General features: G+C 44.6%; 1 protein-coding gene across 1 annotated transcript; it reads right to left on the reverse strand.

Moving 5' to 3' along the window:
• Nucleotides 1–26,458: 26,458 nt before the first annotated feature.
• On the reverse strand, nucleotides 26,459–53,079 carry LOC107144636 (melanoma inhibitory activity protein 2-like). The gene is given in 4 exon segments (XM_048792011.1): nucleotides 26,459–26,639; nucleotides 26,641–28,476; nucleotides 28,478–28,617; nucleotides 52,956–53,079. Coding segments are annotated over 4 exon segments (2,259 nt in total). The 3' UTR covers nucleotides 26,459–26,480.
• Between the last annotated feature and the right edge of the window lie 12,020 nt (nucleotides 53,080–65,099).

A 65,099-nucleotide genomic window follows, 5' to 3' on the forward strand; every position in this document is an offset into this window, starting at 1 on the left:
TCTCCTTGGAAGGCACAACAGATTGTTTTTGTTAGCATGATTGTTACCAGTCACCACACAATTCTGCTTCTGAGAAGTCATCTCAGGGCTGAGTGTGAGAAGCAGAAGAGTTACTGGTCACTGAATGGCCACAGCTGTTTCTGAGAGCTGAAGTTCTATTGAGGAAGCCCCTGGAGGGTGACCAGGGAGACTCTCCTCTGCTAACCCTACTTCCATTTGCAGTATCCATTTCAACCCTCCATGGGCCTGGCCCTGCCTCCAGATTCTACACTTTGCTGCCAACAGAACGGAAATGGAGAAAGTACTGTGTGTTTAATCAGTACTGACCAAGGAATGGAGTGGGAGGAGGGCAGGGGGCAAAGGGTCTGGGAATGAGGAGAGATTTAGTAAAAGGAGAAGAGTTGAACCTCATAAAGGCGTTTTATGGTGTGGCCAGGATGAGAGTTGTTGGCATCACATGTTTACTGGCCCCTCAGGGTCTGTAGGGGCTGGGAAGTGCATCCACTCCTAGTCTCGCCTTTTGCCAAGTGGCATTCTTGCTGACTGAGCAATTATTTAAAAGTTTACCTCCTGGAACATTTCAGTTCTACACTCACAAATGGGGCAACAAAGAAACTTTGAAAGTAAGGACTTGGCAAATCTTTAAGGAGGCAGTTCTGGTTTGGAGGGATCATCCAGAAGAGCACCTCCCCCAAAATATGTGCTGAAGAGCTGGGTGGTCAGCAATGCCAAGATGGGTGAGGCCAGGCTTCTGATGACTTCCCAGAAGTTGGCCTAAAGGAAGGGTCAGCCCTCTTCTGCTTCTCACACTCATCAGCAGACTGCTTACAGTCAGAGGACAAACACTACCTTGCATTTTCCAGTCCTTTGTAATGGGAACGTGGGTTATCATGAAAGGCTCAAAGTTCTTCCAAGATGTCTGGCCTTTGGAAACAGCCCCACAGAGCACCCAGGCAGGGAAGCCCTGCAAAAGCCATTTCTTATTCACATCCCAACTTGGATCCAGAATATCCCTGTGGGATTTGAAATGGATAAGAAGTAATATCCTCTTTGCATTGTCAGCAGCCAGATGGTGGCCTTGAACTCTGGTTCAGAGCCATGACCTAGGACATGGGCCTGGCAGAGACTTGTGTTGTATGCTGGTGACATCTAACAGCTGGAAGAGACCTGTTAGGTTGTCCTGAACATCTTCCACCTTCACTTCTCAAGGGCATCGTTACTTTCCTTCTTTATTATTTTCCATAGGTAATATGTGCTCATGACACAAATTTCAAAAGCACAAAAAAAGTAAAACCACGAAGTCTTCTTTCTTCTCCTATTTCCCAGCTACCCTGTTTTCCCCAGATTTAGCCAGTAGTTCATCTTTTTCATGCTCTTCTTGTGGTAATTTTTGTACAAATTTGGCTAGTATGTAAATGGGTAATTTTTTTTTTTTTACGACCCCCCTCCTTTCCCTTCACAGATTGAGTAGCAATTAAGTTCCAGGGACACAGATTCTGAGATGGAGATTTACAGGGTAGGACTTATACTGAAGAGTGCCCCTGCAGTCAGCATCTATAAGAGAAGAGAAGGAAATAGGACTGAGCAAAGAGAGGAATTAAACAATACTGCAATCTCAGTAGAAGCCTCAGTTGGTTCCACAAAGAGCTCAGAATCTGAAGTGGTCCTCCAGAGATGCCCCAGTTTGGGGTAAGGTGAGCAAGCCTTATATTAGCCCTTGGATACAGGGTATAATTTTTGAGAAGCTGTTCTCTGGAGTGAACTCAGCTGTCAATCACCAATACTCACAGTACTGAGGGGATCTGGGTCTGCCCTCATAGCATCTACTCAGCAGCATATGATGTACATGATTTTGTACATAGCTTTTTTAAAAAAACATTTTACAGTAGATCTTGAAGATTATTTTTCACCATAGATAAGCTTCCTTATTCCATTTTTAATGGCTACAGTGTTCCATTGTGTGGGCATAGCATAAATTACATATTTCCCAGTGATGGACAAGTAGTTATCTTTTTTTATTTTTGTAGTTACACCCTGTTCTGCAGTATAGAATTATCACTTCATGCATGAACAAATAGTCAAATACAAGTACAAAGGTCAAGGAATATGAGCATTCCTGATTCTGGAAGATATTATCCAGTTCTGTCTGAGGCGCTATCAGTTCACACTCCCAGCAGCAAGGTATGAGACTGTTTTTCCAACCCTTGCCAGGGTTGGAAATTTTTCCAAATCAGGTTGCAAATGGAATCCTGTGGTAGTTTCAGTTTGTACTTCTTTTTTTCATGAGTGAGATTAAGTATCTTGTTGTTATTGTTTAAAGCGATTTGCATCTTAATTTTCTGAAAATATTTTGTCCAATTTTCTTTTGGTCATTGGCCATTCTGTAGTTGAGGGACAGAAATTCTTCATATAATATTATTAGTCAGCTTTTCATTGATGTGATCAAAATACTTGACAAGAACAACTTAGAGGTGGAAAAGCTTGTTTGGGGATCACAGTTTCGGAGAGTCAGTCCATGGTGAACCCACTCCACTTTGGGCCGGAGGTGGGACAGACATCAAAGTAGAAGGGCGAGGTGGAGGAAAGCTGCTTAGCTCATGGCAGCTTGGGAAGAGAGAGAGAGAGAGAGAGAGAGAGAGAGAGAGAGAGAGAGGAGAATCAGTGTCAAGATATAATCCCTGAGTGGCTGATTTCCTCCAACCATACCCCATCTTCCTATAGTTACCACTCAGTAGTCCTCTCAGATTACTAACCCGTCAAATGGATTAATCCACTGTTGAGGTTACAGCCCTCATTATTGTCTAAAGCCTCACCTCTGAGCCTTTCTGCACTGATACTCATGCTTTCAAAACATGAGATTTGGTGGGGGGACATTTCTAAGCCCAAACATAACAACTATGAAAATGAGACTTTTGTCAAATATATCAACATTCACTCTTAAGAAGAAGAGGAAACTGTCCTGTATTTGAGGACCCTTTAAGGAGTAGTTTCTGTGCCATTTCAAATTCCAGCACATGTACTATGTTCTTCCATCCATCACCGAGTCCCCACGCTGGGGTTGAAGCCAGTGGCAGTTTTTCTTCCTTTTGTGATATGTGCCTATTTAAGCAGCACGGAAAGTCCTGCAATTTCCCTGGGAATCTTTGACCTGGATCTGGTCTATTGTAACCTGAACTTCTTTGTGGGCTCCTGATTCTTGGTTCATTGGGGTTGGTGCTCTAGTTGTCCATCAGTTTCCGCAGGGGTGGGGGTGGGTTCTACCCAGCAATGGATAGCCCATATGGATGCTTACGTCCCTTATATAAAATGAATCTATGCACACCCTCCCTTATAACTTCAGTCTAGATTACTTATAATAATGGAAACAATGGAAATGCTATGTAAATATCGTTATAAATATTGTTATACTGTATTATTTAAGGAATAATGATGAGAAAAAAAACTGTACGTATTCATTACAGAAGCACTTTTTTTCTGAATATTTCTAATCCATGTTTGGTTGAATTTTCAGATGTGGAACCTATGGATCCAGAGCACAGACTGAACAGTGGCTCCTTGACCCCCCACATTTCTGTACATTCTGTGACTAGATTATATGAGGATAGAGTGAGTTGAACTTGGTTGGAGCTTCAGGTGGAGTGTCCTGGGTTATAGGAATGACAGTTTGAACTTGGGTTCAAATGTTCCCATTGCCATTTAACCACCATGTCCCTTTGGACACGCTAGTGAATCTCTCTCTGAGATGTAACCCCTGCTTTGTTTAACAGGGAAAATAACAGGCATCTGCATGGGTTGCTGAGAGAATTGGATGAGCTAGTGTTCAAACTACTCAACATGACTCCAGAGGCCCCTCACTGGAGGGTCCCTCTCTGTCCCTCAGCTCACTGGTCCCTGTCTTGATGCTTGCACTCCAGCCACACCAAACCTCTTTCAGTTTGTTGGATGCCCGTGCTTGGACTAAGGCCCACCATCTTGTAAGTCTCAGAGTGGTCTCCTGCTCAGAGATGCCCCCTAGGACACTCCTGCTCCCTGGAAGCCTTAGTTGCCCCTTCCATGTTCTACCCTGGCATGCTGCAGTACAGCACTTCTCACTCCTGTTGGCCTGTCTCCTGCAGGCTGACAGCATCAGAAAGCAGGGCACTAGGCTCTCAGTGAAGATTTGCTGAAGCATAGATAGAAGGTTGAATGAATGGGCTGTTGGATGGAAGAATGAAGGACTGGAGAAATGGAAAGAAGGAAAAGTTGAGTTTCTGATTTGAAAGCCGAAGAGATCTACAAGGTCAAAGTTGACTTTGGCCTCTCTCATTCTTTCCTAACTGAACACAGGGGTCTCCAAACCACCAGGATAGGAACANGGCGGGTGGGGAGGGATGAAGGAGCCTAGGGTGTCATTAGACACTCTGGGAAGGGCCTCATGAACTTCTGAAGGTCCTGACTTGCTAATTTCAAAAAAAGAGAAACATTTTTTCAGTAGAAGCCTGATGTGAACAACCTCTTCTCATTAATCCACTAAGAAACCATGGCTGATAGACTTGCTTTACCCACGTTCTCTCTACCTAAGCATGTGAAGCTGTGTGCTTATATGAACCTCAGTGTCCTCACTCTGCACCCATTAACTATCTTCTCTCTGATTCCCCCTCCCTCATGGCTTTGCCAGACTCTGATAATCACTCTACACTCTACATCTATGAGATTGGCTTTTTTTTTTTCTTCTATATAAGTGAAAACATCTAGTGTTTGTCTTTCTATGTTTGATACTTAGCACAATGTTCTCCCATCTCATCTATGATGCTGCAAATGACAGGATTTCATTTTTCTGGCAGAATAACATTCCCTTGTTTTATTCATTTCTTGATCCATTCATCCATTTGGTAGACACTTGGATCGATCCATATATTGGCTGTTGTGAATAGTACTGCAATAAACATAGGAGTGCAGATGTCTCTCTGACATCTGATTTCATTTCCTTTGGATATATACTCAATAGTGGGGTTTGTGGATCATATGGCAGTTCTATTTCTAGTTTTGTGAGGGGCCTCCATACATTTTCCATAATGACTGCGCTAATTTACCTTTCTACTATCAGTGTATGAGAGTTCCTCTTTCTCTGCATCTTCTTAAGTCTTTATAAAGATATATCCCTCTCCCTACTTAACAGCCCCATAGAAACAGTCACACTTTCATGAAGGCTTAGGGTTATCATTATAACAGACATTTTTCCCCCCGAGTCTTGTATTCTGCAGTGCTCTTGGGGGCTGTTGCTCATGCTGTGCTAGTTGGTCTTGCATGAAATGGCATCTGTTTTGCTTTTATTAATGATTCTTCTCCTCTTCCTTTTTATTGCATATTCCCTCTTGTGTGTCTCGCTTTGTCCTGAGGGTGACTTTTTTTTGCATGAACTTTCAGATAACTACTTCTATGAGACCTTTAAATTTTTTATTGTGGTAAAATCACATAATACACAACCTGCCATATTAACTACTTTAAGTGCACAGTTCTGTGGCATTAGATACATTTATAATTTTGTGCAACCATCATCTCCACCATCCATCTCCATAACTTTTCTCAACTTGTAAAACTGAAACTCTATCTCCATTAAACAATGACTCCTCATTCCCTTCTTCCCCCAGCCTCTGGAAACCATCATTTTAATTTTTGTCTTTATGAATTTGACTACTATAATTCTACATGAATGGAATCAAACAACATTTTTCCTTTTTATGACTAACTTACTTCACTTACCACAATGTGCTCAAGGCTCATCCATGTCATGGCATGTGTCAGAATTTCCTTCCTTTTTAATCATGCTCCTTTTGAATAATGCTTCCTTAGACACAGGTACCACATTTTGCCCTTACATTCATCTGTCACTGAAACTTGTGTTGCTTCTATTTCTCTGAAGCTTCTTTGCAGCATCTTTGACCCAGTTGAAAGGCTGATCTTGTTGAGTTCTGGTCTCTGGACAACCCACACCTTCCTGTGGGAGATGACTTAGGAACCAAAATGTTCCCTTGTGTTTACTCAGGGCTATGCAGATGTGACAAGGTCCAGCCAAGCTGAAGACACCCGTCATGGAACAATCCACTGCAGCTTTAAACATACTCAGATGGATGGAAATGTCTCAAGAACTGATTCCAGGAGGGAACAAGGAGATTATTATCCAGGGACTACTGATTTGAAGATTCAGGATTGTTGTAAACATGCTGAAAACAAAGGCCAGAACACCAACACTCGGTGTGAAAAGCCAACACTCATCCTACGCAAGAGGGTTCAGTGGAAGAGTAGTCTGCCACTGCTGGTTGGGTCTGTGCCTTTGGAGGAGCAATTCCAGCTCTGACTAGCACAGTGAGGCAAGCGCCTGTGGGACAATGAATACATGCTCTCACCACCTGCCATCCCACTCCAGCCTGGCAGAGACCTCAGTGTGTGTGTGTGTGTGTGTGTGTGTGTGTGTGTGAATTAGAACTAATGGAACCAGGTTTTCTATATACTCTTGGTTCAGTTTTGTTAGAACATATACATCTAGTAGGTCTGTCTATTTCCAGAATCTATGATCTTCATCCCGACATGCTTTGATGCTTCTGATCCTGGTCTGCACAAAGCCAATGAGACAAGGCAGATACTCTCCCACTACTGTTCTTCATTGGCAAGGATCTGAGTGCACCAGAGCCTCCCAGATCTTCCATGAGTTCTTTTTGTCTCAAAGGCAGACCCTTCCAAGTCTTAGGAGGGAATCTACAGGCACCCTCTAAACTGTCACCCTGAAACCTGGGACAGCTTTCCTGACTCCCTGTACAATAGACCTCCCTCTGCTGCTCATGGCTGTGGGGAGAGAAATCAGATACTTGGTCAACAGAGGCTTGTGCTCCGTAGTACCAAGTCCTAGTGAGAGCAAGCATTCATTATTGAACAAATGTCTAAACTAAAAGTAAGGCCCTTGAGTGAAACATAAAGCTTAAACTTGATATCACAGAGTCCTGTGATAACAGAGATACCTTTTCAAAGTTTTATTCTGTGCATTAGCACATTTGGATCTACTGAGACCAAGGATGGGAAGCAGATGTTGTTTAGAAACCTAAATGTTCTAAAACTCCATGTGGACTCAGAACCTTGTGGACAAGAGAACAGAGGAGAGATGTGCTCAAAAGTGCCTGCTGTCCATAATGCTGAATTGTGCAAGATGTTTCCCTAAAATAGCTTACAAGAGCAGCCGAGAACTGGATGGATATTCAGCTAAGTTCTACCAGACCTATAAGGAAGGATGAATGTCACATCTTCTCAAATTATTTCATGAAATATAGAGGGATCACTTCCAAATTCATTATATGAAGCCAGTATCACTCTGATACCAAAACTAGATAAAAACACATCAAGGAAAGAAAACTACACAGCAATATTATTAATGAACATAGATGCAGAAATTCTGAATAAAATATAAGCAAATTGCATTCAAAACACATTATGAGGATTGTATACCATGGTACACAATGGGAGTGTTCCCTCTCGTTATATTTCATGGAATAATTTGAGAAGATGTGGCATTCATCCTTCTTTACATCTGGTGGTGGGCTTTTCATTGTTGGAAGGTTTTTTATTACAGCTTTAAACTCATTGGTTGATATTGGTCTGATCAGGTTTTCTATATACTCTTGGTTCAGTTTTGTTAGACGTATACGTCTAGAAATCTGTCAGTATTATCTGGATGTTCTGATTTATTAGAATACAAGTTTACAAAACAGTCCATAATGATTCTCTGAATTTCAGAAATGTCTGTGGTGATAGATATCTTCTTTTTCATCTCTAGTTTTGAAAATTTGGGTATTCTCTCTCTTTTTATTAGTTTAAGTAAGGAATTATCAATTTTCAAAGAACCAACTCTTCGTTGCATTAATCCTTTGTATTATATTTTATTCTCTATTTCATTAATTTTGGCCCTGATCTTAATTATTTTATGTCTTCTACTGGTTTTGGAATTATTTTGATCTTACTATTCTAGGGCCTGGAAATGTAGCAGTAAAGTATTTATTTCAGATATTTCTTTTAATGTAGGCACTTAGTGCAACAAACTTTCTTCTTTAGAATCACTCTCCTAGTGTCATAGAGACTTTGGTACACGGTATCACTTTTGTTGTTTGATTCTGGAAATTTTAAATTTCTTCTCTAATTTTTTCTATGATTCATTCCTTGTTTAAATGACTATTGTTCAAACTCCATGTGTTTATGTAGTTTCTATACTTTTTCTTGCTGTTGAAATTTTATTCCATTATGATCTGATAAAATCATTAGGGACTGTTTTGTAAACTTATATTCTAATAAATCAGGGATTATGTTGACTTTTTAAAATATTTGTTATAAACTTGCTTTTTGTCTTAAAATATAGTCTATTTTGGAAAAAATTTCCATTATCTTCAGAGAAAAAAATGAATCCAACTGTTGTTGAATGAAATATTCCATAGATATTTATAAGGATCATTTGATTCATAGTGTTATTTAGGTCAGAAGTCTCTTTATTGATTTTATGTCTGGGTGACCTGTCTGTTGGTGAGAGGAGTGCATTGAAATCATCATTATTATTGTGTTGGACACTTTGTGTCAAGTTTTTGTTTAGTGTGGTTAGGTGAACTTATATTTGGAGCATAAATATTTGCTATTGTTATATCTTCTCATTGGATTGCTACCTTTACCAGTATGTAATGCTCTTCCTGGTCTCTTCTGATTAATTTTTACTTGAAATTTTTACTTTAAATCTTTTTTCCTACTTGTTTTTTGACTGCATTTGAATGAAGTATGTTTTCTTGTTCTTTTACTTCCTGCCTGTGGATGTCGTTAGTGATTAAATGAGTCTCTTGCGAACAGCATATAATTGGGTCTTGTTTTTAAATCTACTCCCCAGTCTATGTCTTTTAATTGGAGAATTGAGACAATTTACATTAGTAGTTATTATATAGAGATTCTTATTACTTCCTGCCATTTTGATTTGTTTCATATACTTAATTTGAGCTTAGGTTTCACTGGCTTAATTGCTATTCTAGTGAACTTCATCCATTTGAGGGCTGTGGGGTTTATTTTTGAATTCTTCTTTATGTAGTATTCCTTTAAGTATTTTCTGTAGAGCTGTCTTAGTTGCCATGATTTTTAAAAATTAATCCTTATTCTAAAAAGTTTTTTTAAAGTTTCTTTTTTGATTCTGAATAATAGCTTTGATGGATACAAAAATATTGATTGATAATTGTTTTCTTTCAGAGTTTGTGTTATCTAATTCCTAGCCTTCTGAATTTTAGAGTCTAACCTGAGAAATCAGAAGTAAGTCTTTCTGGTTTACTTCTAAAATGACCTTTTTATTATGAATGTTAATAGCCTAGCTTAATTCTCTTTGTTCGGCATTTTGACTATGCTCTATCTTGGAGAGGTTCTTTTTTGATGTTCTCTATGCCTACTGTATGTGGCTTTCTATTTCATTATAAGGCTTGGAAAATATTCTGCTTTTATTTCACCGAAAAGGTTCTTAATGCCAGTATCCTGTATTTTCATGTCCTTTTCAAACCCAATGATGCTTAACTTTGTTCTCTTAATATTGTCCCAAAGTTCTTGTATACTCTGATCATGGTCTTTTTTATTTATTTGTTTTCTGTGTGCAGAGTGTTAAAGTTCACATTTCTTGTCTTTGAGGCCTGAAGCTCTGTTTTCTATATAATCTTATCTGTTGGTGATACTTTCCAGTAAATTTTTATTTTATTTATTGTTTTTCATTTCCAAGACTACTGTTTTGTTTCTTTTTAGAATCTCTCTATTTAAATGGTCATTCACCTCTTCTATTTTCTTTCTTAATTTATTTCTTAGATTTTTTTAATCTCATTAATCATTTTAATGATCAATTTTGAACTCTTTCTCAGGAATTTTATCTCCTTTATTTGTGGGTTCCTTTTTGGGAGCATTGTAACAGTTTCCTCATGTTTTCAGAGGTCTTGGACTAGTGCATCTTTGAGATGGTTTCCTTTTCATGTTTTATGAGAGTACTTTCGTGTGTCCTTATCTCTTTTGTAATAAATCTTGTGTTGTTGGTGTATCTTAGCTTTGACTCTTAGACTCAGCATAATCCAAGTGTAAATTTCAACTGTCAGTGCCTCTCACTTTGGTTCTGTAGAATTGATGATTTCAGCCACTCTTGGAGTGCTTCTGCAATACTGTGGGTTCCTCTGAGCTACCATCTTGGAATCTCTCTCTGTTTTTGCTATAGGAACAGATGTCTAAAAGTGGGAACCAAGGTCCTCCCTAGCCCTTTCTACCTGGGACCTGGTCATTGGTTTGGTTTTTTTTTTTTTTTGTCTCCTCTATTCTACGTATTAAAGTACTGTTGAAATTTGAGCAGGGTTGGTTTGCATGAAGCAAGGTGCACTGTCACTTGACTGACTTGAGTATGTAGCTACACAGCAGAGTCTCTACCCTGTGAACTGGTAGTGTCCCAATCACTTCCAAGCTCCTCTCAGAAAAACAGGAAATAAACAACAACAACAACAGCAGTGAACAATATTCAGTATTTAAATAAATGCCTGGTGACTACTATGACATTTACAACACTAATTACCACAAAAAGAGAAATGGCAGGGTCAGCAGTTAACAACAGCAACAATAGTAAACATCCATGAACCAGATCTAGCATTAAAGTAAATAGCAGGTGTCACCTACACCATCCACAGTACTAATAACCACAGCAACAAGAATGGTGAGGGCAGGATGGATATAAACTAAAGAGTTCTGAAAGATGGTATAATTGCAATTCACTAAGGGAAAAGAAAATGGGGTTGGCAGGCAGAAGAAGACTTAAAATATTCAAAAAAATAGGAAAGCAGAAGAGAGATAACAAGTGATGGCTATAAAGAAGGAGGAGTGAAAAATAACTAAAAACAAATAAACTAAATAGAGAACAAGAGATTTGGCTATTAGAGGGGGAGAAAGGAAAGGGAAGAGTGACAAGAGAAACAAAAAATGAAAACCAAACAAATATTGACAAACAAAAACTCAAACCAAATCAACCCACCAAACAATGGTCCCATCCCTCTAAAGACAAAACAAGGTGAAATAATAAATGAGTGAGGAAAAGATGATAAAAATAAACACACACACACACACAAATGGAAAAAGAAAAAAGTGAAAAAATTTGTAATGAAAAATGAAGGGATTGTCTCTTCTGAGGTCCTCAAAGCTGCTGATGAGGACAGATCTACACTACCCTGCCATACTGTCCTTCTTCCCACTTCTTGGGCTCTTAATCCTTTAGGGAGAGCAAGGATGGATATTGTTACATCTCTCTTCTTTGTGTTGCTCACTAACTGGAATGGCCTGGAATCGATGCTGGTTGAAATAGCTCTCAGCTTCCCTTGTACTCACCAGCATAAGGGAACAGGAAGTACTGACAATTGGAGTTTTGTCCAGACAGACTAGATGGATGCACTCCCAGGGCGGGACTGATGCAGAGTTTTAAGTGGGAAGTTCCTGCTGCTAGCATTCAGCTCTGATCAGAACCTCTGACTTTTTCACGAGGTATCTGCTCTAGAGAGATTGGATCCACACATTCTAAGGCTGGGCAGATGCTGATCTCTTCTGGGCATCTGGATCTCAGGGGCCTCCCAAGAACTCCGCTGGGAGAGCAGGGTAACTAATCTTCCACAGTCTTCTACACTCCACTACCCATGGATCAGATGCTGAGTAAACATACCTGCCTGTCCAAATTCTGAACCCTACTGGGAGCTGCCAGACCCAAAGGGAAAATGAACCATACTCCTTTCCATATCTCCAACTTGAATTCCCCTGGGCACAGTCTTTTCCATGCCCATTTCATTTGTGCCCCACCAGGGGCAGTCACTGGAGCAGCCTGGCAATGCTTCCTATGATCTCCCAGGCTTCTGCAGCAGCAAACCTCAGCATGGCCACTTTGGGATGGCTCCCTGCCTCAGCTCTCTGCTCACCAGCCCAGCAACACGAAGCACTCTTTTAAACACCAGCTCCCCGCACAGCCTCTGGTTCAGCTAAGATCAGAACCACCTCTCTGCTCCATGAATTCTCCTGTGCCAATTTGTTTGCTCTGTTTGTCTTTCTGCCTGTGTCATCCCTCCCCTCCGAGGTAGACTGGTGCCGCTGGTGCCACTAACCTGTTTCCAAAGCACTGTGTCTTGCCCTGTGTTCAGAGTGCCTGAATCTCCGTGTCTCTGTGACTTTTTACTGTCTGATATGAAATTTCAGTGAGTTCCCTCTTTCACCTACCTTCCTATGAAGCTGGACTCTGGCTGCTTGAATCCCAAGCCACAGAACTTCTGGGAGATGAGCCCTTCCTCTATTCTGCCATCTTTCTCAACCTACTAAACCTCTTTATGTCTCAGTTTTCTTATCTGAAAATAGAGATAATGCTAACAAACCCTCAAAGTTAATGTAGGACAGAATTAAGGGTGATAAGACTTGAGAAGCTTGGACCCCTGCAGCAATGGTAGGAGAAGCATTGCAGAGAGACAAGAGTCACCTGAGGCTGTGGAGCATTCCGTGTAGAACAGAACCAGCTGCCTGGAGACCAGCATACTGCAGAGGTTTTAAGAACCAATGGGACTTGATCTGAGATTGTACGAGGAGCTTGTCTTGGACATGAGTCACTCTAGAAATAATTTTTTTTCCCTACTTGAAACCACTTGTGTTTTGCAGGGTTTAGCTACTGCTCTGCTATGATTCCCAGCCTCCTCCAGCCCTCACCCCTCATCTATTCTCCCTTTCTTGGGATTCACTTAGACTCTGCCACAGACGAGTCCTCTCTCCCCAAAACACCTGCTCATTAACTGGCCACCTGCCCCTCCCCATGAGAGGTGTCTGGTGAGCCAGGATTAAGGAAGCTTAAACTCAGAGAGGTTAAGTGACTTGCCAAGAAGCACCCAGCAGATCAATTTTGAATCCAGAAACAGGAACCAGATGTCTGCACCTTACTCCATGCTTGCTTTGGACAGAGGAGTGTGGGGCCTGAGAGCTCTGATAGAAAGGCTGGGCTCCTCTGGGAAAGACTGAGAATTCCAAGCCATCCTGTGATTTATGGCCAGGAGTTCCCCCTAAGTATATCTTAGGAGAAGCATTTTTTTAAAAAAAATTCAACTTTGAGGGTACCCCCTGAGTTTGCAAGTTTCACATATCATTTAGGAGAAGATGCCACAATGAATGAAATTAATGGATTGAGGATTTGGCACAAGCTATATCAAGTATCAAGTAATGAGCTTTCCGTTTCCAGTCACACATTCAGTGCTTCTCAATTCAGCCACAATTGGCAAGAGTTGAACTGGTTATTAAAGCAAAATCTGGAAAAGGCAATTAAGCGCTCCCTGGGTTAAAAGGTTGAATCCAGTGGAAACATGACTCATAAATTTTGCTCACAAATATCCTCGTTATTCAGAGCCCATGGCTCTCAAACAGAGACTTGTAGGAGAGCAGGCGCCTACTCACTCAGGGTTGGGTGATAAAAGGCATGTGTCGTGCTTGCCAGCTGTCCTGGGGGCCTTCCAGCGAGCCCAGGCCTGTGCTCTGACCTGCTGCTGCAGGGGAATGGAGGTGGGAGCTGTCAGGTCCTCAGAGAAGCTCAGCATCGCTCTTGTAGCTTCTTGGGAGGTGCAAAGCACCGCTTGGAATGTCTTCTGTGTGCTTCTATTTGGGTATTTAGGAACAGGCTCAATAGCCATCTTAGTTAGCCCAGGATGGAGGGGTGTCCTGGAATGCAGGACTTCGGCTGGTAAAACTGGAAGAGTCCCATGCAAACCAGGACAATCTGGCCACTCTGTAAATGAATCTGATATTTTTTTTTTTTTTTTGCAAGAGTTATTTTCTGCCCAACAACTTCACAAAATGAACATAAAATCAAAGGTGTTGGATTTAGACCCCCTGCCTCCACCTCTGCAGCTATAAAATGGGAATCTGTATATTTTCACCACCTGCAGTCATGTGAGGATTAAGCATGCTGAGCCCCGGGCAAAGACACAGTCAAGGCTACTGACCAGCTGTGGAGCCCATTAACCTTCTGTCCTTGCTCAGTGTGGCTGGTTTACGGGGCTCTTCTATTCACCCTGCAACAGCCTTAGGAACCTCAGGGCTCAGAAAAGTCCAGAGTCCTCTCCATAAGGTACTCAAACTGTGTTACTCAAACTAACAAATCTTTGGAAGAGGTGGCCAATAGTTCACAGTAGTTCTTCATCAGGCAGTGGGCCCAGTGAAGAGGGTGAGTGTCCTAAGGTAAGTCAGATGTCCTGTTCTGAGATAGGCTTTGTCGATTTTCTAATTTATCATATTTTGAGAAGCTGCATTGTACAAGCAGGAAAACCCACAACTCAGATGGATTATCTCTTTGTTAAGGAGGCCTTTTTAGTGTTCAAGAACTCTCTCTTACTTTGTTTTTTTCAGAGAGGTTTTGCTATTAAAAAGACAGAGGCTACAGACAAGACAAGAAGCACCCCTTTGGGAACTCAGGGAAGTTATCAGCCCGCTCCACATGTTTGAATCTCTTTCGAAAAAGTTACACAGCAGAATATCTCACTCCAAATTTACATGCAGTGCAGTCATCTGTGGAGATGCTGTCATTGCTGATAATCTAGCAATTAAAATGGAACGTGCCTGCTAATTAAAGCTGCCACTCAGCTACGAGATGCATATTTGTTTTCAAATGGAGCTGAATTTGCTCCTGCCTGTCTTTAGTTGAAGCTGAAGACTGAAAATTTAGATTAGAATGTAAGGTCCAAAGAGTGACATTTCTCTAAATGTCTGTCCTCCTTTGAAAATGAACCTTTATACCAATTAAGCTCAAATTAAAAGCTCAAATCAATTCATCTTGAATTTCAAAAGTGTTTGTGTGTTTGGCTTGCATTTTCTTTGTTTTCTTCATTGTACTTACTTTTTCTTTGATTCATGAGGAAACTTTTAAAAATTATTTTTTTATTCTAATTGGTTATACATGACGGCAGAATGCAATTCATTTCATATTGTACATATAGAACACAATTTTTGAAGTCACTGATTATACACAAAATATTTTCACACCATTCGTGTCTTCATACATGTGCTTAGGGTAATGATGTCTAACTCATCCACCATCATTTCTACTCCCTTGCCCCCTCCCTCTCCTTTGTCCTATCTAAAGTTCCTCCATTCCTCCAATGCTCCCCCCCACCAATCGCCATTATGAGTCAGCATCCTCATATCAAAGAAAACATTCCGCCTTTGGTGTTTTGGGATTGGCTTAATTCACTTAGCATTATATTCTCCAACTCCATCCGTTTACCTGCAAATGCCATGATTTTATTCTCTTTTAATGCTGAGTAACGTTCCATTGTGTATATATACCAAAGTTTCCCTATCCATTCATCTACTGAAGGGCATCTGGGTTGATTCTATAATTCAGCTATTGTGAATTGTGCTGCTATAAACATTGATGTGGCTGTGTCCCTGTAGTAAGCTGTTTTTAAGTCCATTGGTTATAAACCGAGAAGTGGGATAGCTGTGTCAAATGGTAGTTCCATTCCAAGTTTTCCAGGGAATCTCCATACTGCTTTCATGAGGAAAATTTCAATAATTTGAAGTGTTCATAGCTTTTTGTCTAGATTCATACTTTCCTTCAATTTATAATTAATTAAAACACCTACCATTAAGCTTGGTATATTAAGTGGGATCTGAAGGCTGTATAGCCTACTGTAGAGAATGCCTCCCCAAGAGGATTCTGGGTTTGAAACCTGTTTTAGTTGCTATATAAGTAGAAAATTTGGCATCCAATCAAGGAAAGGAATGAGTCAGGCCTGAGTAGTGCTAGACAATTCTCCCGGGTAGGGATTATCCTGTGAGCCCCACCCTGAGGTGAGCTGATTGGAATACTGGGACCTGTTCTGCCTAGTGGTTCTCTGCAGCAGGAAGAGGAAGATGCAGTGGTATGCCAGGTCTCTTGCTGAGGTCACCAAGCTTTCCAGCCTTTATAGGACTGGAAGATAAATGACAGGTGCACCTTTAGTCTTCTTCTGTGCTCAGGACAGAAGAAGACTTTTAAAAGACTAATCTATTGCTCACTCTTTCTTCTTGTGCCAAGACACGATCTGAGGCCCTATTAACACCATTCTCAAAGTAGCCACTTATCACTTGAGTAGAATTGAGATGAAAGTGAAGCATAGCTGCCATCCTGGCCTCACAGCAGCCTGTCTGAGTGCCTGCCATGGGAGAGAGAGATCCTGCTAGAGGAAAGGAAGAGAGAAATGGCCACCGGAAGTCACTGTTCACAGTCTGAATGGGCCTGCAGCATCCCCCTCTCCTCACAGTGTTTGAGGGTATGTGGGAGATGAGTCTCCCCGGCTTTCCAGAAAAACAATCAGCCTCTTGGATCCCTTGTTTTGTGGGTTTCTGAGATTGGTAAGATGGAACATTCCAGAGAAAGAGCACTTCTTCACCAAAGGGTTCATGAGAAAGACTGCTTAGAGGGTGTGGCTGCTGAACTCCAGGCTGGGAGCTCACTGTTTTGGCCCTGCCAGGGGTGTCTTTCTGGACAAAGCATCTCAGAGGAAGTCAGACAGCCACAACGGTGGGCAGGAACAATGGCGGGGCCTGCACAGGGGCAGGCAGAGACTTTAAAGAGGACTCTTGGCTTCTGGATGAAACGCAGCCGGTCCCCTGGGCGGCCTGGTGTGCTGTATTAAGGCTTTTTATTGAACCACCGAGTATACAGATGTCTCCCACCCACGCAGGCTTCCGAGGCCCAGTCCTCACTGCAGAGCCTGAAACTATGTGAACGGTCTTCACCTTGAGGTGTATGGAGATGAAAACAGCTTCTTCCTGCTAGGAGAATACCTCTTGGGCAGTTAGGGATGTACGTGCCTACTAGGCAATAGCTGCAGATGATAATATTAAAATCAGAATTCTCAGTTCCCACCGTCTGGTTTGGGCTTTTGTTCCCTGGAATTTCATTATCTATCTGGCAGCCAGATGGTTATTTCAAAATTTAATTCTCTGTAGGTGCAAAATTATTTCAAAATTTAATTCTCTGTAGTCTCTTGGTGCAAAATTCCAACTCTTAGCCCCACAGTATATAAGACCGTGAGCTACTCCCCTTCTCAAAGCTCTTTTGATTTACAATTTGCATCTTTCTGCCACTCTTCCTTGGATTTGTATGGGTTAACTGCTTTGGTCAACTCAAGGGTCCCTCCATACAGATACCTTCCCTGACCAGCCAGATTCAAGGAGTTGCTTTCCCTTTCCAGTGATTGCTTCATATAACCTTGCTTGTCTTCTTAGCTATCTGAAACAATTGTGTTAGTTACTTTTTTCCTTGATTATTGTCAGTCTCGCTCTAGAAGACCTATTATGGCCAAGACCTGGTGCCTGGTGCAGAGTGTGTTCTCAATAAGAATTGGACAAGGGAAGGACCTTTCCTAGGATTCCTGGGACTAGAGGATCATCTTCTTTCCTTGTGTTTTCCCAGCAGGCTTTATGGGGTGGGAGCTGTAATGGGCACAACCTCATTCCTCCTGCAGATTGTGTGCCAAAGTGATGTGTGCACAGCCCTAGCACCACCCTTTTCCCTCAGCCTCTGCTTCACACAGAATGAGCTGCTTCCATCCACAGGGGCCTCTCTCTGGCTGGCCCCCCACCTCGGGCAGCTGTGCTGGCACCTTCCTCCTCCGCCTGTGCTGGAGGCGGCTGTGTTTCCTCTTGGAGCCCAGCCAGAGGACAGAGGCTCCTGGGAGTATCTCCTCTGATGCTGGCCACATGCCTTTGCTCCTGTCCTGACCTTCTCCCTGGGATAGGGGCTCTTGAGTTCAGAAGTAAACAAATTCCCAGAAGCTCTGGGAGGAAGGGAGGTCAATTCTTAGTCACTGGGCAAGAGAGAAAATGTAGAATTCTCACCAAAAGCAGGACCTCTGCCCATTCACAGGTGAGACAACCTGTTGTAACCCAAGAGGACACAAGCCTGCAGTCTCTAACCTTTACTAGGACTTAAAGCAAAGCCATGGATGAGATATGTGGGCTAGAGCCCCATGGTTGCAAAGTGACCTCTCTGAGCCTCAGTTTCATTGTTCACAAATGGGTCTAGCAGTAACTTCTAAGACCCAGGGCAATTGTGAAAAGTCCAGAATGCAGTACAAGCCCTGGAAAGAGCCGTGGAACGAGTTCAGTGTGGAAAAATCAGGGAATGCCAGGGAGTGTTAGTGGAAAACATTGCAGAAAGAACCCTTGGCTCATGGGGGTGAATCAAAGGGGAATGGGATAAAGCCCTCCCCTTGCTTCCAGCTGAGGACACAATAGGAGGCTGAGTCCTCCAGGGAATATTTTGATTTAAACTTGGTGATACTGTCTGGAAGCATAAGTGTGCTAGGTGAGAGAGACCTGAGCCTCATTGGTCTTGGCCCCAAGTGCCAAATTCTAGGCCAGAAACACAGTTAGGCATGAGGGAAGAGAAAGAGATGCCTGGTAGAAAATTCCAGAAGGACAGAGATGCTTGGTGAAGGCTGAGTGAATGAATGGTTGAATCCAGAATCATGATCTCCTGAGCCCCTTGTCCTATTCTGCTGGGCCTTCCACCTGCATGCCAATTCAGATCTATGCCCCAGAACTGGGGCAGGTCCCAGATTTTCACTGGATGCAGGTTCAACTCCGAGAGACCCACCTGGGGAGCGCCTGCTACTGGGGCTTCTTTCCTTCATTTCCTGGGTACTTGTGGGAGGTCTCCGTTGTGCTTTGGGGCTACTCTGGGCCTTCCAAACTGAGGAGCAGCTCTACCCAACCCTTCCCACCTCCTTCCAGTCTCAGCGCAGACATAGGAGAGCTGGGTGTCAACTGAAGGAGCAGGGGGATGGATGGGCCTGGAGCTGGGGATGCCACCTGGGGATGAGGCTCTGGACAATTACCATTGACAATGACCATTGCATCTCCCAGCGATCACCTCAGGAAGGGAACAAAGGTAACAGAAGGATAATTGGAAGCCCTCTTTAAAAAAAATGTTTTTTGAAAGAAGAAGCAGAATGCTTAAGTGTGTAAAAAGCTCTATTTAAATTTCTTGCCTGTAGCATATACTCTAACCTATAATTATGGCTTTGGGGAAAAAAAGGATAATTATGAAAATTTCTGGGCTCATTAAAGACAGACAATTGACATCCAAAATCATTTGAACAAAAATGATGCTGGAATGAGCCTCTTCCAGAGACCCAGGGAGAGGAAACTTGGCTTTTTAAAAACTTGAAGTTGTGGATAAACCCAGCAAGTCTCAGGTCACCTCAGGTGATGCTTCCCTCCTCAGGAAAGAGGTGACACAGCCTGCCCTCTGCTCAGCTCTTGCTACCCACTTAAGGCCTCCAATATTATTCCTGTGGAGGGCCATCTGAGAGCCCCGTTATCTGTGTGTTTGCAGAGGCTCCTGCTCTGCCCTGGGGTGGCTCAGGGAACCAAGGGGGCCATCAGGCACCTTTGGTTTGTTGGTTTCCTGGGGATATCTCATGACTCTGGAGTCAGACTGCCAGACTCAAATCCATGTGCCACCATTCACTAGTTTGACTCAGCAGAGCCCCTCCTCTCCTTGAGGAACTGGGCCAGTATAAGAGTGCCCAAGAGGAAGCTCCCTTTGCAGGAAGTTGGACTTTGCCCTTCCATGAGCCCCTGCTGTACCCCCCACCTCACATGCCAGCGCCATGATTCAACTGCCGCCATGTCCCACCCGGAGCACGTAGACAAGCAGGACACTGAGGTGCAGGCAAGAGCCTTACAGACAGAGAACACTCAGCAACCTTCTCCCAGGGCTGAGAGAAGTCCATCTCTGCTGTGTCCTCAGAGCAATAAGAATACAGCTCATAGGCACTAGCTGTGGGGTGAGCTTCCTGGGTAGGCTCTCTCAGGCTGAGGATGCTACCAGCATTCGTTCCTAAAATCACCATCTCCCAGAGACTCGCCTCTTATCCCATGACTTCCTACACCTTCTGGCCCAAGCTCCCATATCACTCTGTCTCTGCTAGGCAGGTAGGGTCATGCTGGGGGCTCTGATGTCTCCTGGGCTCAGGCCTCAGCCCCTGTGGACCATCTGCCTCCATCCAGCCCCAGGGCGCTGCCCACATCATGCTCTCTTCCAAATTGTCAAGTGGCCAGGCTCCTAAGAACTAGCTGGGCTTCAGAGGGCAGAACTTCAGAGAGAATCCTCGGTGACCCATCTCCTGGTGGTCATCCTAAGGTTGGGGTGGGAAACTTCTCTGGTCCCAGGGCTGCTATAAGGCCACATTGTGATTGGCTGAGTTAGTAATCAAAGGTTAGTGCCACCTGGTTGGAACCAGGGAAGTCAACATAGTTTTTCTTTGGCTGGGGGTTCTGTTTGTGGCCTCTGGTCAGTAAGGGATACTTCTGTGAATGGTCAAAGCCAGGACTGCAACAAAAACCCTTTCTTAGAAGTGAAATTAAGTCCAGCCTGAGGCTTAGTTCAGGTCTAATCCTGCAGAGAACCTGAGTGTTTTCTTTGCATTTATGACTCTACACAGCCACCATAACTGAAATAATAATAATAATTTGAGGCAGATCATCAGTTAAATGTAAAACATATTCTACAAGGGGAAAACAATAGGAAAACAACCTCACAATCTTGGAGTCACTGAAGATTTCTGAGACAGGATACAAAAGGCACTAACCATAAAAGGAAGTGGAATGATCTGGAAATCAAAAAGTAAAAGTTTCTGTTGTTCATCATCAAAGAACCCATTAAGCCACACATGGAAAAATATTTGAAATACATATGTCTAATAAAGGAATTATAACCAGAATACATAAAGACCTCTGTAGCTTGGTCAAAATAAAAAGATGAGCCAGTTTGGAAGATGAGAACAAATATCTCACAAAAGAATGGGATGTGTGGAGTGTCCAGCAAGCTGGTAAAAGGGTGATCAAGATCATCAGGCATCAGAATTAATTCCTATGACTTCTATGGTAAGTGTCAACAGGGCTGGGGATGAAGCTCAGTGGTAGAGAGCTTGCCTAGCATGCAGAAGGCCTTGGAGTTTAACCTCCAACACTGCAAGAAAAGGAAAGGGAGAAAGAATAAAGGACAGAAAAAGAGAAAGGACTGGGGGGGGGAGGGGAGAAAGGAATGATTCATTAAAAGGGCAAATGATACAAATATAAGTATATGATTTACTAGCTCTTTAAAAATTTTACAAAGTATAGAATTTTCGTTACATCAAACTGGGTGATATTATGACTGTATAGAACACACATAATAAGTTCTGCCCTCACCTGGCCTAAACCAAATCAACAGGTAGGTGACCTGGAGAGGACTCCTCTCTGGCTCCACTGGGACAGGCTTGAACCTGCGCTACTTCAGGATGCACAGCCTAGGGGAGGGGCCCAGATTCCCTGACAGGCAGTGTGAGTGTGCTAGGCCCCTGGGAGCCCATGATTGGGGCTCCCATGGCCATGCCCACAGCGCCCCCCACCCTCACTGGTTCACAATGGTCTGCTCCGTTGCCTGGTGCAGGTTTATATTCCTGACCAAAGGCCTGAGTGTCCATAGCCTCTTTTGGCTGGGCACGGTGTGGTTGTGGAGGAAATAGCCAAAGTAGCCTTAGCGTGATGGAGGGGCAACAGGTGCCCCTCAGCCATACTTGGGGGTGGTCCTGGAAGAAGTAAGCAGGGTTGTGGTGTGCCTTGTCTGAAGACATGGAAACACACCCTATTCCTTATGGCTGTCCATGGGAGTTGGGGATACGTACAGCTATTGGATTTTTTGTTGTTGTCTTGTTTTTGTGGAGAAGTTTTCAGTCTGTGAGNATCAAATGGATGGGCCTATGTTTTCTGAAATGGAATCCAGTAGAAATGATTCCAAAGTTGATCTTGATAATTCCAATGTGCCCGATTCATCTCTCCCTGCTGAAAACCAAGAAACTGCTTCTGGCTTTGCTTTCTCACCTTTCCCTCCAATCAGAGGTCCATTGTTTCCAGTGGATCCAAGGAATCAGTTCATGAGAAGAGGACCTTTTTTTCCCTCCACCTCCTCCAGGAAACATGTATGGAGCATCTCGAGAATATTTTCCATGGGGCCCACCACCCCCTCCATTCCCAATGGAGCCATGGTGTTTTCCTCATTATCTCCCCCCAAGAGCAGAATTTCGCCCCCCTCCCTCCCGTGCATTCTGAAAGTAGAAGTGAGTTCCCTTCAGGGTTGAGTCCACCTTCAAATGAGCCTGCTACCCAACATACAGAACCACAACAGGAAACTTGACAATATTTTTTTATCTGACTTCAAAAGCAATCTCTCTCTCATTTTTAGTTTAAATATAACTGCTTTTACTCAAATGATTATACTTTTAAATGATTAAGCTTCCAATTGAAGCTTAATGGAATTATAATTGTATTTTGTAAATAAAGATTATTTAAAAATTGATTTTATCAGTAAATTATTTTTATTTTATTTTATTCTAGATAGAGTAAGTCAATTTGATTAAGTTACTATTACATAAGCAACAATCGGAGTTCTATATACATAATCTTTAGTCGGGGATTTTTTAAAATCCAATCAAAGCCTGTGCCTTCATGCAAAGAAATGTCCGTATTATTATTGTAGCATATGTGAAAGTAACTATGCTTAATGAAAGATTTTAATTGATTTAAAGTTTTGTTTGCCATTGATGATGATAATTAAATTCAGCTAGTTTTTCCATAAAAAAATAACCAGCGCATATTAAGAGTATAAAAAATAAAACATGATTGTCATGTAAACAGGAGATTTTAAGTACAAAAAATTTCCAGTTCTCGGGAAAATTTTTAGGAATTAGAAAACCCCATTTATAAGAATTCCAAATAAGATTCCTCCTCTAAAATGGTTCTTGTCCTGTTTTTTTTTTTTTTTTTTTTTTGGGTCCCAAGAGCGAAAAAGCCAACTAAAACTCTTAAGGCAAAAAAACAACCACACAGAAGCATTGTATTCCAATGCATCCTAAATTATGCACAATCATAGGGTATATATGTAGGGGCAATGTCTGTTTTTAAATTACCAGGCTTGCCTATAGTGGCAAAACAGAGTAATAAATGAGAATTTTAAGCAGATAAATTTTTAGATCAATCTGCAGTAGCTCAAATAAACCCAGAATGAGTATCAGTGGAAATACAAAGAAAGGAATAAGGATGAAAAAAATGGGTTAATACCCATTTGCCTAAGTGCTTTACAAATGTATAAATAAGGCCACAGAGAAATATTTTATACCCAAAATTGGCTAAAATAAAAGGACGGATGACACCATATGCTGGTGAGAATGTAAAATGGTAGAATGGCTTTTAAAACAGATTGACAATTTCTTATCTACACATATTTATAAAATCACCCAGTGTTTCTATTCCTAAGTATTTATACAAGAGAAGTGAAAATGTTTATACAAAGACCTGTACAATGGTGTTGATAGTGAACTTATTACAGTAGAAAACTGAAAACAAGTGAAGTGTTCATCAATAAGAGCATAAGTTTTTTTTTTAAGTATATATTCATACAACAAAATACTACACATCCTTGAAAAAGAACAAGCTGCAAATATTTGCAACAACATGGATAAATCCCCAAAACATTATGCTAAGTGGTATGCTTTAGATATGAATTGTCTCCTAAAAGATCATGGGTGAGAATGCAAGAAAGTTTATAGGTGAAATGACTGAGTTATCAGAGTTTAACAGAATCAGTGCTTTAAACCACTTGAATGGATTAACTGGGTAGTAACTGTAGGCAGTGGGGTGTGACTGGAGGAGACTGATCTCGGGGAACACTCTTTTGGGGATATATATTTTGAACCTGGTAAGTGGAGTTTGGTCTTTTGCTTCCTAATTGTCATATATTGAACTGCTTTCCTCCATCAGGCCCGTCTGCCATGATATTCTGCCTCATCTCAGGCACAGACAATGGAGATAGCCATCTATGGACTGAGACCTCTGAAACTGTGAATCCCAAATAAGCTTCCTCCTCTAAAATGGTTCTTGTCCTGTTTTTTGGTCACAAGAGCGAAAAGGCCAACTAAAACTCTAAGGCAAAAAAAAAACCAACCACCAGAAGAATGGATCCAGAGATACACAATATGATCTTTTCTCATGAAGTTCTAGAATGGTGCAGTACATCTATGATGATGGGTGTTTGAAAAGGTGACCACTGAGAGCAAGGAGGCACAGTTTAACTGGAAGTCAGGAGGAAAATTTCCAGGTAGACTGGAAGTGCTTAATAGTTATATTTGGTTTGGGATGATGGTTACACAGGGTTATGCAATTATCAATGCTCATCTATACTTAAGGTCTTCAAATTCTATCTTGCATAAAATTTCATATATTTTATAACTTGATTTTCAAAACCAACATCAGGAGCCAACACTTTTTGAGAACCTCCTCTGCAAGCACATCAGGTTGAGAGCATCATCAATGGTCTTGGCGATGCTCACAAGCACTTAACAGGGTAGAATTCATCATGACCCCCATTTTTATCAATAAGGAAGAGGAGTTTCTGAGTGGTGTGAAGCCATGAGTGGTAGAGAGAGTACTTGAGCTCTGTGGCCTTGAGGCCTTATCCACTCTGACCCTCTGTTTCTCATGTTGTGATTTCAGAGTCTCTATCAGCCTTTATCGCATGACTTTTGGGGCACATAGGAAAGGGTGTTGGGTAAAAACATGAATTCCTGTCATTGCCAAATATGGAGTGAATGTGCTAAGCATCAGCCACTGTGCTGGGAGCTGAGGAATAGCAATGAAGGAACTGGGTCCTGAGCCCACAGCCTAGAGCCCCCCCAGACACCTGACTCACTTGCTGCTCCAAGTGCTCTTCCATGACTATCCCCAGACCCAGCTCAGGTTATCTTCTGTGAACTGCCAAGGTTTTATCCTGGCTCCAGAAAGGACTCTGATTAGAAATGCTTTTTTGGCTAGTGCTGGAGCTCTCAGCTCAGCTCAGAAAACAGGTGGCCAAAGACAGAGTACTGAAGGCCCTGAGGGTGGGTACCAGGTGCATGCCCTGCACCTGCACGGCTCCTCCTATCTGGAGCTCTGGGGGATGCACCTGCATGTGGTGGGTGCTTGTATACAGGTACTAAGAGGCCTGGGGCCAGGCCTGTCACTGTTTCTAGTTTCTAAAGGTAGGTTTAGTACATGTTGAGGCATTGTGGACCCCCATAAATCACAGGGGTGTGGAGGCCCCGTGCTGGATGGGGATGGGGGCTGACTTTCCTGCCTTGGAATCAGGATCCTATTCCACCTGCAGGTCTGGTGATGGGTTGTCCTCCACAGTCATATGCACAGTCTCAGGGACCTCTGCTATACCCACTCTCAGAGTGTTCCCAGCCACCGGCTCCAGTGCAACGGGCAGTTGTACATAACTTTCTTTAGAGTTTGGGTGGTCAGGTTCCCAGTAAAGACTCCATAGTCACTTCCCCCTGCCTGTCTGCCCTGGTCCGCTCAGCCCAGTACACCTCCCTGTGCTCCCTGTGCCATCTCTGGTCACTGAGCATCAGTGACTCAAGCTGATCCTCAGTAACATGGCTGGTGACGGCTTCATCTGGAGTTACAAGCTAACACCTTAACAGTCTTGGGGGATGTTTTTTCTAATAATAATTTCTACCTCCCTCCTTACTCTTCTTGGTGCCAAAGTTAGCCAGACTGCCTGATGAAGGGACGTGGTGACCCAGTGAGAGCAGTATTGTGAGAGATAGAAGGATCACCTACCCACCCAAGACATGCCACATAATAAAAAAATTTAAAAAAAACAAACCCAGCATTATAGAATTCTTAATTTTATGAAAATGGGCATAAAATAAAGGATATAAGAAACAACGGGGATCAAGTGAACTTAAATGGGGGTTTATAATTCCTAAAAATTTTCCCGAGAACTGGAAATTTTTTGTACTTAAAATCTCCTGTTTACATGACAGTCATGTTTTCTTTTATACTCTTAATATGCTCTGATTATTTTTTTATGGAAAAACTAGCTGAATTTATTATCATCATCAATGGCAAACAAAACTTTAAATCAATTAAAATCTTTCATTAAGCATAGTTACTTTCACATATGCTGCAATCATAATACGTACATTTCTTTGCATGAAGGCACAGGCTTTGATTGGATTTTAAAAAATCCCCGACTAAAGATTATGTATATAGAACTCCGATTGTTGCTTATGTAATAGTAACTTAATCAAATTGACTTACTCTATCTAGAATAAAATAAAATAAAAATAATTTACTGATAAAATCAATTTTTAAATAATCTTTATTTACAAAATACAATTATAATTCCATTAAGCTTCAATTGGAAGCTTAATCATTTAAAAGTATAATCATTTGAGTAAAAGCAGTTATATTTAAACTAAAAATGAGAGAGAGATTGCTTTTGAAGTCAGATAAAAAAATATTGTCAAGTTTCCTGTTGTGGTTCTGTATGTTGGGTAGCAGGCTCATTTGAAGGTGGACTCAACCCTGAAGGGAACTCACTTCTACTTTCAGAATGCACGGGAGGGAGGGGGGCGAAATTCAGCTCTTGGGGGGAGATAATGAGGAAAACACCATGGCTCCATTGGGAATGGAGGGGGTGGTGGGCCCCATGGAAAATATTCTCGAGATGCTCCATACATGTTTCCTGGAGGAGGTGGAGGGAAAAAAAGGTCCTCTTCTCATGAACTGATTCCTTGGATCCACTGGAAACAATGGACCTCTGATTGGAGGGAAAGGTGAGAAAGCAAAGCCAGAAGCAGTTTCTTGGTTTTCAGCAGGGAGAGATGAATCGGGCACATTGGAATTATCAAGATCAACTTTGGAATCATTTCTACTGGATTCCATTTCAGAAAACATAGGCCCATCCATTTGATCCAAAGGCGGCAGAGTAGAACTTCTGAGTTCTGCTGGTCCCGAGGGTCCACCGTAATTAGAATCACATCCATCTTGCCTTGGTAGAGGAAGACGCAGATCACAATATGGTTGGCCTGGTGGAGCCGTCATCATCTTAGGGTTCTGTTCCCATGGAGATGACAGGGGCCTAATGTTATAAGACACTCTCTGATGATCAGTTATCCCATCATAGCCGGATTCTTTTCTTTCATTGATAATTTGAGGGCCCAGAGGATTCTCTGGGCCTCTTGAGCCTCTTCCTCCTACCCCTGGAAGCAAAGGTGAGAGTCTGAGTGCACCCTCCTTTCCCAGAAGTGCAGCTCTCATTTCAGATGAAGGTCGACCCAATGGTGAGGGACCATCTGGGAAATGCTCTCTGCCAATGGCTGTATTTGAAACATGAAGTGCAGAAGGATCTTTTTAAAATTTAAACTCATTTTCGGTGAAGTTTTGACTGTCGTGAGCCTCGTGTTTCCCTAAATCATTGAGGTATCTTTCAGCCCTCTGAGCTGCCCACTCATTATCTTGTGCTTTTTCCTCATAGTGTGTAATCTGCCCCTGATAAAAATAAATGGTTCTCTCTAACTCTTCTTCAAGGTCTTTGACTTGCTTTCTATAGGTCTTAAGCCGTTCACTTGCATGGCTGATGTTTTCCTCCATTTTGAAAAGTTTCTCCTCTTGCACTACCCGGTCATTTTCCTCTTCTCTTACTTTCCTCTGGAGTTTCATTACAATTGCTTCATATACTTCAATGATGAGTTTAAGTTTCTGTTCAAGATGCTGATTCTCACTTTCCAATTGTGTATTTTTTGACTGCAAAGATGCTTGTTCTGTCTTAAGATTTTTAATCTCTTCTATAAGGTCTTCCTTTGTTTCAACGACTTCAGATACTAAAGTAAAAACTTGATTTCTTTCTCCTTCTAAGATTTTAAAAGAGGAATTTAACTTATCAGCGTAAAGCTGTTTCTTCGAATCTCCTTTTGGCTGATCCTCTAAGTGAGCACCGATTTCTGATTCACTTTTCATTTCCAACTCCAAGTTACCATCGTCTGTTAGGTCTTCTTCAAGCACAGGAGCCCAATCTTTCAGCAAGTGTTCAGACAGAGACTTAATGTGATTTTCTTTCTCTCTTAGAACTTGTTCTTCATGTTCTTTGGAGTCTTCAAGTGTTGTTTTCTGATGATTAAGGCCATTCACTTCTTCTTCCCATACTTCCCCTTCGTGTAAAAGCTGTTTCTGACTTTCCAGAAGTTGAGAATTTTCATTTGAAACTTCTTTTATTGGTACCTTCAGTCCTTCTGCATTCAGGTGAAATATTGTTAAGGTTGTTGTAGCTTCAGGTATATGTGGACTGAGGGATTTTGATTCCTCTTCTGGGGACTTCATCCTTTTTGATATATACTCTATCAATTCATCCTGTTGAGAATGTTTAGTTTTCTCTTCTTTTAGCTCTTCTTCTAGAAAGAGTATTTCTTCCTCAAATTTAGATAGGGACCTATCCAGGTTTGCGTATATTGCCTCCTTCTCCAAAATGGCATTCTTTAAAGATGACTCTAAGCCTTCATATTCTTTTTGGACAAGACTGACTTTTTCAAGCAGTCCACATTTTTTTCTCAATTATTTCAGAAAGTTTTAGAGCAAGCTTTTTTTCTCTTCTCAAGTAAAGCCTGCTTCTCACAGACTGAAAACTTCTCCACAAAAACAAGACAACAACAAAAAATCCAATAGCTGTACGTATCCCCAACTCNAAGACTTAATTTCAGTTCTAAGAAAGGGTTTTTGTTGCAGTCCTGGCTTTGACCATCCACAGAAGTACCCCTTACTGTCCAGAAGCCACAAACAGAACCCCCTGCCAAAGAAAAACTATGTTGACTTCCCTGGGTCCAACCAGGTGGCACTAACCTTCTGATTACTAACTCAGCCAACTACCATGTGGCCTTATAGCAGCCCTGGGGCCAGAGCAGTTTCCTACCCCAAACTTAGGATGACCTCCAGGAGATGGGGAACCGAGGATGCTTGTATAATTACTTAGGAATAGAAACACTTGGTGATTTTATAAACATGTGTAAATATGAAATTTTCAATCTGTTTTATAAAGCCATTCTACCATTTTACATTCTCACCATAATGTCAGAGAATCTCAGTTGTTCTTTGTCCCCACCAGCATATGGTGTCAACGTCTTTTTATTTTAACCATTCTTTGGGTATAAAATATTTTTCTGTGCCCTTAATTTATACATTTCTAAAGCACTTAGGCAAATGGGCATTAACCCATTTTCCTTCTTTTCATCCTTATTCCTTTCTTCATATTTCCACTGATACTCATTCTGGGTTTATTTGTGCTACTGCAGATTGATGTAAATATTATCTGCTTACAATTTTCATTTATTACTCTGCTTTGCCACTATGGGCAAGTCTGCTTATTTAAAAACAGATAACATGCCTGCATTTATGCCCTGTGATTTTGCACAATTTAGTACTCATTGGAATACAATTTTAACCCATGGAATTACTCATACTCCTATCAAACTATCCTTGATTGAACGAGCACATCTTACCCTTACCCACACTTTGAAGACTGAATTGCATAGGACAAAGCTCTTTGTTGTGCACTTTGTCATCCATTCCCCATGTTATCCTGTGAGAGACACAACAAGGGACTATCACTTCCATGCTCAGTGGCTTCGCTCACATCCATGGTGGTATCTGATTAACAGATGGACAGACAGCCCATGCTTCATTCTCTCACAGAGCCTCATAGTGGCCCAGATCCAGGCACTCCTGCTCTGTGGTCGGGTGGGCTCTTGTAGGGCATGACTTGCCGTCTGCTTCCTGGTCTAGGGGCTGCACATGTGGCTGGGATGGCGCCTGGCAATCAGCCAGGAGGTGGTGCTATGGGTGGTGTCGGAAAAAACAGACCACCTCCAGGAGAGGTCCAGGAGGCTTCAGCCCTCATGGATAGGTTGTGCTTTCCCTTACAGACCATGGGATGGGTGTACATGTGAACTCGCTCCACCCCTCTGACCTTTATCCTGATTGGTTTCTGCGCATTATATTAGCTGTGTGTACTTCCTCAATGAAAGAGATCCTGCTTTGGCTGGTCTCCCTGGTATGTCTGATTGTCCTCCGGAGAGGGAGGCCTGGGTGTTGGTGGCCAGTCGACCTTTGCCTTTCTTGGCTCCTTCCTGGTCAGGGCGTGCTTTCCCCATCTCTCCTGCAGGTCAGGAGGAAATGGGGGAGGGGAGAGGGTGCTAAAAACCTCGCCAGGCTCTGTGGAGTATTTCCTTGAATGCACCCAAAATGGGGCCCAGCAAGATGAAAGCAAGTCTTACCTCTGCTCACCCATCCTCCTTATAGAAATCAGGGTAATTGTTGGCCTCCCAGAAAACTACCCTGACCATGTCATCTCCTGCCCTTAATATGTTCCCTTGCACTGGGGTCTATGCTAAATATATTTGTGGTCTTTAGTCCTATAATAATCCCCTGGATAGGAGTTAACACTTTTGCATATGGATGCAAAAGGTGAGTCTGGGGAGATTGCACTTACTACCTTGTTGGAAATCACAGCCAGGTATTGTAGAAAGTGAGATCTGGCTAGGAAGTCTATTCACTGAGTCACCCTGTGCCCTGCTTCCTGCTTCTTCATTTTCTTTCTGACCCATCCATAGCGGGTTCAACAGTGCCTCCTTAAAAGATGTATCCAAGTCCATCCCCCAGTTACTGTGAAATGGACTTATTTGGAAATTGGGTCTTTGTAGGTACGATGCAGTTATGATGAGATAAGCCTGGATTGCGTGGGACTTAAATCCAAGGACTGATGTCCTAATCAGCAGGCTATGTGAGAGCCAGAGACATTGGGAGACACCACATGATGAGAGGCAGATTGGAGTGAGGTATCTACACACCAAGGAGGCCCCAGGATCACCACAGCCACCAGAAAAGCATGGAACAGGCAACAAAGGATCCTTTTTCTGGAAACTTCAGAGGGAGCATGGCCCTGCCAACCCCTTAATTTTGGATTTCTAACCTCCAAACCGTGAAAGAACAAATTTCTACTGTTTTAAGGTACTCAATGGTGGTAGTAGTTATGACATCCCCAGGGAAGCTGTGTGTCATCTCATTCTTCCAACGGGGAGAGTCCCAGTCATGCAGTGCTGCATTCTGCTCCTGGATATTTCCAGAAGAATGGCTTTACCACTTGTGGCTCCACTAAAACTTGGGAGACAGGAAGCAAGAAAAATGGTTTCATTCAAAGCCAGCTTTGAGGAAGAAATAGGAGAAATTTCTGTCTCAAATCTCCATCTTTGGGATTCTTGGGTTTGGCAGAAAGATTTTATAAGAGAAAAGAAGGCAGAATGATGCCAAAGGCAGGAAGGACACGTGTCGATTTAACTAGGCTGTATTCGTCAGAATCGTGTCCGCCTGTGGTTCCCCAGCACCCGCCAGGCCAGGGGAGGCCTTCAGCCTCCACTCTCAGTGTGAGGAGCTAGAGAAACCGTTGTCAGGAAGTTTCTCTGAATTTCTAAGGGAATCTGCTTTGTGGAGATGTTCAATGCCATCCACACATGAAAGGCCAAAGGCTCAAAGCCAGGAAACTTGTTCAACATTTTTTTAATCAATTATTTCCTAAATGAATTTGACCTTGGGGTCCCTTTCTCACAAAACACCTTTTAGTATGGTGTGAAGCAGGGGGAGCACACTTCTAGAAATGTGCTCAGTGCCTAACAGGTCTCTTCCCTGGCTCAGCCAGGGCAGTCCCCAGAGCCACATGTAGGCCTCCTCCTTAATCCAGCCTGCTCAGGTTTAGTCATCGCTCTGACAGGCCCTGGCCCACTCTCATCAGTGCCAGAACACAAAAGACCTCTGCACATTGAATTATTATCTGAAACGCTATGAAAGTGCCACTCACCATGGTAATATTTAATATCAGACAGGGACCCACAGGCAAAAATAGCAGAGGCAGACATGCAGGCCTGCGTCGCCTGTGAAAGGCAAGAAGGCTGAGTTGCAGAGCAGCTCTGTGGGAATTCTACAGCAGCTTCTGAGAGGAATTTCCCCAAAGGCAAGCTCGAAACCCTCAATCACTACTCTGTGATGCTGCCCCGGCAGGCCTCCATCTCAGGGCCAAGCATGCCTCAGCACTCACGGAGCAGCCCAGCTAGGCCTCCCTTTTGCTTGTGCCCAAAAAGTGAAAGGGAGCATTTTCTCATCTTTTGAACTTACCCATATGTAGGCCTGAGGACAGACAGGCTACACACTTGCTGGGTCTGCAAGGGGCCGTGTCCCTCATGTAGCCCTGTTGTGTTCTAACAGTGGACACCTTGAAGCAAGGTCAGGGGCTGCACCTGGCATCCTGTTGCCCACCATATTTCCCAACACCCATCTCTTCCTGGGTAACTTCTTGGCAGAAATATCTCTTTCTCTGGGAAGCCTTCCCCAGCCTACTGTGTGCCCAGATGTACTAGCCATCCTGGACATCCTCCTTTGAGGCACTGACACCACACAGTAAACTTGAGGATTGGGTGGCTGAGTTCACAGCTATATTCCCAGCACACAGAGGTGTCTGTCCCTCAGATGAGGATGAATGCATGTGTCTTCCCCTCAGTCCCCTCTACCCTGCCCAGAGCATCCTTTAACTGAACACTCCTCTGGTTATCTTTACTCAAACACCCCCCTTCGTGTTCAGTGTTTATGGCAGTCTCAAGCTCTTGCAAAGATTTCCACCCTGAGGTGCAACAAATATCTGTGTCAATTTGCATCATTCAGTTAGTGTTCTGGCTGTCACATCCCATTTTGAACTTGGTTTGAGGTTGCGAAGAAGGTCAAGTTTTCAGTGATGGGTTCATGTGCTGTTCCTGACTGTGCAGGTGCAGAGAGGAGGGAGCCCAGGGTCCAGGAGGAGGTCTCCTGTTATGGGGTTTGCTGTGGAGCAATTTCTCTGAAAGTGTATCAGTGGCAAATCAAGTTAAAAATAAGGCTGTTTTCCCAACCAGCTCAGGTTCAGTTACACCCGTCGTCTTGACTCTAGGACTGCATTTAATTAGAACAGGTAGATTCTGGGTTAGCTACAGAGAGGACTAGCGGACTCACCTCCCCCTGGGCTTTGGGCTTTCTAAAGATTATTCTTACACATCAGCAACATATGTCATTTTCCTCACTAGTGAGTAGGATGTTGGCATTTTATTTTATTTTTTTAAATGGCAGCTGAGTCCAAGCCATCTTCTAATACTTTAGTTTTTTTTTTTCTCTTTCCACATTTTCTTATTGGTGCATGACAGTTGTACATAAGGACGGGATTTGTTGTTACATATTCATACATGTGCACAATATGATAATATAATTTAGCCAATATCACTTCCACCTCCCACCCCTTTGTCCCTTTCTTCTACAGATCTCCCTTTGATTTTCATGACATCCTTGGCTTCCCACTCCACCCCCCTCCTTTTTCCTCTCTAGTTTCCACATATGAGAGAAAACATACAACCCTTTCCTTCTGAGTTTTACTTATTTTGATTAACATAATGGTCCCTAGTTCCATCCATTTTCCTGCTAATGACATGATTTCATTTTTCTTTATGGCTGAAAAGAACTCCATTGTCTATCATATTTTCTTTGTCCATTCATCCACTAAAACTATGGATACCTAGGCTGTTTCCATAGTTTGGTTAGTGTGGATTTTGGTGCTGTAAACATGGGCATGAATGTATCACTGTAGGATGATGACTTCAATTCTTTAGGATAAATACCCAAATGTGGTATAGCTGCATCATATGGTGGTTCCATGCCTAATCTTTTGAGGCACCTCCATGTTGATTTCCATAGTGGTTGTACTACTTTACAATCTCAAGATGGTGGCATTTTAAAAAGAGAATACTGAGGGCCAGAAATGGGTTGTTCTTTTGGTTAAATTCAAACACTCAGGACTTTTGACTCCCAGACCACTGTTATTTGGATGGTTACTTTAATGAACACAGGAGAATCAGGCTGAATCAAAATTTTTATCTGTTTACTATTTGCTATGTCCCAGGAAGTTTGCTAAAAGCCTTATGTGCATGATCTCATTTAATCCCTGCATTAACTCTTTGAGGTAGGCATTATCCCTATTTTATAGATAAGGAAACTGAGGGACAGAGAGGTTAAATAACTTGCCCAGGATAACACAACTGATATATGACCAACCACTGGCTGATGATTGATAGGAAAGCTATGTTTTTAACTGACTTTCTGGCAGCTTCCAGATATCCAGCTAGTCCCCTAAGGTCAGACAGATGTCCTATGTGCCCTGGGTTAATATAAAAATCCATTAGTGTCTCTGACTGCCATTCAGGCTCTGGCAGCTGGGAGGGCTACTGAGGATGGCCTCTGACACAGATGGGCATGGCTGGGATAATTAAAGGGGACTTGGAGGCTGCCAGTAATGTTCTTAGGTGAGTGATAATGACCTGGGACCAGCAGGCACTGACTGTCTCCTGGTTCCTGACTTCCTCTTGCTATCTCTGAAATCACTCCCTAGTTCGTACGACCCAGGGTCCTCTGTGCAGGCCTGTGCCGGAAGCTCTAAGGATGAGACCCCTTGATTCAGAGCTCCATTCAGGCCTGTACCTTTGAGATCCTCTGTGGCCTCTCTACCCCCCGCAGGGCCAGCAGCTGTGATGGTCCCAACACAGTGGCAACTGTCAATCAATGGGAAGACTGGCTCTGCCATCTAGTACTGTGGGACCTCAGGCATGTTCTAGAACTTCTCAGAGCTTTGATTTCTTCTTCCATAAGTTAGGGATTTTAACATTTATCTAGTCATCAAGAGGAGTCCATGAGATCATAGATGCAGATGGTCAGCACGAGCTAAATATTCCTTGAGTATAAGGATAATGATGATAGGGTTGGCAATAGTGACAATAATGCAGGAGGTCTCTACCTACCAGGTTCCAGCCCATGCTAGACTATGAACTAGAATGGTTCAGAGCCTATGTAAGGGGGTGACCTTTCTTAGAAGAGCAAATGACAACATAAAACTGACAATATATTAAGTAGGCTGGGGTCATTCTTATAATTTGTATCTAGGCTCTGATTTTTACAAATTGTGTGAGCTCATGAAAGTTACTTAGGGGTTGGGGATGTGGCTCAAGCGGTAGCGCGCTCGCCTGGCATGTGTGCGGCCCAGGTTCGATCCTCAGCACCACATACAAACAAAGATGTTGTGTCCGTCAAAAACTAAAAAATAAATATTAAAATTCTCTCTCTCTCTCTCTCTCTCTCTCTCTCTAAAAAAAAAAAAGAAAAGAAAAGAAAAGAAAAAAGTAAAAAAGAAAGTTACTTAGCCACTCTGAGCCCATCCAATAGGAAGAAATTTTGTCCGCAGGAGTAGGACTGGGCTTCATTCCTTCCTGGGAGGTAGGGTTAGGTCTTCCCAGGGCACTGGAGATGTCAGCAGATCTGATGAGTGGCTGGTCTCCTTGGCAAATTCTTCCTGCTGGTGGCGCTAGCAGGGTGGCAGAGGCCATTCTTGAAGGAGAGCTGGTCTGGCTGAACCAGGTGATGGGTTTGTGCAGCAGCTCTCCTGCCTCTGTTCTCAGGAGCCACTCACCTGCAATCGCTTTCTTTGAAATTGGCTGTCTCTTTGGGGCTGCACATCCGGTCACCAGCCTAGCCCTTTCTTTGTGATGAACCTCCTCTTTGTGAGAAGGTGCCCAGCCCCTGAGGCCAGACTTCCCTGCCCATTACACCTGGCACCTGAGTAAATATTGCCTTTCTGCTGGCCACTTCCCTAGGGCAGGGCCTGGCTCTGGGCTGGGCAGTCAGGAGCGGGATGTGAGCCATAAGCCTCCAGGGACCCTGAGGACATGTGCCAGGCCCTGGGAATGCAAAGGTGACCCAAGCCTATGAGCCCTGGAGTTGGGTGCAGGAGATATAATAGAGCAAGACTGGGATCTCTGCACTCCACTCTGCACATGACCTTGGCTTTGCCATTCACCCAACTGTGAGTTCTGGTAACATACTTGAGTCCTGATAGCCTCAGTTTCCCCCTCTCTCACCTGGATTAACAACATTATCTTCCTCAAGGATCGATGGGATAAAATGTACTTAGCACAAGCTTGGTGTAAAACACGATTTATCATCATTATCCATGCATCACTATACTCCGCGAGAAGCTTTTAGTTGGTAAGGAGCTGGACAAGCATGGACTGTCCTAGTGCAAGTCCTAGATGCAGTGGGAGCTCTGGAAAAGGGCACCCAGAGCTGCCTGGACAATCCTGAAAGTGTCACTGGATGATGGCAAAGGGGAAGGAAGCCTCCAGGAGGACCCGAGGTGTAAGGGGCACATCCCTTCTTTCCAGCCACTAACACATGGATGTGTCTTATCTCCCCATTTCAGGACCATGTGACATGCTGGCCATGACAAGTATCATGAAATTTCTGAGCGAAGGGCAGTTGTAGGTGAGGACAGGAGTCCCCTTCTCCCTTCAGTGATTGGAAAGTCATCGTACGAGAACTAAAGTATGTGACGGCTTCTACCAGCAGCCAATTTCTGGCCACGTAGAGCAGGTCAGGGAGAGCACAAGAAAATGAAGAGTGTATGGGGGGAGGGTGTGGGTGAATGGTGTGGGCTCTGAGCTCCCCCAGGTGGAGGAGCCAGGGCTCAGGGCTGGGTGGCCGTGGCCCCGCTGTGTCCCTGAAGTGATAGGGATGGGTGGGGAGCCTGGCCAGGGAGCCTCCCACGGTCCTTTGTTCATATCCCACTGGGCATGGCACTGTGTTTGGAGACTGAAACCGCAGCCTCTAGTCTACTGACAAGGGAGGTGGCAGGTCCCCAGGACCTGACCCCACCTGTTCAGCCTCTTATATAATCTAAAAGAAGGCCCTTTGATTTCCTGCTGGCTTCTCGAGCATCATCCCTCATCCCTCCTCCTTTGCCTTCTTTTGGTCTGTCCTTCCTCAGGCCTCCCCTTCTCAGTGCTCAGCATCTCTCCATCCAGCTGCCAAGACCTCAACCCAAGAAGCCACCCCTCATTCTTCTCTTCCCTTACTGCTCCAGCCAGTCCCCAAGCAAGACACTTCCTGGGTCTGATGTCCTCATTCTCTCTCCTTTACCACTAGCATGGCCCAAGCTTTCTTCACCTCCTGCCTCAAAAACTATCACGGTCTCCAGTCCGGTTCTCCAATCTCCCTCGCTTGCATCCAAATGTCTCTTCCTGCATGCCGTACCTCGCCTGAGCCCCTCTCCTATCTCATTTCCTATTCCTCTCTCCTGCTAATGGCACTCTCACAACTTGGGCCTCTGGATTAATCAGCTTTTCATCATTGCCACCAAAATACCTCACAAGAAAACTTAGAGGAGGAAAAGGTTATTTTGGGCTCATGATTTAGATGTTTCAGTCCACAGTTGGCCAATGCCATTGCTCTAGATGAGGCAGAAAATCATGGTGGAATGATATGAAGAAGAAAATTTTCTCAGCTGCAAGGAGACAGTTGCAGGGACAGGTAGAATCCAAGACCACAACCCCAGTACCTATTTCCTCGAGTCACACCACACTTGCCTGCAACTACCACTCAGTAGTCCATTTGAATTATTAATCCATCAACTGGATTAATCCACCAATGAGGTTACAGTTCTCACAGTCCAATCTTTTTACCTCTGAACATTGCTGCATGGCCTAACACATAAGTTTTTTGGGGGGCATTCCTAGATCCAAATCATAACAGCCTCCTTATCATTTCTCATATATCCCCCAAACACTCCTGCTATAGGGCCTCAGCACTTGCTCTTCCCTCTGCCTGGAATACTTCCCACAGATACCTTCACAGGTCACTGAATCCTTTCACTCATGTCCCTGTCTTAATGTCACTTCTTTGGAGAGGCCTCTTCATCTCTCTCCTTCCTATCACGTGTGTAATTGCCTTCAATGTCTTATTTGTCTGAAATAATCTCAAGGGTTTGTTCATGTGGTAATTGTCTATTTCCCTTCAGCTCATCTGTGAACTCATCAAACTAGGCCCATGACTATCGTGTTGATTGTGGTACCCTGGTTCCTGGCATGGGGCAGGCTTTCACGGTAGGCAATCAATAAATTTGTGTCTTGGGGATGGAGGATGGGTGAGGAAGGTGACTGGTGGCCCGGTATAAGGAAAGTCAGGAGCCATTATTGGGTCTAGTCCACTGTGACATGGACCCTCCGTCCTTTCAGGCATCAGGGACTGGGGACAGAAATGTAAATTCTATCTATGGGCTTTTTTTTTTTTAACTTTTATTATAGAAACTTTCAACCATCTGCAAAAAGTGAATAGTACAAACCAATCCATGCACTTATCACTCACCTTCCACAGTGGCCAACCCTTGGCAAATTTTTTTAATATATTCTACAGCCCCACACTCCAGGGTTTCTGAAGCTAATCCCTGGGCCCTTCTTTCTTGTAGCAAGTTTAAAAATACTTTCCTGCAACCTCTCAGATTCCCTCACTCTTCCCAGAGTCCTCAGAAGCCCTGCCTTCTTCCCAGGTAAGACTTGCCGCAGTCCGGCTGGCTGCAGCAAAATAACCGGGGGGGTGACAAACGACTTGTATAGATTGATACAGCAGGAGAGGGAGCCGTTTATTGCAGGACAGGAGCAGTATTTATACATTCCACACAGCTTATCTAATTAGCATAAACTCGATACAGCACTGAACCAATAAGAAATCTCCACACTTAATGGCTCGCTTTTGTTACTTCTCAAACCACTCCCTCTGGCATTTTGCCAGGCACCATCCAGACTTGTTTACGAACTCTAACATTCCCCTGGCAAAATGCCAGGTGTTATTTTGACTTGTTTACAGACTCTAACAAAGACTAACTTTCAACATGCTACCTATCTGCTAAGTACACTCCCACAAAGGTATAAATGACCAAGATTTGCACTGGATCTTAGGTTGACAAAATGCTCTTCCAAATTCCGTGTTTTAATGGTGGGGCAGGCAGGGAGTGATGACCAAGCCTTCCCTGTCCCTGGGTGACCCAAGTTCAGCTGGGCTAGAGCCTGTGCTGGGTGCTCTGCAGGGAGCGGGATGCGGACAGTGAAAGGAATGAAGGCTCCTTGTGAGTCAGGACCTGAGCTAGGGCTGTTCTGGGGGAGCCCAAGTGTCTTCAAAAGTCATTCCTGGTGACTTCTGGTGGAAAAACACCAGGGTCAATCCCTGTGGATCCCCGAGAGGCGGGTGGGGCCTCCACTGCTTGTGAGAGCTGAGCTGGCCCTCGCCACAGCCATGGCTAGATGGGCTGGTTACATCAATGCCTCCCTTCTCTGTCCTTCTAGAACATTCCTTTGTATTTCAAAGTTGGTAAAGTGCCATTTTCATTGGATGGTCTTTTAATTTAGGTTGCATGACTGTTCTGCCAAAATGATTTTATTATAAAATATGGAAAACTCCATTTTGAAAAGAAAATAATACAAAGCAGATTTGGCCTCACATATTGAAATCTGTTGTAAAACAGATCTCAACTAACAACTCTTCTCATGACAGTGAAATAAAGATTCCTGGTGTCTCCTAAGATGTCCCAGTCCCCGGGCCCAACCAGCCACCAGCTTGTCCAGCTGCCTACAGAGCCCACTGAATCTGGATCTGACCTGCTTCTGGGGAAGGAGCTAGAATCAGTCTGGACTCCCTCCCCATGGGTTCTTGGGCCAATTTCTCCAACCCCACCCAAGTCCTAGACCTTTGGCCAGATTTCCAACTAAATTTTATGAGAAGCTGTGGGAAGACTCTTCCAAAATCTTAACCCATAGTTCCTGATTTATGACCTTTGGTGAGCAGGAGAATCAGCCAGAGAGCTTGATACAAATCCAGATTCTTGGGCCCCACAGCAAAGGTTCTAACAGTGAATACACAGGTCAGGGGCCTGGACCCTGCAGTTTGCTAAGCTAGCCCTAGTGCTTTTGAAGCAGGACACCCTGGACCATATTGCAGAAGCACTGCTCTGCTGAGAAGCACAGCATGGTGGGTAAAGGGCAAGATTATTGGAATTGGAAATCCTGAGTTTGAATCTTGGCTTATTATCTGCAACCTTTGGTTTCTGTGGGTGATGTGAGACAATGTCTTGAGAGTCTAGCACAGTGCCTGGCATGATGCAAGGGCTTAGTTTGTGTTGGCTGTGTTAGTATGTTAGTGTACTAATTCCCACCCTTCCCCCACTGCACATATGCATATTCCCCTTCCCCCACCCTGGCTTGGTTTTTTTTTTTTTTTTTTTTTTTTAGAATATGATCAATTATATCTCTGGGTTTTAGACCCCAATATGAAGTATTTATCAACTTCTGTGGTTTCAATATTCACACCACAGGCAATTTAGAGCTTCCAAAGTGATCAGATTGAACATGGACTTGGGAAGTGATATGCACAATTGGCTGACATGTCCTGGTATAAACTGGCTCCCATGTACCACCAATAAGTCCCCCTCACTGTGAGCCCCGAAGTGCATGGCTGCAGCCTCAGCTGGATCTGGTAAATGCAAACAGCTATGCACAGAGGATCTGATGTAATTGCTACCTCGTGCTGCAAGGGGCAGCTGGGTTTTGCACATTTTTGCAGTCTGTGTGTAGTCATAGATGGTGCAGGAAATGGGAATTGTAGCCTCAAATTACTGTCATTGGGAACCCAGGGCAGAAATGATTATCAAAGAGCAGAGAAGGCTCCAACCCGCTAATATTTACCATTTGCCATGGACCGCATGAAAGAGTGTGATGCCTCTGAAGCCACTTCTGTCTCCTTTGCTGGTTCTGGTTTTGTTTTGATCATAGAGAATAGTAAGTTTATAGCATAAAACAAGTGTGGGTCTTGGAGTCAGACTGTCTGGGATCAAATCCCTGCACTGTTACTTAGTAAGATCTCTGTGACCTTGAGAATTATCCAAACTCTTGGGCACTCAGTTTGCTCCTCTGTAAAGTGGGAGTATTAACGAACACCTCAGATCTACGTATCTGAGCTAAATGGTTACATGCCACTTAGAAGCCTGGCCATAAGATAAGAAAAGCTCAAAGATAGCAGAGCCACAAAATGAAAGGAGTCTGAGTCTCCCCTGAAGAGAGTTTTGCAGAACAGCTGCCTGACCAGAAGCCCACTGCAGACTTTCTATGAGTGAAAAATACAGTTGAACCTGAACAACACAGATTGAACTGTGTAGGTCTACTTATACATGGATTTTCCTCTCCCCTTTCTCTCTCTTTTTTTTTTCCAGATCTGTAACAGTTTGAAAAAAAAAAATTGCAGATGAACTATGAACCTAGAAGCACTGAAAAAAATTAAGAAAAAGTTATATCATAACAACATATGTAAGTCTATATCATCATTTGCTACCATAAAATATCCACAGATCTATTCTAGAAAGCTAAATGTATCAAAATTTATCTTCACAATTACAGACTGCATATTGCATCATGCAATCTGGAAATGAAAAGATACAATATTAAATCATACCTGCGTAAAACTGACTGTAGTACACACTGTACTATTGTAATAATTTCATAGACCCCCTTCAAGGGTCACATCACTTAAAATGCCATGTAACTCTGATCACCCAGTAGGAGCAGTTTTCTCTCACTAAATTGCTTATCTTCACAAAAAGGGATCTCTCACTGTTTTTCTGTAAAACACATATACATACAAAATATGTGTTAACTTACTGTTATTAGGAGGGATTCTGGTCAATAGCAGGCTATCATAAGTTTTTAAGAAATCAAAATACATGTGGATTTTCAACTGTGTGAGGAAGGTGGTCAGTGTCCCGAACCCCTGTGTGATTCAAAGATCAACTATAAATCATAGAGATTCTAGATATTTCTATCACAGCAGCTAACTTTTGGCAAATCTGACTAATACATCATATAAGCAACCTGGGAACCATTCAAATAGATACTAATATTCCAGAGCCACTAAACTGAGGTACAGGAAGAGCTCTCATGGTCCTGTCAATGTCTTAGGTAAACTTGCCTAGTGGGAGGACCCAGATAGAGAAAGCAATCAGCAGATTCAAATAAGGTACAAGGGCACAGGTTCTGCACAGCAGATGGTTTGCCATGTGCTTTTTACATGTGCTATGTGGCAACATCCCCAAAATTTTTAATTTGAATAGAAATAAGTATCTTCCAAGCCACCCTAGGCAGGTCAGCTGGTTTAGAATAAAGAGCAAAGGTCTATCCACTGCCCTGTATTGACCTACGCTACTCTCCAAGGGAAACTGAGGTGCAGAGATGATGAGGCATGGCCCAGGCCCTGCAGAGAGTTGATGAAAGTCAGCTCTTTGTGGTTATATTGGTGTCCCCAGGCTGTGGGGAAAGACTGGCAAACCTCTCTAGGAGCTGCCTTGCAGATTGTCTTGGTCCCTTGTGTAGGTGTGTACTAACTACACTGGTGGGGTCTCAGGAGTACCCTGTGACTTCTCTGTCCCTGTTATTTAGGAGCAAAGAAAGTTTCAGTGCTAAGGACCACTAGAAAGACAGTGCCCTAGGAGGCAGATCTATTTAAACATGACAACCAGAGGCCTACTTTCAATTGCTACTGGTGTTCAAACTCTTCCTATCGTGCCAAGATGGGCCCATTGCTTTGTGCCCCCTCTTGCCTCCTGGGCTGTATTCTTCAGCTCTTTGGGGTTAGCCTTTGTCTACCTTTGTCTCTTAGATTGGTTCTTTCCAGTTTGCTCATTGCCCAGCACTGGGTTCTTCCTCCTAACTTCCACTGCTGCCACCTCCAGGGGCCTCTGAGCTTTCTTACCTGGCCCCCTGCAGCCCCTTGCTCAGAATCCCCTGCCCCAGCACCCCAGCCCTCCCACTCAGCCGTTCTGTGGCTGCATTCCTCCTGTCCCTCTGCAACGCAGCTCCCCAGCTCCTCACAGTCTGCTTGAAAACTTTCCATGTCTTTGTTGGCTTTGACCCTGAATTGTCGATGGTTTTCTAATGGAATCAGAGCCTTCTTTGTTCCAAAGTTTTCTCATTGTTTTCCTTCCATGGGATTGTAGAAAACATCTCCCGCCAGGCACACCCTACTGTTTTTGTGAAAATTATAGGCTGCAAATAACTGCTTAAGTCAACTGCCAGATGAGGTACTCTCTTCAGAGGGAAAATTCCAGCTGTTGAAGGAGCTTATGGGCTTTATTTTTGGAGCAAAGAGTTTGTCAAGTAAAGAACAGAATTTTCTAGGTGCCCCACTCCATTCTAAGCATAAAGCATGAGGATGTCTCAGAGTGGTCTACTTCTTTCAAGGTCAAATTGATGACTCCAATACTCACTCAACCCTTTTTCTGTTGACTTCCTTGGGGCCCTTCTGCAGCCTTATGGTAGACACTCTGGGGGACAGAGAGAGAGGAACAAAGTTGAGTGACAAGGCAGAAGACCTGAGGAAGAGGCCAGTCTTTATTCTGCTGCCCCTGAGACCTGGCTTTATTTTCTGTCTCAGGCTCATGAGCTGATGTGACATCCTGAGGATACTTTCTGGCTTAAGTCAAGTGGTTCCCTCAATCCAAGTAGTCTCCACTGAGACCCGCTTCCCCACCAAAAGGAAAAAAAACAAACAAACCGCCAGCTGCCTTCCCTTAAACACTTGGGGAAAGAAGCTGCCACAGATGTAAGCTCAAACCACCTCTGCCCCTTGCTCCTGGGTGACCTGCCTTTCCACAGAGCTTTCTGGATACAACTGAGAAACACATGAAGTACATTCACCTGTTCTCTGCCCCAGACCCCACTTTCCTCAAATGTACTGACTCACCCTGAAAAACATCTTGATGCACATACCATCCTCCATAGCCACCACTCAAGCAGGCCCTGAGTTCTAGAACTTTCCCAGTCTCAGGCATCCTGATCCCTCCCATCAAATCTTGCAATTAGCAAACTAACCTGATAAACTAAATTATATTGGGGGTTTAGAGAACAGTAATATCCTAACAACTTGCTATTCAAAATGTGGCCCACAGGCCATGATTTAGTCCACTTTTCTGTGCAACCAAAAAGACCTGACAAGAACAATTTTAGAGGAAAAGTTTACTTGGGGGCTCACAGTTTCATAGTCATGAATTCCATTTCTTGGGGTCTGAGGTGAGGCAGAATGTCCTGGCAGAAGTGTGTGTCAGAGGAAAGTAGCCGAGGACATGACACCAGGGAGCAGAGGGAGAAAGCTCCGCTCCCCAGGAATAAAATATTTATCACAAAGCTACGCCCCCAATGACCCACCTGCTCCAGCCAAACCCTACCTAACTATAGTTACCACCCAGTTAATCCCTATCAGGGGATTGCACTGATTTGCTTAAGGTTCTCATAACCCAATCATTTCACCTCTAAACTTTCTTGCATTGTTTCACACATGAGCTTTTGGGGAATCCTCACACCTAAACCATAACAGACCAGTAGAAGCAACATAATAACACCCCTTGAGAGTGCATTATAAATGTAGACTTTTGCGCCCACTCCAGCCCTTCTGAATAGCAATCTGTACTTTAACAAGACCCTCAAGTGACTCAAACACACATTACAATCCAAGAAGCATTAACCTGATCTATATAATTTGCCCCTTTCAATGGTGTTATTACTTTTAAGGGTAGATATTTCATGTTAAAGATTCCAGTAGTTTGGCATTTCACACTTTTACAAAGCTTTTTCACAAATATGAACTTGTACGTTTCGTCAGAACAGCTAGACTGTACACTGTGAGTTCTTGAAAGCACCAAGATCCTGAAAGATTCTAATAGTCATTTAATTAGTAGCTAACCAATTAATAAATGCAAAGTCCCCTGAGACAGGACAGGGGACACTATTTGTGTTTTAGTGAGAACACTAAGGCTCAACTAGGTCAAGATGACTCAGCTCATGAAAAGCAGGATTCATACCCCAGCCCAGGCCTCTGTCTTTGTGTCCTGTTATTACAGTCAGTTCTTCGGGTGAGGAGTCTCTTTGATGCTCTGTAGCAGGGAAATTTGAGGGCTCACCCCCTCCCGTCATGCCCTAAGGACTCTGATTTCAAATTCTAAAATGAGGTCCAGGAATGGCCTTCCTGCCTGTGGGACAGAGAGCCCTATGGCAATCTGCACAGCCCCCCAGAGCTTCATCCTGCAAGCAGCTGCAGGCCCGCTCTGCACCAGGCACAGCCCGCCCCCCATCCTTGGATCTGGGTCTCATTGGGAAACCAAGCAGGGAACTGCTCCAGGAGACGAACACCTGCTGCTCATCCCCTGAGCCCCACCTCTCCAGGACCAGAGAGAGGAAGGGGCCACGAAGCCCTTGCAAGAGTGTGGGTGAGAGGTGAGGCAGGGCTTATTGATAATGGTTTCCGGGTTGTGGGGCTTGGGAAGCTGAAACTATCTACCCCAGCCAGGATCCACTTCCTCGCGGGCGCTGGGCTCTGGCCATCCACCTGGAGTTGGTTAGATGTGGCCAAAGTGCAGGGAGGTGCATTAGCAGAGGAGCTCCCACGTCTCCGCTGAGGCCGACACAGGCATAGTAATCAGGAAGGGCAGGGGCGTCTCGGCACGGAAACCCTGGACAGCAAGAATGCTCCACGCTTCCCTAGGGATCAGCTGCAAGGAGAGAAGCAGATGAAGGCTTTGTTGTTTCACAATTTCCTCCTGTCTCAGTCCTGGCTTTAGAAAAGACCTTTTCTATTTGGGTGAAGGAACAGGGAGGGCAGATGTCTCTCGTTTTCCACCATGGTGCCCCTGCACCCATGCTGACATGGAAAAGGCTCAGCGCAGGGGACTGCAAGCTCCACGCACCATCTCTAATTTGCAGTGGCGGCCATAGTAGCAAGGTGCTCAGGGATTGGAATTCATGGTGTGTCACTGTCTCCTGCAACTTCACTCACTTTTTGACTTGGGTGCCCTCACTGTGAAGAACAGATGGGCAAAGATAATAATGTTAGTGACAGTTAACACTCTGAGCATATCCAGTACTGGGCATTTTACATGCATTCAATCATTTGATCCCAATCCCAACCCTAGTAGATAGGAAAGACCTGTTACATTTTACAGATGGGGCAAAGGAACTACAAAATGCCACACAATTGCTCACAGCCACACACAGAGTGGAAGAGCCCTTTCAACCACCTCTTAGAGTACATTTAAAAATATATTTTTTTTAGTTGTAGGTGGATCTTTATTATTTATTTATTTATTTGTGGTGCTGAGAATCAAACCCAGTGCCTCACACATGCCAGTCAAGTGCTCTACCACTGAGCCACAACCCTAGCTCCTCTTGTAGTAAATTAGTGAAGAAAAGGCATCATGGCCTGCTGTACAGTGCAGCAAGAGGACCTGTGCCCAGGGGACACAGACCATGCTTCTGGGTGCTCTGGGCTCAGGCCTGTGGATGAAGACCAGGAGAAATGACTGACAGAGGAACATGTGAATCAGAGCTTCACCCTGGGACAAATAGAAGGATCTGTCAACTGTTGGGCTATGTATCCTGGGGACTGGATTGGAAAGGCAGGAGGCCTGAAGGCTGGGAAGGGGCTCTTTTAGCAGGACAGGGATGAGGGGTGAAGGATGAAGCAGGGCAGAGCAGACAGGCCGTGTATTAGAGCAGAGGTGTATTTGATAGAATGCAGCCCCTGTGAAGGTGCTTGCAATGGTTTCCTCTCCCAGGCTGAGGCTTCCAAACCAGAACGGGCAAGCTCCCTGTGTCTCTTCTCTACATGACCCATGGCAGGGATGAAGTGGGTTGAGGTTAGATTTGGTTCCTAGAGTTTGGCCCAGTGGCCCCCATCCTTTCCAAGGCAGCACAGCTCTTCCCAGTAAGCCTAGCAAGGTAGTGGGTATGCTTTGGTACCTCCAGAGGTGGTAGGGAGGAGTCGAGTTGACCTTGGTGAACTTCTCAAACCCCAGCCACCCCTGGCATGGCCTGAGCCATTGTCCTTTCTTGGCTCTTACAGATAACTGTGCGGCTGGGTGGGCTGTTGCCCAGGAGAGTGCTGGGAGGCTGAGATGGCTGGAGGTGACTTTACCTCTCAGGACTCTCTCTAAAGCCCCAGGGGATGAATGAAAGTTTGGGCACCAGAATGTTAGCACATAAAGGGGCATGTGTAGGGGAAAAAAAAGAAATTTCTTAAATTAGAATCCATCCGTTCTATGCTAATGCCTCCTGAAAGAAAACTTCCAACTTGGATCCCAAGCCTTTTCTCTCTTGGACCCACTTGTGCCTGTAATTAGGAAGCTGTGGCTCTTTAATAAAGCCGGAAGGCCTGGCTTGATCAGGATGTGCTCTTTTTGAGGCTAAAATCAGGTTCACATGCTCTTTCTCTTGGCTATGGGGCTCCTGCTTTTTATTTCCTGTGTTTTGAGTGGAAAAGTAGATTCCTGTGTGATTTATTCTTTTCTCGCTGGCAGTAATAACTGCCAGTTACCCAGAAGCATGATTCTGACAGCTGGCTTTCTAAGGTTAGGTGATGGCTGTATCATGGAGCCCTTGTTACCTGGTTGGCTAACCATTCCTCCTTTCCCCGAGATGGAGGCTACTTGCTATAGAGAAAAGTGATTCTTCTGTGTGACCTGATCATAGATCCTGATATCCCGCAGGATCCTCATACGGGAGAGAAGCAGAGGTGAGCAGAATCATTGAGAAAACTGAAGAGAGCCACTTGACCTCACAACACCGTCCACCATGTGGACAGCTGCCATACCGGCTTAGACAGCTGGGCTTTTGATGAGCACCTTTAAATGGACTGGCAGGTATGTATGCGGTGACTTAGGTTTCAAGAAGAGGGTGAGCCTATTGCTGATCTAATCGCCACCAGAATCTCTTCTGCTACCACAAAAAGTGAGTAGAACTCTCAAAGGGACCGTCATTCTCTGATATCACTGGTTATCCTCTCTTTATAATTCAGTGTGAAGGTGCCTGCCATTTCTAATCCCCTCTTATGGGGATGACTGGCTTTGTTTCCTCTTCAAGAGGTTTCAGGAATCTGTGAGTCAGTAGGGGATAAAGAAAGAAATCTTGTCCAACAGCAAAGCTTTCCTAATAAAAGTGCAATCCCTGGCAATTTCTATCTGTGTAAAAGGTCAGTTAGGGGCAGTCAGTGGGCCTGCAAACTTAAACTACAAAAGTAGAATTTAGGTAGGAGGAAGTTCTACAGGAAGGTGGCCCTGGGGACCATCTGTTCTGAACTCCTCATGGCTGGGTATTCCCTCCACAGCATCCTTTTCTCTTTATTGTCTCCTAAAAGAGACTATTTAAATATCATTTACCTTAATCAGTCCCTTCCATGAGATTTCAATACCATAGACCTACTCTGTTGTTGTTTATGTCCTCTTGGAGGGACATTATGACAGCTAACAACCCCCCCCCCCCGCATCATGAATTTTTGTCCTGCTGCAGGTTACACCATCCTCTTTGAGGGAGCCTGCTCTATAGCATTTCCCTGATCAGTAGCTGTGCAGCTTCTGCTTGGATGTCCCTAGCATTGGAGAGCTCCATATCTGCTCCTCCGGAGGGGAGATCCAGAGATGGCCAGTCTGTGGTGAGAGACTGGTCCTCCTGTAGGTCTCGTCTTCTGGACCTATTTCTGCTTCCTGCAGGCACAGAGAGCACATTACCTGTCCCCTCTGCCCATTTGACCTGTGAGCCAGTGACAAGTGACCACCCATGCCACATTTGTTCCCTGCTTGTCATCAAGGCTGCCTTGTATAAGAGCCAATCTTCCCTCAGAGCAGACACTGAGGGCTTTGTGGGTGATACAGTAGGTTGAATTGAAAAAGACATTGAAGTCCTAATCCCAGTATCCATGAATGTGACCTTGTTTGGAAGTAGGGTATTTCTAGATAAAATTGGATGAGGTCATAGTGAATTAGGGTGGGCTCTAAACCCGATGACCAGTGTGCTTACGAGAGACTAAGACCCCCCCCCCCACACACACACACACACAAACACATCCCAAGACACCGTGTGATGATGGAGGTGGAAGTCGGAGTGACAGGAGGTAGCTGAGGAACTCCTAGGATTGCCTGGAGCCACCAGAAGCTGGAGGAGGAGAGAGAAGATTCCTCTTGGAGCCTGGAGCAGAAGCACCAGGCAGGTAACAGGAAGGAGAAGGTAAAGGGCCTCCCCCCCTCACACATATTTCTCAGTTTATGGCTAAGTCAGTAAAATTTTAAGTCAATTTTCTGGAAATTAATCATGGCCTCTTAGGCCCTTTCAAGGAGTAACCTCAGACTTTGAAGAGGGGATGGAGGGAGGCCAACTCCTCTCAAATAGGCTTTCTCTCATAAAACATTCTAGAACCTTCACTGTGTCTAGTCATGATGAAAAATGATAAACCGACACCAGGCTCAAGTTACAAAGCTGATTCCTCCCATCAACCCCGTGAATCAATGGTGGAGAAATGGGTCTAGGTCACAATGATAGGGAAAGAAGCTGTGTCTTTGAACATTATTCCCACCGACCTCGTTGTGCCTCAGCTGCTGCTTCTGTAAAATGGGGTAACAGTAGTTTCCACATCAAGAGGAAGTAAGATTTACAAAAGAGCAACACCTGGCCTGTGGTAACAGCAAATAGAAAGTGCTTATGATGATGATGATCCTAATTGTAAAGAGTGAGATCCTCTTGTGAAAAAGAACAGCCTTGGAATACACTCAGCAATAGAGAGAACAAATGTGATTGATATCTACAGAGACTTGAATGAATCTCCTGGGAATTATGCCACCTGAGAAAATCCCACCCCAGAGACTCTGTACCGTCTGATTTCATTTATATTATGAAATGACGAAGTGTTAGAGATGGAGTGCAGGCTGGCAGATGCAGAGGTGAGGGGCGGGAAGGAAGTGGATGTGGTTATAAAAGGGCAACAGGGCGGGAGTAGGGTGATTGTGGCTTCAGAACTGTTCTGTATCTCAGCTGCGGTGGTGGAACATGTACCTTTATGGGAGATAAAACAGCACTGAACTCAACAAACATGCATGTGTGCACACACACGTACAGAACAAGTCCATCTGGGGAAATGTGAACAAGATCAATGGACCTATTAATGAGAACATCCTAGTTGTCATATTATACCATAACCTCATAAGATGTTGTCATTGGAAGAAATTGGGTGAAGGGCACACAGGAGCTTTTATTTCTTACAAGTGCATAAAAATCTGTGATTATCTCAAAGCATTAAATTGAAAAAAGCTAACTTTGAAAATAGAAATGTAAACAAAATAAATCAGAGAAACTGAGTTCTCATTTTTCAAATCCAGAATTTATTTTTCCCTTTGGAATTTTCCATTTCTCTCTCTCTCTCTCTCTCTCTCTCTCTCTCGAGATAGGGTCTTGCTAAGTTGTCCAAGTTTATCTTGAACTCTCGATCCTCTTGTCTCAAACTCCTGAGCAGCTGGCACTATAGGTGTGCATTATCACACCCAGCTCCCTTTGGGATTTTCCTTAGGGCAATGTAGTGTGTTCAGTTACACTGACTTGGGAGATGTGTACGTGAGCCCACTGTACCAGGCTGTGTGTGCGTCTCAGAGTCTGGGCTGGGGCTGCTCAGCAGTCAGGCTGGAGAAATGGAAGTGGAGGAGAAGCCAGAGAAGGAAGCCTGGGTCCCACCCCTGCCTGTGGAGCCCCAAGGGAAGTGATGGAGAGAGATGATTGGGACAGGTGAGGACGCTGCCCATAGTCCCTCTGGGTATGTCTCTTCAAAGGAGCAGCAGAGGCAGGGAGGGAAGCTGCCATCAAGCTGCTACTTGAAGAGGGATGAGGCTGAGCCTGAAGAACTTTCCATCAGGGACTTGCCGGGACCTGCTCAGGAATGTGGTAGGGAGAGCAAGTACAGCAGTTCCATTGCCTATGACCACATGACCGTTGCTTGTCCTGGCCACAAATACGCCAAGGGCATCACTGGAGAAGGCTTCATCATCACCTCTGGAGAATGCACCTGCTCCTTCTGCACGTCCAGCTCTGAGGGAGTCGTGACTCACCTGCCTACCTGCGGCCGTTCCTTGAGACAGACACCTAGAACATGTACCACGTTCTGCACTGACTGGGTGGAGGTCAGAGGTGCAGAGGTGCTGTCATTGAGCTGCCTGCCTGCAGTACACTCAGAAAACCTCCTTGGAACCAGATTCCGAAGGACTCCTGGATGAGCTGATCAGCTGGCTCCCTGAACCATTTGTTTTGAAAGTGGATGTCATCTGTTTCTTTGTTCTTTTAGTTGGCAGCTACAGGTTGAAAAAACGGAGAGGCCCTAAGTCCTTCCAGCCCCTCCTCACTTTAGCAGCTGACCCTCGTTCTGGGTTGGGGTGGGGATGAAGGAACCTGCCCGGTGTCCCACAGCACACTGAAACCCAGGTACGTTCAACTCCAGCAACCGAGCTCTCCACAGCACGGCCGTCCGCTTTCTATCCCCAGGATACACTCAGCAGGGCCTCAGAAGACTGCAGCTCTCAGGGAGGGGGGCTTGTCCAGAGACCCCTCCCCTCCATGAGTTGGCAGCAGAGTTGACTCTCTGGACACCCATTCCAGTGTCCCTCCACCTAAACTGCAAAACCCTCTATGACCAGTCAGCCTCACGCCACTCAGGACGCATGTATAGAGGAGTGAAGTGACCAGTCACAGGAGTGAATGACACAAGTCCAATGTGGACTGCTCTAACACTGAAGATTGGTGGGTTCCTCAGAATGATGCCCACAGTGTCTAACACCCACCTCTCTGTCCCATGCACAGCCCAGTCCTGGTACAATCATGGTGGGTCCCGGTCACATGGCTGTCTCCCGTGATCCATTGAATAGAGCTACCAGCATAGGAAAAGAGGGGAAAGCGAAAATAAGCCAGATCTGGGAACCACTGGACTCACCTAACAAGGAAAGGCACAGGGCAGGATAGGGCAGGAAGGCCACGTTTTGTTGTTCTGGTGGTAGGAAGAAGGGTGGGTGCGGTAGAAGTCTGCAGCTGGTGACAGGAAACCTGCGTTCTGTCCCTATCTTGGCACGGCTCTGCCCAGATATCTCAGCATTCTTGGGCATATCAGGGGTGTACCCAGGGACAGGTGGCAGAAGGAGACATGGCTCCCACCCCATTTAGCCAGAATTGTGCCTCTTCTGTCTGATTGCACTTTGGGGCCCACCTAAAGCTATTTTGAAAGGACTCAACAGCTCAAGCTGCTCGAAAACCATCAGCTAGATGTGTGAGCACCACCAGAACAGATCTCAGCTTCCAGAATGAGAGTGACACCTTGGTCGGATGGTAGGGGGACCGTTCCTGTAGAGGAGGAGACTTCTTAAGGGGGTGCAGGCTGGGGGAGGGAGAGACCCACTAGGAAGTCCTGGGTGCCTGGGGCGAGCTGCTGACAGCCTTTCTCACGGACAGGGAGGTGATGCCAAAGCTCTGCGAAGCTTAACCTGGACACAGTCCAAGGAAGATGGGGCTGTGGTGCCCTGGAATTCCTCTTCAATTATTATAAGCTGTGCTCTGGTGACAGCATGTTGCTGAAAACCAGAGATGACCATCAGAGAGGGCAATGAATCCCGGTTATGTGGGGGTCGGGCTCTTCCTCCTCCAAGCCTGCTCCAAAGCAGCCCTGAGAAGAGTTTAGCCCAAGGGGCTCTGAACCCCCATGGACATGAATTGTGAACTGTGGTTTTGTCATTGCTGTCCACAATTTCTGAAGGCCCAGAGCAGAAAAAAAAAAATCAAGTACATTCTCTTTCTGAATCTGTGTACAAACAAGTTAACTGAACAGTCATGGATCAAAAATCTGTTTTTTTTTTCTTTTTCTCTTTGTCTCTTTGAAATCTCTAGCATTTCTCATTCAGGTTTGTTGTACTTGAAAACAGCACTTTTTCTGGCTGATTGGGCCTGTCTGTTGGTCCATCCAGCTGAAGTTCCATGCTGCCTGACTCAAGCTCCTCATGCTAATAGCAGCAGCTGGCACCGCCTGGACAGGCCTCTCTGAGGGGCGTGTGAACGTGTGTGTGCATGTGAGCAGAGGGCATCTGCCTGTGAGTGTTATTCCTTCCTCTTTCCAGGCTCTTGGCTGTGGTTCCACACTCTTGATTACAGCAACCAGTAGGGAAATGATGGTGGTTTGAATCACAGGCTTTCATTTCCAAGGATGCATGACCTTGGGTCTCAGGCAAATTCCTTATTCTTTTGGAGGCTCAGTTTCCTCACCTGTGAGGTGAGAGTTAATGAGCGTGCTCTCTGCATAGCACTGTGAGGATTGCATAGCGCTTTCACAGAGCAGTGGTGGCCCATCGTAAGGGCTTGTGTTGGAAATAACAGCAATGACTATCATTATCCCAATAGTCAGGGGACCACAGGAGGTGCTCTGGAATGCCAGCCTTGTCCTTGTGGGTAATATCCACTCAGGCTGATCTCAGCTCAGCCTCTCCAGCTCCCATGGCCTCTCCCAGGCAGAGTCCATCATCACCCAGAAGTGCTGCAGCTCTCCACCCAAGCAGTGCACAGCCTCCAGATAGGACCAGATCCCGTGGACCTCATGTCCTCAATGACTGCTTTGCTTGCTACACGACACCTGCTCTCTTTCCTGGAAGATTGCATCATTAGTCATCTTCTGGCTAAGCAAGAGCTGGCCCCTGTGGGCTCCTACCTGTGGACTCAAGACTCTTTAAAGCACACATTTACATGGTCTGTCCCCTCAACACTTGGTTCTCCTGCTCTTGAACTCCCCAGTGTGCTGACTGACAAGGTCCAATTATTTCTGTGTGTGTGTGTGTGTGTGTGTTACTGAGGATTGAACCCAGGACCTCACACATGCTAGGCAATACTCTTCCTCTGAGCTACACTCTCCAGCCCCCAACACATGGTTTTGCATTGACTAATCAATTTGAAACTGCACAGTGAAAGCACATCTCCTGCCAACTCCCTATTTAACCTCACCCAACCCTTGTCCTTCACAATAATCAGGCAAAAAAGTATGTTTTAATTTTTTCTCATTGTTGTGAGTTTGATCAGCAAGCAGGCCTTGGGCAACTTCCCCCTCTAGCCTGTCCATCATATAATGTGACTGCAAGTGGGCAAACTCATCAGTGACAGGTACAAACCTCCTGTGAGAAGGCACCCACCAGTTACCCATCTCCTAAATAAACCTCCCTCAAATCTGCTTCTGGGGAACATGGCCCCTCAGGATGAAACCGTCCTCTATCTTCTGATCAGCTAGCTCATGGTAACAGAATTCTCTCTTTGCCACTGCCTTGCCTCTTCACCAATTGGCTTCCATCATGTGGCGGGCTGATGGAGCCTTTTGCAAAGTCACAAATTTAGTATTCTCTCAGCTACTTTAAATTTTCAAAATTCCCCCTTCTTTGGGTCTTGTTGGAGCTGGAGACATTTTTTTTCACATTTTTTTTATTGGTGCATTATAGTTGCACATAATGTTGGGATTTGTTGCTACATATTCATACATTCACACTGGTGCATTTCCAATGAGAGCAAGTGGAAGAGACTGTCACAGAGAGGAAGAGGAAGGGAGAGAGAAAGGAGAGGGGACAGCTCCAGGGACCCTTGAGGTACATGGACTCCCTTGCAATCCTCTCTCTTTTTTTTTTTTACTTAAAACTTGGCACAAGCCACACTGTAACAACCACAACAGAAATGCGCTTTAATCACCCCTAATCCCGCCGCTCAAGCACATCGACTGTTTTTAATCTTCCCTTCCTTAATCTTCCCAAACTCTGCCTGTAAGCAGACATTTTCCTAAACAGACTTAATCATAACACGGCTTCGCAGTCTCCCCCTTATTTCTTAACCCTTGCCCCACGCTGCTCTATGGACTCTCTCAAGTATACTTTTGATGACTCACTCCATTCCATCAAGCGGGGCTTCTGGAATTTGCATCCCCCTAAGTGGCCATCACAAGGTTACTTGGAAGAGCCAGAGTTAGCTGGAAAACAACCATTTAGACGATTTCTATAATTTCTCAGTGTTGTTGAACTCTAGAAATATCTGGCAATCATGTACTTCCTTGGAACAAGCGCATCCGTGTTTCCCAGACAGCAATCATCTGCTCGCTCACACGCATGCCTCCGTCTTCTAAAGAGGCTCAAGCCCAGATGCGTGTGCACATCGTTTTGTCTACACCGCCCAACCAGAGAGCACTCCTTTCAGTGACTTTCTTCAATTCTTCTTCATCTGCCCCATCCTCCTCCTTGGAGTCATGGACTTTCTAGGAGCAGCCATTTATTGAGTCTTTCCCTGCGCCAGGCACTCTATATATCTTGGGTCATTATTTTGTTGAATCTCGTTCATTGCCACCGTTGTTCTCAGTTATGGCTGTGGTCCCTGAGGCGCAGCATGCTGGCGTGGCTTGTTGGAGGTCTAATGGCTCTCCAAGCTCGACTACCAGAGGCTGCCTGCCTCCTTCAGTGCCTTGGTCCTTGGAGCCACCCCCAGGGAGGAGTGCACCGTTGCACCATTCAGCTCCTCCAGGGAGGGCCTCTCCCACAGGGGGAAGTTTGATCTTCCGCCCCTAAAGCAGGCTGCTGGGATGGTAGATTTCTTTTTAGGAGGAAAAGCAAGCCCTCTACACCCCACAGCCTGGACAGGACAGAGCTAGCCTGGCTGAGATGGGAACTGAGAGGCCAGGAGTCTGGCAGAAATCAGGGCCCAAGACTAAAGGGCCTTGCTTAAGGTCACAGGGTGAGTCACTGGCACTGCTAGGCGAATCCAAGTTTCCTGATGACCAAGGCTCTGTCCCCCTCACTAGGAAGTGATTCCAACAGACCCCACCTGACATTGAAAACCAGGCTTTAAGTTGGCCAAGTGCTCTGTCCTCAGAAAAGGCTAGTGATAGAACCAGGCACGATGGCGCACACCTGTAATCCCAATGGCTCTGGAGGCTGAGGCAGGAGGACTGCGAGTTCAGGAACCAAGCTCCAGCAACTTAGTGAGGCGACAACTAAGCGAGACCCTAAATAAAAGATTTTTTTATCAAAGAGCTGGGGATGTGACTCTGTGGTTAAGTACCCCTGGGTTCAATCCCAGGTAATTAAAAAAAAAAAAAAAAAAGCTAGTGATGTCACCTGAGCAGACTGCCCAGGGGGGAAAGGAGGCATGGCTGGAGCCTAGCCTTGTAGAGAGAGATGAGGGCACCTGGCACCTGGAGACACCTGGGGGCACCTGGCACAGACTCAGACATGTAGGGGACACAATTCTGGGGCCCCACTGACTTGCCTTGTCAGGCCTCTCAAAAAAGCTCCCCATATCTCCAAAAAGGTGAAGGGTTTTTGCCCTTTTGAGTTTTCCATGCTGCAAAAACTTGGGAGGGACCTTTCATGATGACCACAAGTATTTCCTGGACAGAATTAAAACTACTGCAGAAACAGCATCTGTCACTGACGCTCTGTGCAGGGATGTAGTGACACGAACAAGCATCCTACCTTCATGGAACTTCCACTTTGGCAGGAATAAACCATAAACAAATGAGATAGTTCCTGAAGATAAACACGTTGAAGAAGATAGATAATCAGGGAGACACCACAGGGGAACTGTGATTGGAGGTGCTGGGGCTGGAAACCAGTTTGTGGGGGAGTGATTAGGGATGGTACTTATGAAGAGACCAGAACCTAGAAAACTTCCAGGTGCAGATATGGGGGCGGAGTTCTCAGGTGAAATAGCAAATGCAAAGGCCCTGAGGTAGGAAACAACTCCATGAGCCAATGGGAAGGATTTTATTTTAGTTTTAGCACTAGCACTGTTTAGAGTAAAATGAGAGCTTTCCCCAACCCCCAGGATTCCTGGCCTACTTCCCCTTCCTCATGTTATCTCTTTGGGCCAAGTTCCTCCTTGTCTCTGTGGTCATGTTTTCTCCTGTGGGTGCCTGTATTTGTGTGCCTGCGTGTGTGGCTGGTGTGCTAATATAGCATCAGCTTTTCTAACTCTCATCTCCCTCCAGACTCTCAGTCTCAGGGCTTGTTTACATCTCTGATGGCCGCGTCCTCGTCAGGAGAAGTCAACAGATCAAAATCTCATTTCTTGGGCCTTGCAAAGTGATAAATCACATCCTGTTTACCTTTTGGTTACTAGGGGGAGCACTAAAGTTTGCAACGAAACCTGTCTGTGGTTATTTAATTGGAGAAAGCTGCTCTTGTTAAGCAATCAGCAGTACAGTCCATTATTCCAGGAGACGTCGAGCCTGCTCATGTGCCGGTTGCTGATGGGCATTAACTGACAGGTAGCTCTCACTTGTAAGGACATGGTGTAGCTGCTTCCTCCCCTGTGGGCAGGGTTGGGGTGGGTGTGCACCAGTCCTGAAGACAGTGCCTGAGCAGGGCCCACGGTGTCTGGCGGCGTTCTGCCTGCAGCCCTGTGCTGCCTCTCCTCCATCCCACTCCCATGATGTGAGGGTTGCTGACAGGTGAGGAGAGAGAGTGCCCCAGGGGCTCAGAGGAGACTGACAGTCCACTTGGGGACTCCTTGTGCCACCACCCCATGGCTTTGCCTCACCACCCAGATGCCCCCTGGAATATATAATAAGCCTCACCCCACCAGGGTCCCCTGCAGAATGCCAGACCTCGGGAAGCCTAGTGGCACAGTCCTCACGCCCATGTCTGCCAGTTTCCTGAGGACAGTCTTGCGCTCTGTTCTGTCAATTAAACTTTAAATTTATGAGGTCATCATACATTCTGACAAGCAGTTGATGAAATAGCAGAGTCCATTGACACTTTATCCAGGTTCTTCCAACGTTAACGTTTGGCAAAACAGCAGCACAGTGTCACAGCCAGGATATGGACTCTGATACGGTCAATAGAGACCTTCCCACCATCGAAGAAGCCTCCATGATCCCCTCTTATACTTCCACTTGCCTCCCTCCTGCCTGTCTCCTCCCTAACCCTTTGCAGCCACTAAACTGTTCTCCATTTCTAAAATTGTGTCACTTCAAGAATGTTATAAAAATGGAATCGGACCGTGTGTAGCCTTTGGGATTGGCTTTTCTCAGCATAATTCTCCAGAGGTCCATCTAGATGGTGCTTGTCGATAGGTCATTCTTTCCAGGGACTGAGTAGTATTCCATAGTATGGATGTACCACAGTCTATTGGACCTTTTCTCCACTGAGGGCTGTCTGGATTAGTTCCAGTTTTCAGCTACTATGAATAAAGCGGCTATGCACATTCGTGAAGATTTGGGCCTGAACATAAATCTTCATTCCTCCAGGATGAGTATCCAGGACTGCTGCTGCTGGGTTCTATGGGAGCTGCCGTGGTTCGCCATATGCATCTTTTCCAGGGTGATTGTCCTGTTTCACATTCTCCTCAGTGTCTGAATGATCCTCCTCTGCAGTCGGCACTGTCGCTGGGTTTTATTTTAGCCACTCTGATGTCGTGGTATCTCTTTGTGGTTTAAGTTACATTTTCCCAACAGCTAATGACATTGAACACCACCCTCTTTGGTAAAACCTCTTCTTCTGTCTGTTTTCTAATTGGTCTGTTTTTTACTGCTCAGTTTTACAAATTACTTATGTGTTCTAGAGTCTAGTTCTTTGTCAGATATGTGGTTTGCAAATACATTCTCTTGCTCTGTAGCTGAATTTTTTATCCCCTTTTGCAGGGCTTTGTTCAGAGGAAAAGTTTTTAATTTTGATGAAGTTCAGTTTATTCACTTTTCCCTTTATGGGTCATGCTTTTCATGCCATGTTGAAGGACTCTACCTAGTCCAGTTCCTGAAGATTTTCCTTCCTTCCTTCCTTCCTTCCTTCCTTCCTTCCTCCCTCCCTCCCTCCCTCCCTTTCTTCTTTCTATTTTTTTCTTATTTTCTTTTTAAGTTTTAAAGCAGTACCTTTTTACATTTCCATTTGTGATCCATTTTTAATTTTAATGTAACATGAGGGAGATAGTTTGAAGTTCTTTTTTGTTCACAATCGTTCCAGCGTTGTTTGTTGGAGGAGCGTCTTCCGTGCTCTTATCGATTCACATTTGCTCTCTTGTCAAATGACAGTGGACATATTTGTGTCGGTGTGTTCCTGGGTTCTCTCTTCTGATTTGTTGATCAACGAATCAAAATCCCACAGTCCTGATTGCTACAGCTGCGTAGTAAGTCTTGAAGTCCAGGAGAGTGACCCTTCTCATTTTATTCTTTTTTCAAAAATTGTTTTAGCAATTCTACTTGGTCTTTTCATATAAATTCTAGTATAACATCCTGCAAAGGACTGTTTGATAACCAGCTTTTACTTAGCAGATAAGTGGACTATTATTACCTTTTCCATGACAATAAACACATTTCTATGTCATAATTTTCAATTGTCTTGTAATATTCTCTTTTGTGGCTATAGCATCATTTATCTGACCAATCCTCTATTGTTGGATGCTTAGAGGTTTTCCTTTTGGAAATTTTGTGTTTCCCTGTTATAAGCAACATTGTGATAAATATCCTAAAGCCATATCTCTGAAATATATTAAATCATTTCCTTGGCAAAGATTTTGTTGAGTGAATTTGCTGATATCTTCTTGGTTCTTCTCTTTTCTAATGTTAGGTGGAGATCCGGTTCCTTGACCTGAAGCTGAGATTTGGTCATTAGCTCAAACCCTGTTCCACTTCTGCCTTTCCTGTCACCCCACCTGTCTTCTCAGAATGCCAGGCCGATGAGCCGTCCCAGCTCTCCACTACCCAGAGCTCAGCATCTTCTTCGAGGCTGTCCCTGTAGCTCTGTGTCCTTTTCCTAACCCCAGATGCAGAACAGATGGGAAATGGATCCTGTGCCTAACTCTTTCTGGAAGATTTCCCCACCCCCTTACCTTTGTCTAGTGATTCTCTGGGGGTTGTTCTTCCTTTCTGGAAGAATGTACCTAGGGACCCAGGAGCTCCTGGGCACCGGCTGCAGAGGCTCCATCTCCCTCATTGCTGAAGGGGCCCTCTCCCCACCCTGAGGAGCCTGCTGCGACTATTTTAAGAAAAGTCTTCAAGGGCTTCAAAGAGTAATAGGATAGCTTTCTGGGATGCTTGTTAAAATTCTTGAATATGTTTAAGGGATTTGCATTTTCAAAGACAGAATGTTTTCTGTTTGATGTTGAGAAAAGATTTTTTTCCCCCCTTTCCTGTGAGTTTAAATAATTTGCCTGGCTTTCTAGTGGAAAGACCACAGTGCTCTTATGTTCCGAATGTGGCATTTGTTAGAATCCTCAATGATTGCATGGATGTAAATGATTTTGAAACATGTTTCCAAATAAATGGCCATCTGCAAGTTGTCAGCTTAAAACATGGTGTCTTCCTTGTGTAGGAAAACTTCATTTCTGTGAAGGACATGGTCACAAAACCCAGAAATATCAGTTTTAAATGACCATTAATGATGACTCGATGGTACCTTCCTGAAGGAACGGACTCAGTCTTCCCCCTTGTGGATAACTAGGAAAGTACCTCCTCTTCCCCACTAAAAGTTACTTGGAATGTAGAAAAGAGTTTTGAGGGGAAAGCAGAGAGTGTATTGTTTTTCCCTCCTCATTTAAAAGTAATAGGAAGGACATTTTGTGTAAAATTTGTGTTAGAGTAACTACACATAGCTTTGTAATAGCTAATTGACTTTACAATTGGTATTTTAAGATAATACTTTGACACTTTAATATTTTTAAAAAAGTAAAAGGGGTAAAATTTTACATATATAATTTATATATTAATTATACATGTATATTTACATATAATGTGCATTTATACATATAACAATTAAGTATTTGTATATGTGTGTGTATATAATTCACGTTTCCTGTCTCATATGTCTGGAGCAATGGGCGACTTCATCAGTAAGCCGTTCTCCTGTCCCTGTCTAGATTTCATGAGCTGAGAGGTCCAGGTTATACAAAGAGGTCACAGTAAGAAACTCTGAGGACTCAGAAGAGAGTGAATGAGAATAGTCCGGTGCTATTCTTACTCCTTATGACTGTTCTCTGAATTAATTCCCATTACAAGCTTACACTTTCCAGCTGAGACCGGACTCAGAGAGGCCAAGTACCTTGCTCCTTTCTCAGCCACGCAGCTGGTAAGCGGCAGAGCTTGGGTGTAAGGAAGGCCTGCCTGACCCCAAAGCCCAACGCCGGGGTGCACCAGAGGCCTAGCAGCAGACTCCCTGTGAGGTGCACTTGAAAGCTCTGGAGAAGCTCTGGGCACTGGGGAAGCAGGAGGTTCCTGTCCTCGGGAGATTGTGGCCATTCTCTCTGCAGCAATCTGAGAGAAGGGGGCAGAAGCCATCTGAGAACCTGTTACAGACTGCATTAGTCCCCCACCAATCCCTATGTGGAAATCCCAACCCTGGTAGCTCAGAGGGTGACTACATTTGGAGACAAAGTTTTTAAAGAGGTAATTAAATTGAAACAAGGCCTTCAGGGTGAGTGCTAATCCAACATAATTGGGATCCTGATAAGAAAAATATATTTGGATACAAACACATGAAGGGAGAGCAGATACAGAGAAAAGACAGCCAACTGCAGACCATGGGACTGAGAGGAAGCCAACCCTACCCACACCTTGATCTTGGGCCTCTAGCCTCTAGAACTACAGGAAAATAATTTCCTGTTGTTTAAGCTACCCAGTCTGTGGCAGTTTGTTACAGGAGCCTGACCATGCAAGTCCCATGACCATAGTTGTTAAGAAGACTCTTGGAGGAAGGCTGTTGGCCAATGACCACCTTCCTGGGACTGTCATGGGTTGCCATGTGAGAGGGCACAGAGCAGGGAAGACAGCAGGTGTGTCAGGGGACAGTAAGCCCAGGATGGAACCAGAGTGGGGAACTTGTCTAGTGAAAAGAGGCAGCCAGACCAGGAAAGGCCTGGAACACCAAACCAGAGTTTGGATTTGGCTTCCAAAGCAAGAGGGAGTCACCAAAGTCCTGGGCAACAAGTGATGGGATAAGTGATCAGAGTTCCAGAGCAGCTCAGCATCAGGTTTGTGTTGGGGGAGTGTTTGAAGGTCGGGACTGGCTGAGAGAGGCTGCTGCCTTCCAGGATCAGAGTCTTAGGGGTTGGGATGGACGTGGTAGGCTGGGTCAGTAGAGGGTCCCCAGGAAAAAGTAGCTACATGTGACCCAGAGGCCATGTACAAGGAATCCAGATGACATGGTCAGATAGGTGGGATGTTATAACCAGGCTGGGGGAGGGGAGGTGAGGGTACGAGGGAGGGAGCCTGGGGCTGGCTTGGGTAGGAGCCATAGAACCCGTGTAGGTGTCCCCACATGACAGGTACCTGTGAAATCACATCATTGACTTGCCAGTGTTGAAAGGCAGGGGTTAGTTTAAAGTGAATGCCTGTCTTTCTAATGCCAGAATCAGAGGAGGGAGTTGGCAAGCAGCTCCATCCTTTCAGAAAGAAATGAAAGACATGAAAGGTACTGGGTGGTTTTTCCATCATTAAAAAGCCACAGGGCCTTTATCCTGTGCCATGATTTAGAGTGGGAACTTTACTGGACCTATTCTTTAAAAAACCATAGAGAATGGAAGGAAAAAAGGAGAAGCGAGAAGCATGATGGGGGTGGAGGCGGGGAATGTCCATAAGTGGTTAGAGGAAGGCTCTGCTTCTGATGGAACCCCATGACAAGCAACTCACGACCAAAGCTCCCCAATGTCACCCCAACGGTGCAACTGCTGCAAACCCTAGGAGCCACCTCTGGGCCATGAACATGTCACTTCAAGCAAAAGAGGAAAGTTTCAGATTATTAGGGGCTTTTCCCCTCTACCATGGGACAAATTTGCAATTGATGTCTCACTGAGCATGGGACCCATGCCCAGGAGTGCCACTGCAGTGGGTGGCCCCACATGGGCTTCTGCGCCCTGGGCCTTGTTCAGGTACCTTTCCTGTAGCTGCTGCTACTTGGGCATTTGTCTCTCAGAGAGGTTCCATGGAGAGGGGGAATCAGTTTGGCGGCAGGCCAGGCCTTCTGTCTCATCTAGAACCTTCCCCCACAAGACTTCCCTAGTCACTGCCTTCTCAGAGCTCCGACTTCAATCAGCAGTGAGGGGACCATGTGTTACTGGAAACCCAAGGTGGTAGGCTCACACTGTCCTCACCTGCGCCTGCCAGGATGAGAAGATGGTCCCTGCTCCAGAGATGAGACCTGAACCCAGGCCTTGCAGAGAGCACACTCCTCCTGCAGAGCAGGGGCTAGCAGCACAGGCTCTGGGCCAGGGAGACCTGGGACAGTCTCTAAGCCAACTGAACTTGCTGGCCACACGTTCACATAATGAGTGGAATCCCAGGTCCCGGTGTTGAGAGGCCACATTAAAGTGCTTTTTTGGCTCAGGGCCTCTGCTGAGTCCTGGGTCCACCCTTCCACATGCTTAGACAAGTCATTCCCCACCCCTGGGCCTGATCATACCAGTCCAATCCGAGGGTGAGAGGGTCCAGTGAGGATTCAGTGAGGCCATGGAAGGTCAAGGCCTCTGAACACAAATGAAAATAATAGTAGTAGTAGTAGTAGCAGTAATAATAATAATAATAATAATAAATTTGATTTCATAAAAATTTGAAATTCCTGTTTCCTAGGAAGATTTTGTTAATAAAATGAAAAGTCAAGGCACAGCCTGGGGGAAAATGGTCACGCTACATATTTCTGACAAAGGAGTGTCCAGGATATACACAGAGCTCTTACAATATCTCAACAGGAAGACAAGAGGCCCCATAAGACATTGGCAAAATAAGAATAATAACCGTGATAGCATAAGCTCACTGTAGCTCATTCTTACCAATTACCATAACTAAAAGCTACACCCAAGAACTCTAAAAAGTAGATTGAGGAGAAGAATAAAACTTGGACATGAATAAGAGAGTCTCCCCTCCCTCCAGATTCATGCCCATTCCCAGCTTTTGCTTTGGTACTGGGGATTGAACCCCAGGGTGCTTTACCACTGAGCTATATTCCCAGCCCTACTTATTTTTTTTTTTTTATTTTGAGACAGGGTCTTGCCAAGTTGCCCAAGCTGGGCTTGAACTTGCTACCTTCCTGCCTCAGCTCCTCCACCCCCACCCTGCGGAGTAGCTGGGATTACAGGAGTGTGTGCCATGGTACCTGGCTCAGGTTCTCTCCCTCCCTGCCTCAGCTTTGCCCAGAAAGCCAGATCCAATTGCACATAGCCAGGAAGTGGTGGCAGAAGAATACTGCAGAAGAAACCCCAACTTTCTGACCCAAAGAACCAGGACTGGGGCCTCTGATGGATCGAGTATGAGGGAAATCCAGGAAGGTAAATGGCAAAGTTGTTCCCTAATTCTGTGAACAAATGTACTTCAGACTGAGCTTAACCCCTGAGCTAAGCATCAATGAAAAAGACCCGAACCAGCACAACAAAGCTTTGAAAACCAAGCTAAGATCTAAACCATGTGCACACATTTTTAACATAATTGCTAAATAATGCACGCTCAGGACAGACCCAAACCAATTCAGCAAAGGCTTAGGGAACTAAACTGAGAATTCAACCACTGTATACAGAAGGCAAGGCGGAACTTGCAGCTTGAATCTAACTAAATTGATTATCTGCCTAGCAAAAAACATCAACTTTCTCCAGAGGATTATTCATAGAACCCAAAGTCGACACATTCTCAAAATTTGGGACAGTCCAAAATTATCTACCGTGCAAAGACCCAAAAAAATGTGACCAATTCTCAAGGGAAAAAGTTAATAGATGCTAATCCCAAAGTGAGTAGGGTTGAAGTTAAAAGACAAAGACTTCAAGAAAGCTATTCAAGTATGTTCCATCAGGTCAAGAAAAACACATTGAGAATTGATAAGAAAATAGTTCTCTACAGAAATTGTAAAAATAAAAAAAGAACCAAATGGAAATGTTAGGATCAAAAAATATAAAATCCAAGCTTGAAAATTTCAGTGGATGATTTCAAGAGAAGAATCATCTGCTATTGATGGTGGTAGCAAGAGGAGAGAGTCTGTAAACTTAAAGGCATAGCAAAAGAAATTACATAATCTCAAAGAAAAAAAAAGAGAGAAGAAAACAATCAGAGCCTCAGAGAGCTGTGGGGGAAACATTTATAAAACTCTAACATGCATGCCATTGGAGTCCCAGAAGGAGAGGAAAAATAGTCTGGAAAAAAATTTTGACATAAAGGCCTAAAGCACCTCAAATTTGGTGAAAAACATAAATTGACCTATTCAAGAGGCTCTGTAAACCCCCCAAAGATAAGGCCAATGAAAACCATGCTTAGATACAGCATAAAGTGCTGAAAACAAAGATAAAGAAAAATATCTTCAAAACATTTAGAGACCCAGTGGTTCAGGAGGCTGAGGCAGGAGGATCTCAGGTTCAAGAGCCAGCTTCAGCAACTCAGAGAGGCCCTTGGCAAATTAGCAAGACCGTGTCTTAAAATTAAAA

This window comes from Marmota marmota, unplaced genomic scaffold (genome assembly GCF_001458135.2).
Source record: "Marmota marmota marmota unplaced genomic scaffold, marMar, whole genome shotgun sequence".
NCBI lineage: Eukaryota > Metazoa > Chordata > Mammalia > Rodentia > Sciuridae > Marmota > Marmota marmota.